This window comes from Nycticebus coucang, chromosome 10 (assembly GCF_027406575.1).
Source record: "Nycticebus coucang isolate mNycCou1 chromosome 10, mNycCou1.pri, whole genome shotgun sequence".
In the NCBI taxonomy this organism is placed as follows: Eukaryota; Metazoa; Chordata; class Mammalia; order Primates; family Lorisidae; genus Nycticebus; species Nycticebus coucang.
The window spans coordinates 93,188,600-93,260,688 of NC_069789.1; the positions used below are offsets into that span (position 1 = coordinate 93,188,600).

A 72,089-nucleotide genomic window follows, 5' to 3' on the forward strand; every position below is an offset into this window, starting at 1 on the left:
TTTGAAATTAGAGTAGCTAAAAGTACTTGGATAGGATCTGTAAGCACCGCCCTCACAAATGTCTGACCAGCAGTTAATTACAAAGGTTCTTTGACTCTGGGATGTGGAGAAGAGGGGCTCTTGCCAAGTAGTAAAGCTTAGAATTGTTCAAGGAAACAGGATGGGTAACCAAAAGAAGGTAAGGAAGGAATACTGCTTTATCCCTGAGCTTTAAGGTAAGGTACCATTCATATCCTCCTCGTCCCTAGAATCCTTCAGAGAAAACATAAAATCTGTATTTGCAGACAGAAGTCTACTAAAACTAAACATTCAATTAAGGTATGTTTATGAAGATGAGGTATCAATTAGAAAATTCATCATGAGGCTATGATTAGAAACATGCAAATTTTATAACTACAAAGGAGATGTTGAAGAAGTAGTACTAGTCACACGTTTATGGTTTGCATTAAAAGAACAAAAGTTTTAAAAAGCCCTCACTTTTGGTGACCTCTTAAAGAGATTCTAACCAACTTACCACACAAAACAGAAACTTCACCACACAGCACTCCAACCTCAAAACCATGAAAAATATGACCCTCAAACTGACCTACTAAGTAAAAAACTAATCCAAAACAGCCTTGAGGATGAAATCGATTGGCAACAAAATGCTTCCCAGGAATTCAAGACTCAGGAAGTGCCATACAATGAGGCATATAAATAGAAATCTCACTCAGAAAGAGGAAATTGCCTGAAGTATTTTAGAACAAGAGAGAAGCACTTATTCTTTTAAAAATAGATTTAATTCGTGCCTGAGCTTACAACACATTAAAGCCCTTCATTGTATCCAATGCAGGCATTCACCAGTTTAGGTAAAAACAAGCTCAGCATTTGTTTTCAAACTCTGCTGTGTTGTGCAGTCTTGAGGGTTTGTCCACTGCATCATGATAATTTTCTTTTTTTGTAGAGACAGAGTCTCACTTCATGGCCCTCGGTAGAGTGCCATGGCATCACACAGCTCACAGCAACCTCCAACTCCTGGGCTTCAGCAATTCTCTTGCCTCAGCCTCCAGAGTAGCTGGGACTACAGGCGCCCGCCATAACGCCCAGCTATTTTTTGGTTGCAGTTCAGCCGGGGCCGGGTTTGAACCCGCCACCCTCGGTATATGGGGCCGGCGCCCTACTGACTGAGCCACAGGCGCCGCCCATGATAATTTTCTAAATGTGTGATGTCTCCATCATCCCATCGTCAACAAGGGAAGACCCCTTCAAGAGTCTTCAGAGGAAGTGTCTCCCTCTTAAACTTCAACTGCTCATAAAAACTTGTTGACAGTCCTAGGGGATAAAGTTTTAAATAACAAGGAGAGTCAGCTAAGTGTCAGACCTTTCTTAAGCCTGGTCTTGAGTTCAACTTTAAAGTTCTTAACAGAAGCTAGAAATCAAGAAAAAAGAACCTATGAAAGTAACTCCCAAGCCTTGACCAATTAATAAAGGCAATTAAAAAGAACTCACCGAGCTGTTTGGAAATGTCAAAAAAAAAAAAAAAAAAGCAGTTAAATCTCAATTCGTATAACTTTTGATTCCTATAGTGTTATTCCCAAGGGGAAGGTTCAGAGAATAACTTTTATTTACATTCTGGAGATTTCATGGATGGGGTGCAAGTACCAGTACCCTACAAAACAAAACTCAGAGTAAAATCAGCAACCACAAAAGGGGGTGAAAGCTGCTGAGCAAATGAGAAACATTGGTTAAAGGGAAAGGGAAAACTCAGGTTTCCAGTTGAGAAAATGAAGGTGTCCTTGTTCGGCACCTTCATTTTACAGATGGGGAAAGTGATGTGAAAGAAAACACCAAAAAGTAAAAAAGTTATTCTGTCATCCAGAAAGGAATAAAAACAAAAACTGAAAGCACTGAAATAGAACAACATCATTCCGCGTCGTTCTAGAGCACAGGGCATCAGGGGCCCAGTTTCAGTTGGATCAAAACCTTCCTAATAAAACAAACACACACGCGGGCAGTCTCCCGAGGCGCCGGGCGTCCACAGAGAGTCCGCGCGGACGCTGTGGAGGCAGAAAAACACGATGTGGTCCGTGCTCTCCTGTGGCGACGTTTTACAACTACAGGGCGAAGTGCACACGGCCGGCTGGGAGAGTTACACCCCGCAACTAAACGGGGCAGAAACTCAGCGAGCAGCACCGGGGGCGGCCACCAGGGCCCGCCGGAGGCGGGCAGCGAGCTGGGAAGGCTGCGGGACCGACACCCTCTCTCCCGGGCCGGCGACCCGACCGACCCAGGGAGGCCCCCTGCCTAGCCCGGCCCCAAAGCGCTTTCCCGGGACCGCGGGGATGGGGCCTACGGCCCAGATGCCCGGCCTCCCGCCCGCAGATACTCCTGGTGACTCCCCCAGCGCCGCCCTCTCTTTGGAGGGAAGGGCTGAAGGGGCGTAGGACTGAAAAAGGCCCACATGCCCACGGCCCAGTGCAAAGTGCCTGGGCTCTGGCACCTGCGGCGGGGGTCCCCGAAAAGCCCTGCAGGGGAGGAGGAAAAGGACCGGGCAGAGCTGCTTTCCAAGAAATCCTGGAAGTCCTGTCCCACTTTCTCATCCGCCATCCGCGGCCGGCCGGCTGGGAGCTGGGGTGGGAGACCGCAAGGCGGGGCCGAGAGCCCGGGGCGCGCTCACCTCGGACAGGCCGCTCCGGTCCTCGGTGTCCTGCCCGCTCAGCACCTTCTTCAGCTTGTCCATCCCGGCCTGCTCCTCTCCGGCCCCGGCCCCTCGGCTGTCGCCTGTTGCGCTCGCTGGGAGGACAGCTCTTCCGGGTGCTCCGCCGCCGCCCGGCCACCCCCGCGCCAGCCGCGGCGCGCCCCGCCCAGGTACCTGCCCACCTGGGCGGCGCCCGGCATGCCCCGCGCCGCGCTCCAGCCCCGCGGGTCGGCCGGTCTAGCCCGGAAAAGTCCGGGTTGAGGCCGGCTGAGCGCGGCCAAACCTCGATCTACGTCCGGGCTGCGTTCCAAGCCGGAACCCGCCGCTCGCCCCGGGCCCCGGCTGAGCCCGCCTGCAAGTGCTGCGCACCCTCCACGCGAGAGGCGCCCGAGAAACAAAGCCCGCGAAGCCCGTGGTGAACACCCGCCCTGGTTAATCCACGCCGGGATCGCGCTGACGCTGAAAAGTTATTAAAGATCAGTCAAGGCCAAGTGGAATAAATTCAATCTGTAACAAGTTTTTGTGGAAAAGTTATAAAAGGGAAAAATCAACAAAACTTGAAATATAGAGAAGATGGGGAAAGGAATAATAGAGTTGGGGAGGGTTAGCTTCTTTTCTTTCTTTCTTTTTTTTAACAGCCTGTTGTTTTGTTCTATCGCTTGGGCTGGAGTGGTGCAATGGCGCCATGGTAGCTCACTGCCACCTCTAATTCCTGAGCTCTAGCCATCCTCCTGCCTCAGCCTCCCAAGTAGCTTGAACTACAGTTGTGCAGCATGCCTGGCTAATTTTTTGCTTTGCCTTTATTACCGGAATTTCTTTAGTAGGTCCTTGGTCTCAGATTCAGGGAACAAGACTCTAGATTAGTGGTAAGACAGGATTTAGTATACAGAAAAAGCAAACAGCACTAGAGCTCCTGGTATAGGGAAAGGCCCAAGTCAGAAAATTTTAGCCTGGGTCCTTTGTCTAGGGGTATATGTAGTGGCATGAGGGTCCTTTGTAGTTACAACAAATGAATGGATACAGTCCCTTCTGCTAGGGGCAAGGTGAACGGGCATTCCCTTTAGGAAATTGCCCAGGCCTAGGAAACTTACATGAAATTGCCTAGGCCTAGGAAATGGGAGGGCCTGTTCTACTCTGAGTCGGGAACACTGTATCAGGAGCACTGATAGATCTTACATGGGAATTAGCCGCCAGGCGGGGTGGGGCGGGTGGGAGGCGTCTTGGCATAGCCAACCTTCCAGCAGCCTAGCCAGAGTAAGGAGGCCGCTCAGCTAGCCGGCCCGCAGTGCCCAAGACGGCCTCTGAGAGAGCTGAGGCAAGGCAGCCGGCCGCCGCAGCGCTGGCTTGTTGGCTAGGCCAGGAGCTGGGAGCAGGCTATGCCGCCACCCCTCGGCTGGGAGGGGAAGTGGGAACCCTGTATCACTTTGTTTTTTTATAGAGACCAGGTCTGTTTTTTCAGATTGGTCTCAAACTCCTGACCTCAAGGCATCTCCAACCCCAAATTGTTAGGATAACAAGCATAAGCCACACAGCCCAGCCTGTTTTGTGTTTTCTGAATGGTTGGTTTTACTCACCTTAAACCAGCCTCCAGCACTGAAGAATCCGTGTACATCCAAGTACCAAGTAATCCTCAAGGAAGGGCCAAGTCCAGGTCTTATGCATGGATTCACATTGCAAATGAGTTGCTGGTAATGTCTGGAAAGCCAACTTGAAAATTAAAATGCCTCAGAAAAATAAATCCACACAAGTCATCAAGAGCACCTGCTAAAAAAACAATTACAATGCCTTTCCCCAGCACACACGCACACACGTGAGAACACTTATGAAAACGGAGGAATGCTGTGACTGGAGAGAATCGACATGTTAACAAGAAGTTGGGTCTGGGATAAATTATTAATCAACCAGACAAAGGGATTTTTGCACAGAGCCTTATTCAAGTGCATCAAATGGTTGTAATGTTACCCATTATGTGATTGCATCTTTAAAGATACTCACATGCTTTGTTTCATAATTTTAATTTATTCCTTAGACCCGGAATAACATGCTGTTGATTTTCCCCGAATGTTCCTTATTTCACATAGGTAAGCTCCTGCACATCTTTCAAGACTTATCAAATATCAGCACAAAGCCCCTCCACTATGGAGTTAGGGAGATCTGGTATTTGCAACTCTAGCTGTGTGGCACTGAGCAAGTTGCTTAACCTTTTTGGTCTTTCATTTTCTCTGTAAAATGGTCATAAATGACTACTTTTGAATGTTACTGTAGGAGGTAAATGTGACAGTATTCCAACAGTGCCTGTAACATAGCAGGCCTTCAGTGAACCTTTAATGGAAGCTGTTGTTATTTTACCATCTCTGAAACCTTCCGTAGGCCAGAGTCTCACTTTGTCACCCTCAGTACAGTGCTGTGGCATAACAGCTCACAGCAACCTCCAGCTCTTGAGCTTAGGCAATGTCATTCGGTTCTTTATTCTCCAAAAAGCACCTAGAAAACAGGCTGCTTAGTAAATTCATATTGAGTGAGTGAATGAATGAATATTTTTGTGTCTGTCTTTGGCAGTTGTGTGAATAATAAATAGACTGGCAGATAAGATGACACTTAAAATAACCATCATATGTGGATCATTACGAAAGTTTTGAGATACACAAAAATCATGAAAAGTAAAATCCACATGGATAGAAAGAAATAAACCCCTCCCAATAACACCAATAAGCTGTGCAAGTTCAAACTTCCATGCATGTTGATGTTGAGAATAAAGTTGAAAAAAAAAGGGAAAAAAGAAACTTGCACAGTTGAATCAGAAAGGACTCTGTCAACCGTGTTTTTTGGAAGTGAAATAATGGACCATAACACAGTCTGCCTCAAAACTTTGACAGTGGGGTGGCGCCTGTGGCTCAGTGGGTAGGGCGCCAGCCCCATATACCAAGGGTGGTGGGTTTCCAGGCCCCAGCCAAACTGCAACAAAAAAATAGGCGTTGTGGCAGGCACCTGTAGTCCCAGCTACTTGGGAAGCTGAGACAAAAGAATCGCCTAAGCCCAGGAGTTGGAGGTTGCTGTGAGCTGTTACGCCACAGCACTCTACCAAGGGCCATAAAGTAAGACTCAGTCTCTACTTAAAAACTTTCACAGTGGCTCACGCCTGTAATCTTATAACACTGAGAGACAAAACAGGAGGATACCTTGAGCTCAGGAGTTTGAGATCAGCCTGAGCAAGAGTGAGACCCCATCTCCATTAAAAACAGAAAAATTAGCCAGCCTTTGTGGCAGGTGCCTGTAGTGCCAGCTAGTTGGGAGGCTGAGGCAGGAGGATCACTTGAACTCAGGAGTTTGAGGTTGCTGTAAGCTGGCTAACACCACAGGACTCTATCCTGGGCAACTAAGTCTTCAAACAAACAAACAAACAAAACCGCAAAAAAGCTTACCTAGTGACTCATATATACAAGTCAGCAAGTAAAGTCTATTTTTGTCAGTGAAGTAAGAAAATTGGTCCATCTTCCACCTGCATCTCCACTCCCTGCATTTATCATGGTAAATGAGATTTTTTATTAGAAAGGCCATATTTAGGGTGGCGCCTGTGGCTCAAGAAAGGCCATATTTATAATCTCACCCCCAGCCTAAGAGTACTATTACCCTTATGGTAGGGCAGATAGGGCCTCTATTCTTGACCCATGCTTCAGGAGAACCTGCATATCACAAACACACCCATAAATGTATTGATATTCAAACACATGGGACCTCTGTTACTTGGGATCTCACACACAGCACTCAGACACTGTACCCCATATCTGAAACATACCCTGTCACGAATAAAAGAAAATGCTTCTTCAAAACTCCTTCCCTAGGGCTCAGTGCCTATAGCTCAGTGAGTAGGGCATCAGCCCAGCCTGGACCTGCTGAAACAACAATGACAACTGCAACCAAAAAATAGCTGGGTGTGGTGGTGGGCATCTGTAGTCCCAGCTACTTGGGAGGCAAAGGCAAGAAAATCACTTAAGCCCGAGAGTTGGAGGTTGCTGTGAGCTGCGACACCACAGCACTCCACCAAGGGCAACATAGTGAGACTCTGTCTCAAAAAAAAAAAACTCCTGCCCTAGGTCCGTAAAATTACCAGTACGGAGAGACTCTGCTCACAGTGCCCCTTCTGTGTATAAGCACAGAAGTGCTTAGGTGAAAGAAAATATGGGTCAACTTTTTAAATCTCCCTTCTCAGATGTTTTGAAAGCAATAGATTCTACATAGCAATATTCCATTTCCCAACAGTGCCAGCCATCTGTTTTCTTGTTTTTCTGGCTCTAATTTAAGATCCCAAAGGTACTCAAAACTGTGTATGGTATTTGCAATAGCTCACATAGAAGATGAGGGACATTATGTAATACTAAACAATTCATTTTACTCTTAAATGTGTGTTTTTATGTAGGCCTAAGCCAAACATATATGGAGAATGACACTGATTCTAAAACATTGAACACTGGAATCATGAATAGCTTTTGAATATAAATATTTAATAAGATTTTGGGTGGTGCCTGTGGCTCAAAGGAGTAGGGCACCGGATCCATATGCCACAGGTGCCGGTTCAAACCCAGCCCCGGCCAAAAACTGCAAAAAAAAAAAAAAAGATTTCATAACACTTTCAAAAGTCAGACTTTTCAGCTCTATTAAATAATTTAAATGTTCACATTTGTTAATTATATGTTATATTTCTTCCCTTTAACTTTTATAGATGGTTTTTAATTTTCTATGAAAATAACTCCTAAAAATGTGAAAAAATATTTTATTTTGCAATTGAATTAGATATGATCCTAAAAGCACAAGTGACAAAAAGAAAACAAATAGATAAATTGAATTTTATGAAAATTAAAAGCTTTTATACTCAAAGGATACCAAAAAAAGTAAAAAATGCACAGAATGATATAAAAGATTTTTAAATTATCTACTAAGGAATTTCTATCTGGAATGTGTGGCGAAGTCTTACAATTCAATAAAGACAAGCTAATTTTTCAAATGAATAGAGACTCCGTATGAACATCTATCCAGAGAAGATACACAAATGACCAATAAGACAAGAAAAGTTGCTCAACATCATTGTCAGCCATAATGCAAATCAAAACCATAGGAGATATAACTTCACACCCTCTGGGGTAGCTGTGATAAGAAAGACAGATAATAACAAGTTTGTTGAAAGCATGGAAAAATCAGAACCTTCATATACTCTTGGTAGGAATGTACTCATAAAATGTAGGCTGGGCACGGTGGCTCATACCTATAATCTTTGAACTTTGAGAGAATGAGGTGAAAAGGATCTCTTAAGAATAGATTGAGACCAGCCTGAGCAAGAGACCCTGCAAAAAAGAGAGAGGGAGGGAGGGTAGGAGGGAGGGAAGGAAGGAGAGAAAGAGAGAGAGAGAGAAAGAAAAAGAGAAAACAGGAAAGCCATTTTGGAAAACAGTTTGGCAGTCCCGAAAAGTTAGAAAATAGAGTTACATATGACCCAGCAATTCTTGTAGATACCCAAGAGAAATGAAAGACAGCCACACAAAAACTTGTACACCAATGTTCATAGACACATTATTTATAATAGCTGAAAACTAGAAATACTCCAATAGCCATTTACTGATGAATTGATAAATAAAATATGATATATTCATACAATAGATTATTATTCCGCAATAAAAAGGAAAAGGATACTGATACAAAGTACAACATGGATGAACCTTGAAAACACTGTATTAAGTGAAAGACGCTAGTCACAAATGGCCACGTACTGTATGATTCCATTTATAGTAAATATCCAGGATAGGCAAATCCATAGAAACAGAAAGTAGATTAGTGTTGCCTAGGGATGGAAGTGGGGAAAGTGGTAATCAGTGCTTAGTGATTTAAATGTTCTGAAATTAGATGATAGTAATGGTTGCTTGCACAACTCTGAAAATACTAAAAAAAACCTGTTGAGTTGTACACTTGGAGTTAATTGTATGGTACATGAATTCTATTGCAATTCTATTGCAACAAAGCCATTTTTTTTTAATGGTTAGAACAGTGCCCAACACATATTTCGCAATCGTGAATGTTAATCTGTTGTACAATGTAAGGCATCCTCTCTTTCACTAAATGTATCTCAGTCTGAACCCATAATGCCAGGCTCCTAATTTACCTGCAATTGTGCAATTGTTCTATTCACAAGGAAACTTAGCAGTCATTAAAAACAGAATAAGGAAGTTCTTTATGTTTTTGGTATAAAACTATCTCCAAGACATGTTTTTGTTTGTTTTATTTTTTTGAGACAGAGTCTCACTTTGTCACCCTCCATAGAGTGCTGTAACATCACAGCTCACAGCAACCTCAAATGTTTGGGCTTAAGCAATTCTTTTGCCTCAGCCCCCCAAGTCATTGGGACTACAGGTGCCCGCCCCAACGCCCAGCTATTTTTAGAGATGAGGTCTTGTTCTGGCTCAAGCTGGTCTTGAATTTGAGCTCAGGCAACCCACCCACTTTGGCTTCCTAGAGTGCTAGGATTGCAGGTGTGAGCCACTGTGCCTGGCCAAGACATGTTATTAAGAGAAAAAATTCAGGTATAAAACAATGTAGGAGGGCAGCGCCTGTAGCTCAGTGAGTAGGGCCCTGGCCCCATATACCGAGGGTGGTGGGTCCAAACTGCAACAAAAAAAATAGCCAGGTGTTGTGGTGGGCACCTGAGTCCCAGCTACTCGGGAGGCTGAGGCAAGAGAATCACCTAAGCCCAGGAGCTGGAGGTTGCTGTGAGCTGTGACGCCACAGCACTCTACCCAGGGCAATAAAGTGAGACTCTGTCTCTAAAAAGTATACATAAGTAAGACAGTGTAAGAGAAAATAGATAAAAAATAGATATAAATACATATGTATATTTTCTTATGTACCTGGAAAGGTAACAAAAGACAATTACCCTCTACTCAGAAAAAAGATTATTCTCTATCTCCAAGGAGGGAAGCTCTGTGAGCACAGGAGAGAACTTTTCACCATGTACCTTTTTATGATTCCTCACTTATGAACCTTATGAATGTACTTGCTATTAGAAAAATAAATATAGGGAGGCATCTGTGGCTCAGTGAGTAGGGTGCCAGCTCCATATACCAAGGGTGGTGGGTTCGAGCCTGGCCCCGACCAACCTGCAACAAAAAATAGCCGGGTGTTGTGGCAGGCGCCTGTAGTCCCAGCTACTCGGGAGGCTCAGGCAAGAGAATCACCTAAGCCCAGGAGTTGGAGGTTGCTGTGAGCTGTGATGCCACAGCACTCTACCGAGGGTGATAAAGTGAGATTCTGTCTCTAAAAAAATAAATAAATAAATATAGACACAAAAAGTTACATATTGTATAATTCCATTTATATGAAATATCCAGAATAGATGAATATAGAAAACAGATTGGTGATTGGCAGGGGCTGGTAAGAAGGGGACAAACTGGTTATTGTGTGTCTTAACCTGTTGAGCTACCATAATAAAATGCCATGAACTGAATAGGTGGGTCATAAACAACAAAAATGTATTTCTTACAGTTCTGGGGGCTGAGAAGTACAAATCAAGTTTCCAGTAGAGTTGGTGTTTGGTGAAGACCCAATTTCTGATTCATAGGTACATGGCTGTCTTTTCACTGTGTCCTCACATAGCAGAAGACTATAGGTATCTTCCTGGGGTCTTTTTTTTTGAGGGCACTAATCCCATCTCAGAAGGTGGATGAGCCAATCACCTCCCAAAGGCTCCACCGCCAGAGAGCATCAAATTGAGGCTTAGGTTTCACCATATGACTTGTGTGGAGATACAGAGCAATGGGAAAGGGATTTTACCTTGGCGTGATGGAAGTGATTTTGAACTAGACACAGTGGTGGCACAACATGGTGAATGAACTAAATGCCACTGAATTGTTCACTTTGATATGGTTAACTTTATGTCATGCAAATTTCACCTCAATAAATTATTTTTTAAAAGGAAGAAAGAGAGATGGGGCTGGAGGAATAGGAAAAAGGAAGAAAGGGAGGGAAAGAAAAGAGGGAGGAGGAGACAAAGGGACACATCACAGCTCAGCAGCGATCCTGGAGGGTATTGAGCAAAGAGCCTTGTAAGGAAGGCCCTGCGGTAAGATAGGAAATTAGGGAGGTACTGGTGACAGGCCCAGACACTGGGAACCACATGCCTCTGCACCCCCAGCAGACCTGCTATGCTGCCTTCTGGCTACAGGGCTCTCTGCTACCTCAAATACCCACCCACCTCCAGCGCCCCCTTCACTTGGGACCACTCCCACTGTTTGCCTAGGTGGCTCCGTAGCCCTCATAATCATCAGGCAGATTCTTTTCAAACTTAACACAAAAGGCTGATTGTTCTGCCAGAATAGTAAAGGTAGAGGCTGATCCCCTTCAAGGACTCCCAGAAAGTCCACTCTCCACAGCCTCCTTCTGGCTTTCCTTGGTGGTGATTCTCTCTTCCAAATATCAGTGAGGCTGCTCTGACCCCTCAACTACCAGGGCAAGCAAAAACCTTCCAGTGCTGCAGCTGCCTCTCTGCCTGCCTGTCCCTCCCTGCCATTGTATTCTTACTACACTACCACCTCTCACTGGACTTACCCATGCTCTGATTAAATTCTTCTTCTTCTTTTTATTTATATTTTATATATTTATTTATTTATTAGACAGAATGTTAAGCTGTCACCCTGGGTACAGTGCCATGGCACCATAGCTCACAGCAACCTCCAACCTCCAACTTGGGCTCAAGCGATCCTCTTGCCTCAATGTTTCTATTTTTAGTGGAGATGAGATCTCAGTTTTGCTTAGGCTGGTCTTGAACTTGTGAGCTCAAGCAATCCACCTGCCTTGCCCTCCCAGAGTGCTCGGATTACAGGAATGAGTCACTGTGCCTGGCCTCTTCTATTTTTAAAGACAGAGTCTCGGGCGGCGCCTGTGGCTCAGTGAGCAGGGCGCCGGCCCCATATGCCGAGGGTGGCGGGTTCAAACCCAGCCCCGGCCAAACTGCAACAAAAAAATAGCCGGGCGTTGTGGCGGGCTCCTGTAGTCCCAGCTACTCGGGAGGCTGAGGCAGGAGAATCGCCTAAGCCCTGGAGTTGGAGGTTGCGTGAGCTGTGTGATGCCACGGCACTCTACCAAGGGCCATAAAGTGAGACTCTGTCTCTACAAAAAAAAAAAAAAAACAACAACAAAAAGACAGAGTCTCACTCTGCTGTCCAGGTTAAGAATGCTGTGGCCTCAGCCTATCTCACAGCCACCTCAACTTCCTGGTTCAGGTGATCCTCCTGCCTCAGCCTCCCGATTAGCTGGGACTACTCACATGTGCCCCGATGCCCAACTAAATTTCTATTTTTCAGTAGAGACAGGTCTCACTCTTGCTCAGGCTGGTTTCAAACTCCTGAGCTCAAGGGATCCTCCTGCCTCGGGCTCCCAGACTCCTAAGATAACAGGCATGAGTCACTGCATCTCTTCACATTTTTCTGTCCCCTCCAGCCCCCCTGCTTCCTCTCCAGCCTTGTCTCTAGTCACCTGACATGTGAAAAACTGCAGTAGCTTCCCCAGTGGCCTGTCTTGCCTTTTCTTTGTTCTATCTCAAATCCATCCTGACTCTACAACAGGTTTAATCACCTTCATGTGCCACTGTCATCAGATCACACCCCTGACTCAAAAGCCCTCATGCTCAAGTCCTAAGGCCCAACCTGGAACCCAAGCTTCTGCTAAATGGCCCCAAACTGGCTGTCCAGACTCTTCTTCTGATACAAGGGTTTAAGCATCACGCTCTGCACTTAATGGCTTGACTTGCATTTACTAATTGAGCTTAAACACTACACATTAAAATTTAAAATGCATTTTGTTCTGATAAATGTTTTATCAAATTTGGGGGCTTAATCATTGACAGACACTAATAGTTTAAGAGAACATTACTTGTGGGTGATTTCTGCATTTAGATATGGCTAAAACATCGCACTAAGAACTGGAAATTCTTTTGGTGCTACACATGAACTAGAAAAACAAATCAATGAGGTTTATACTTTGGAAAAAGGAGAGCTGGCTCAGCACCTGTAGGTCAGTGGCTAGGGTGCCAGCCACATACACCGGAGCTGGTGGGTTCAAACCCAAACTGGGCCTGCCAAACAACAGTGACAACTATAACCAAAAAATAGCCAGGCATTGTGATGGATGCCCATAGTCCCAGCTACTTGGGAGGCTGAGGCAAGAGAATCGCTTAAGCCCAAGGGTTTGAGGTTGCTGTGAGCTGTGACACTCTGGCACTCTACTACGGGAGACATACTGAAACTCTGTCTCCAAAAAAATAAAAAGAAAGAAAGAGGGCGGTGCCCGTGGCTCAGTGAGTAGGGCGCCGGCCCCATATGCCAAGGGTGGTGGGTTCAAACCCAGCCCCGGCCAAACTGCAACAAAAAAATAGCCGGGCGTTGTGGAGGGTGCCTGTAGTCCCAATTGCTCGGGAGGCTGAGGCAAGAGAATCGCATAAGCCCAGGAGTTAGAGGTTGCTGTGAGCCGTGTGACGCCACGGCACTCTACCCAAGGGCGGTACAGTAAGACTCTGTCTCTACAAAAAAAAAAAAAGAAAGAAAGAAAGAAAAGAAAAAGGAGAGCTATATTTCTCATAAAGGGTAGCAACAGGATCCTGTACTGCGCAAGGTGCTCACATTCAACAAGCTACAGGAGGAATCATGAGTACGTGTGAAGGGCAGTCATACCCTTGTGATGTGCTTTCTCTCTCCCACCCTGTCGTGGCTGGGGACGCAGTTTGAAGGTATTTCTGGGGTCCCCTTGGCCAACAGTGGTTCATTCAGTTAGCAGAGGGCTCAGAATTTTATTTTTAGTTATCAAGTCACTCATCATATCAAAAACCAAATTTGTGGCTCAGTGCCTATGGCTCAAGTGGCTAAGGTGCCAGCCACATACACCTGAGCTGGCGGGTTCGAATCCAGCCCAGGTCTGCCAAACAACAATGACGGCTGCAACCAAAAAATAGCCGGGTGTTGTGGCAGGCTAAACCCAAGAGCTGGAGGTTGCTGTGAGCTGTGATGCCACTGTACTCTACCACGGGTGATAAAGTGAGACTCTGTCTCTTAAAAAAAAATTTGATCATGTCTCTTTACTGGACTTTCTTACATCCTATCTTCCCAGAGACAAATACCTCTTGCATCACAATCACACCTATTCATGTTATTGCTTTTTGACAGCACCTACATTTCAAAGCAACTTTTTTTTTTCTTTTGAGACAGAATCTCACTATGCTACCCTGGGTAGAGTGCCGTGGCATCACAGCTCACAGCAACCTTAAGGTCTTGGGTTTAAGCAATTCTTCTGCATCAGCCTCCCAAGTAGCTGGGACTACAGGCGCCTGCCACAATGCCTGGCTACTTTTTGGTTGCAGTTGTCATCATTGTTTGGCAGGCCCAGGCTGGGTTTGAACCCACCAGTTCTGGTGTATGTGACTGGTGCCCTAGCCGCTGAGCTATAGGTGCTGAGCCTGAAAGCAACCTTTTTCAAGAATGAAGCACGTTAAGGGTAAAATTAGGACCAAAATATGATGAGCACCTTGAGAACTGTGAATTGCAACTACTTCCATCGAAGCAGACATTGATGCATTAGTTTCTCAAATGCAATGTCCAATATCCCCGTAATTTTATTCGCCCGCTTTTTTAACTTTTTTTTGTTTTTTTTTTTTTGTAGAGACAGAGTTTCACTTTATTGCCCTCAGTAGAGTGCTGTGGCGTCACACAGCTCACAGCAACCTCCAACTCCTGGGCTTCGGCGATTCTCCTGTCTCAGCCTCCCGAGTAGCTGGGACTACAGGCGCCCACCACAACGCCCGGCTATTTTTTTGTTGCAGTTTGGCCAGGGCTGGGTTTGAACCTGCCACCCTCGGCATATGGGGCCGGCACCCTGCTAACTGAGCCACAGGCGCCACCCTTTTTATTTTTTATTTATTTATTTGTTTTTGTAGAACTTTTATAATAAATATTTCTGTAAGGCCATTTTATTACTTAGATATGTACATTTTCTGTATTAGTGCTTGCAAACTTGGGAACTGCTCAGCAATTTTAAAAGATTCTCTGAATGGGCCACTGCATAATTAGATTATGTGAGGATTTTTTTTTTTTTTTTGCTTATATGTGGTGGCAGATATTATGAGAATTATGCGTGCATTTTTTTTTTCCTGTTCATCAGCTTTTGTTAAGTGTCTGCATTCAACGTGTGGCCCAAGACAACTCCTCTTCCAAAGTGTCCCAGAGAAGGCAAACTGTTGGACACCCCTGCCTTAAACAAAGGCCTCATCTAGAGCAAGGCCCTCCTTAACTTTGGAGTTCTGTGACGGTGAGAGGAGAGGAAGCTCTCCCAGAAGTAAAGTTTGAAACTAGCAGAGCTTGATTCATGAGGTTTAAGAAGCTACCTCCTAATAAAAAACGGAAACAGTGAAGCAGCAAGTACAGATGTAGAAGCCACAAGCAAGTTATCCACATCTAGCTAAGATCATGGATGAAGGTGGCTACACAAAACGACAGATTTTCAGTGTAGACAAAAAGGCCTTATATTGGAAGAATATGCCATCTACCACTTCCAATGCCTGGCTTCAAAGCCTCAAAAGACAGGCTAATTCTCTTCTTAAGGGCTAATATAGCTGGTGACTTTAAGTGGAAGCCAATGCTCTTTTATCATTCTGAAAATCTTAGGTCCCTTAAGAACCTTCATTTCATAAGGTTCATATGCAAAATCTCTGCTGCTCTAGAAATGGAAGAGTAAAGCATGGATGACAGTATATCTCTTTACAGTGTGATTTACTAAATATTTTAGGCCCATTGTTAAGATCTCCTGCTCAGAAAAAAAAAAAAGATTCTTTTCAAAACATTAACTGTTGATTGACAGTGAACCCAAAAGCTCTGGTGGAGATGTACAAGAAGATACAAGGTGTTTTCATGCTTGCTAACAACATTCATTCTGCAGCCCATGGATAAAGAAGTAATTTTGACATTCAAGTCTTATTACTTAAGAAACACATTTTGTGAGGCTACACCTGTCATAAATAGTGACTCCTCTGATGGGTCTGCGCAAAGTAAACTGAAAACCTTCTGGAAAGGATTCACCATTCTGGATATCATTAAGAACATCTGTGGCTGGGGGCAGTGGCTCACACTTGTAATACTAGCACTCTGGGAGGGAGAGTAGAGCAGGAGGATCCCTGGACCTCAGGAGTTAGAAACCAGCCTGAGCGAGAGTGAGACCCCATCTCTACTAAAAGAAGAGAATGATACATATGATGGGGATTTTCAAAAACAGAAAACATTAACCCAACATGCAGAAACTATCAGCTGATTAAAACCACCCTAGAATACTGAGGAACAGAGGGAGAGGAGGGACAAGACCCAAAGATAAAAGGGGGAATTAGGTTTTTATTTAAAATCTGCCTGGATAATCTGTATACAATGTTGATCAAGTTCAAAACATAAAAGCACAAACAAGAAAGAACTATTCCAAACCATTCTTCTTCAATTAGGCTCTAAGAAAAATTGAAATTAATAAAATAGAGAAAACATTGATCAGTAATTACTTATTGTTTATTCTCCTCTTACAAAAAGACACTTGGGACAAATAAATATAAAACAGCATATGTCATATTTAGCAATGGGCATATACACATTTTCTTGTATTCTCCACAGAAATTAATAAAACTGTAAGAAGCACACTCATCCTATCCACCTCCCTCCCTCTAAAAGGAAAAAAAGAGGTCAATTCTTTTAATTCCCTATAATTTTTAATAACAGATTATCAAACAATCTAGGACTACTCAGAGACAGGACATCTGAATCAACAAGTTTTAAAAAACTTGTTGCACGCACACACACAAATATGATGTTGGCCAGAAATTCCAACTCATGAATATTCTTACAAAGTTTTTCATTTCTTATAATTTGCACGAACAGAGTCTGTTCTGTTCAAATCTGCATGGCAAATAAAATAGAAAGCTAAGTACAACGTGTGTGTGTATGTGTGTATATATATACTTTTCTGTCCTAAGAGAAAGCATTAAATACAGTTATATTTAATATATAGTGAACATACCGTGTGTTCTCTTAAAGTAACAAATTCCTGATTTCCTATACCTTGAAGATGTAGGCAAATACCAAAGGCAAATACGAAAACTATTTGTGACCAAATTTAGATAATAAAATACTTGCCTATTGGCTCACAATATAACAGAGTTTGAGCAATGATGAATATCTAAGGGTATTTGCTTTACTAAAATTTCTCTTCAGGCTGATACCTAGAAAGCATTGCTAATACTTTCAATTAAGTACTCTTATTTAATGATTTATCTATCAAGGAAATTATGTACAACAGTTATTCAAAGTCAGAACAAAAGGGTTTTTTCCTGTGTGCTCATCAAAAAATGATTTTTAAAAATCTATTTCAAATTATTCCTCATTTGGTGCTTTATAATAATTTCCCACTCTATGAAGAGCATTTAGAAGGGCAGAAAATAATTTAAAAATGTTTAAAGAGTCATCATCACAATAACCAAATGAATTTGAAATTTACTTTTGCGTATTTTCTGTATACCTAGATCTTAGACCAAGTATATTTTACTGGATCCCTATAATGCTACAAAAATGAATAATCTTAAAATAGAAAAATTGGCTTTTACATTTTAAACTGTGTCCTCTCCTCCACACCTATCCCCTAAGTATTTTAAGAAGAAATGAATCTTGTTGCTTTAGGAGTTGACATTGTATTGCAAAATACAATTGGTAATAAACCCTTCATACCTTTCAGTATCAGTATCGAATTCAAGGGGTTTATTCACTCTAAGGCTGTATGGAAAATGAAAGTTTAAAATGTCAGTACAAGTAGAACTACCAATAAGAAAAAGCACCTAAAGATGGAGGAAAATAGCCCTGACATTCTGTCAGCAGTAAACCATGTTCATGTTTCCAAATATAATAGCTTAAGTTCTCCAAAAAACTAGGTGTTTGTCATTGTGGTTCTATGTTTAAAACTGCCTTTAAATTTCAAAGTCAATTTAAAATTAGAGGGAATATATATTTTTTAATTTTGTGGGTAAAGATCATTAAACTATGAGATTAATTTCCTGGGTAGCAAGTTACAACTCTTTAGAAGTACATAAAACATCAGACAGGCCAAAATGAAAAGCCAGTACATCAACATGCATGATCAGGAATCCTGTGAAAGTGAAAAGACGTTGGGATTCGGTGATTTAAATTAACCTTCTCATGTTAGAAGACAGTGCTTCAGGAAGGGTGTGGACTGTGCTCACTACCCATGAGACACATACACATCACTACTGCTGAGATACCACTTTGTGATAATTTAGAAATTCAAATTTAACTCCAGAAAATAAAACTCTGGAATATGAATTTGAAGACAGTACGAACAGCAGTTAGGTGGAACCTGCCTGTGACAAGCCTTTATTATTTTTTCCTTTAAGGCTACAGATATCTGCACATAAACAAGGCAATTAATTCTCATAAAAATACCCCCCTACACATAGCCAAGGTGTCCGGTCAGTTCCACAGAGTGCATATGTTGTATCGCATTCTATTCCACAGGTGTACTTTGTTTTGAGTCTTCTGGGTTAGGAATAATTTTTTCTGGAAATATTAGCTTCTCACAAACTGCTTCCTTTATTGGTAAATACTGTGATATTTCATTAGGTTCCGTGAACAGAGAAGGTGGAACGTGCTAGAAAATACATAAATCATATTAGCATATACTAGGTCATCATATTGGTTTTTTTTTGTTATTTTGTTTGTTTTTTTGAGATAAGAGTCTCACTCTATTGCCCAGGCTATCAGCCTCCTGAGTAGGTGGGGCTACAGGTGCCCACCACAACACCCAGCTTATTATTGTCCTTTTCTTTCTTTCTTTTTTTTTTTTGAGACAGAGTTTCACTTTGTTGCCCTTGCTGGAGTGCTATGGTGTCATAGCACACAGCAACCTCAAACTCCTGGGCTCAAAGCAATTCACTTGCCTCTTACTCAGACTGGTCTGGAACTCCTGAGTCTCCCAAGTAGCTGGGACTACAGGTGCCCACCACAACATCTGGCTATTTTTTAGAGACAAGGTCTCACTCTTGCTCAGGCTGATCTCAAACTCCTCAACTCAAGCAATCTGCCCACCTCAGCTTCCCAGAGTGCATGCTGGGATTACGGGTGTGAGCCACCTCTCCTGGCCCTACTGTCTACTTTTAGTAGAGACAGGGTCTCATTCTTACTTATTCTGGTCTGGAACTCCTGAGCTCAAAGGATCCTCCCATCTCAGCCTCCCAGAGTGCTATGATTACAGATGTGAGCTACCATGTCCCACCATATTAACATTTCTTGAAAATATTTTGGTTCAAGCAGCATAAAGCATGCCAATATCAAAATCAGATGCAATATATGCACAGAAGGAGCATCATGAAATGCTCCTAGAAACAGTAGATACATCCTGTTACTGAATCATTCTACTTTGCTGCTAAATGATTTGTATCAAAGATCAGAGTTATATACTTTATAATCTTCCCATAAATGTCCTAATAATTTAATACATCTTAATTCAATCCCTTGCCTTGTTGGTTTTGTAACATGAAAACACTATTATGAGTTAAAGCCTACTATGTGATCTACTATAGAATCTCAGTAAAATTTTTTTTTTTTTGGCAGTGTTTGGCCGGGGCTGGGTTTGAACCCACCACCCTCCAGCATATGGGGCTGGCGCCCTACTCCATTGAGCCACAGGCACTGCCCAGAATCTCAGTAATTTTTCTATCTCAAGTATACTTTATACCCAGATGGAATGGGAACTAAGGGTGACAAAAATATATATCAGGTTTATAGGAAGGTATCACTTTTTAAGCAACTCATTATAGAATCCTAAATTCTAAGGAAACTTTTCACAAGTCCCAAGAGAGCAAAAATTGAAGAATTATGCCAAAACAACTAAGACATGAAACAGAATCAGCATATTTTAGGAAGAAAAGAGACTATGAAGAAAAGAAATCATAGGGTGGCAGGGTGATAAGTGGGAAGAATATCCAATAGGTGCCAGTTACAGTTCCACTGCCACCCAGCTATGTGACTCGGGTAAGCTACACTTCTCGGTGTCAATTTCTTCAGAATAAAATGTGCAAATTAGAGTGAATGATGGCTGAGACATTTAATACCTCTAAGTGTTCTTATATTTGTGGTACTCAGAAAAGTTATGTTATATTAGGTTTTATATCATGGAGTCCCACTAGGTGAATGGATGAGTTTAGGGATATAAATTTAGGTAAATGGGGTTAGGGGATAATTTAACATGAAAAAATAAAATTCAATTTCTAAAAACTGAAATTTAAACACTTACCATTAAGTTAGAAATTTTGCTCTCTCGTGATGTATATTCTCGTAACATGTAGGTCTTGTCAGCCTGTATTTACAAATAAAACAGTTGCAATAAATTTATTTATATTAATTTACAAAATGCTTTCTATTAAACAGTCTGCCTACATTGTAGAACAGGTTGTGAAAGTAGCATGAAGTATGGCAAGAAAGTGTTGTTCTAAACTGAGATAACTCCTATTTAGCTCTCACCAAGAACTCCGAATTATTATTTCCAGTCTCTATAAATTATAGTAATATAGGTATATGTAAACAGATTTCATAATTACCATGTAAAAGAAACATAAACAAAGGTTTTACTCCGAAACAATATATATATAAATGAAATATGCAAGAGATTTTAATATTACTTCAAGTTTAGACTGGGCAAGGTGGCTCATGCCTGTAATCTCAACACTTTGGGAGGCAAAGGCAGGGGGATCACTTGAGACCAAGAGTTTAACACCAGCCTGAGAAACACCCTGAGACCTCTGTCTCTACAAAAAATAGAAAAATTAGCCAGGCATGGTAGCGTGCATCTGTTATTCCAGCTACTCGGAGGCTGAGACAGAAGGACTACTTGAGCCCAGGAGTTTGAGGTTACAGTAACTCTGATAAAGCCACTGCACTCTAGTAGCCCAGACAACAAAGTGAGGTCTTACCTTGAAAAACAAAAACAAAAACTACTTCAAGCTTGGAATTATATCTTTTTCTTAAGCTATCATACCATTTACTATTATGTTCCAAAAACTAGATTAGTACTTATTGTAAAAAACTCAAATAATACTGTAAAAAACTCAAATAATATAAAATTATAAGGAAGATAGTATAAATCATCAGCAGTCACGGCTCTTATCAATAACATTATCTTTAATATTTAGAAATTTTTATAAATTATCTTTTTTGAGACAGAGTCTTGCTCTGTTGCCCAGGCTAGAGTGCCATGGTATCAGCCTAGTTCATAGCAACCTCAGCCTCCTAGTCTCAAGTGATCCTCCTGCTTCAGCCTCCCTAATAGCTATGACTATAGGTGTGCGCCACCACATCCGGTTAATTTTTTCTGTTTTATTTTTTTTTTTTTTTTGGTTTTTGGCCGGGGCTGGGTTTGAACCCACCACCTCCGGCATATGGGACCGGCGCCCTACTCCTTGAGCCACAGGCGCCGCCCAATTTTTTCTGTTTTATTAAGAGTCCTTGCTTTTGTTCAGGCTGAACTCAAACTCCTGCACTCAAGGTATCCTCCTGCCTCTGGCTCCCAGAATGCCAGAATTACAGATGTAAGCCATCACCCCCAGCCCAGAATATTAGATTCATAGTCACTTTTTAAAATTAAACAGAGACATCTTCCCAAGCTAGTCAAATATAATTATCTACCATCAATTATTTTATTTTTATTATTATTATTTTTTTTTTTATCTTTTGCAGTTTTTGGCTGGGGCCAGGTTTGAACCCACTACCTCTGGTATATGGGGCCGGCTCCCTATTCCTTGAGCCACAGGCACCGCCCTCTACCATCAATTTTAATGACTGTATATTTTTCTATTCCGTAAGTATAAAATAAATAAGTTAAATAATGCCCATTTAATGGGCATTAAGCTCCTTCTTTCTTTTTGCTATTATAAACAATATTGCAGTGAATATTCATGTACATACAATTGCCTGGTGAACATTGTTAGATTATTGTATGAAAGAGTATTTTTAGGACATAGTCATATTGTTTAGTTAAGCATAGTTTTTATTTTTATTTATTTGTTTACTTTATTTCAGAATGGTACAAATCTTTTCATGTAACTTCATTTGTACAGTTGAGTTGAAGTTACTAAGTGTGCCCATCAAAAACATAGCATTTTTAAAATTTAGATTTCACTATTTCTGAGAGGCAAAGGTAGCCTACTTTTAGCACTTTGCCACCACTTTTAGAAAGAAAAATAGTCTGTCACAGTCATCATGTTATTTCAAGAAGAAAACCATCAGGAAGTGAAGGATTTGGGAAAACACCAATCTAATCCCATTCTACTGGGTTCAAAATTCTAGTTCTGCCACCTAATAACTGTGTAACATGGGCAAGTTACTTAATCTTTCTTTGCTTTGATTATCTCAGCTATAAAACAGAGATAATAACAAGATGGATTTCACAGGGGTGTCAAGAGAGTTAAACATTATTATGACTACGGTAACTAATACTGGTGGTCTCTAATTCCTCATCCTACAGGATCACAAATCTAAAGTTAAAAATTCAGAAAGGACAGGCTACTATAAAGATATTAAAGGAATTTTTATAACTCAATTTAAGTCCCCCTTCCCCCCATTTTCAAGCACTTTTTAAAAACCTTGCATGGTAACGGTTCCTTCACATGGGACATGGACCTTTCAAACTTAGAACAACTATCAAAATAATTACATAATACAACCTTGAGGAGGCCATGTGATTGGTATTCCTAACATCGGGACATACATAAACAACATATACTATAAACTAAGGTTTTCTTAAATACAGATTAAGTACACAGAACATTCTTTAAAAAGCATCAGATCTCTCCCCCATTAAGGAGTGTCTTTTAGTAAACATTTTCTGGAGGCGGAGATTGGTAGCTCATGCCTGTAACCTTAGTACTCTGGGACACCAAGGTGGGTGAATTATCTGAGCTCAGGAGTTCAAGACCAGCCTGAGCAAGAGACACCATGTCTACTAAAATTAGAAAAACTATCTAGGTGTCCTGGTGGGCATCTGTAGTCCCAGCTACCCAGGAGGCTGGGCAAGAAGATCACTTGCGCTCAAGAGTTTGAGATTGCTGTGAACTATGATGATGCCAGGGTACTATCCAGAGTGAGACTGTCTCAAAAAAAAAAAAAAAAAAAAAAAAAGAAAGAAAAGGAAAAAAATATTTCCGGCTACCAGAGCTTTTGGAAAAGGAATTATGTTTCAATAACAGCATGCAGTTATAGTGAATCTGAAACATCCAAACTTAAAGGTTAAAAAGACTGTCATATAACATAAGTATTATTTAATTTCTCATTTTCAAATTCACAGTGAAACAACATAAATAGGCCCGATATCACGATATATTCATTAAATGAGAATAAGTACCTCATGGTAAAGTCTCGTGTCATTCATTCTGATAAGTACTCCATCAATTCTCAAGAAAAACCGCAACAGCAGGAAAAAACTAGAAGGCATTACTCTCTGGAAAAGAAAAGTACATTAATATTTTAATGAAAATCAAATATTTTATTACTTTGCTAAAAGAAAAACATTTTTTGATTCAAATAATTTTAATTTATAGGAAAATTATTTCATACACAGATCAATATCTGTGATACACTGGGCACAAATATTTCCTTTCCAGTATCTTCTCAAGTTAGAAAAAATATATATAGATTCCTCCCTCACCCTACTCTATTTTTTATATTACTGCTAACTACCCAGAAGTTGTTCTTGTAAAAGATTGTTGTTTAGTTATAGCAGAATAACATTGATAGCATTTACTTTCAATTTGTAGCCAGTGAAGTCCCCACTGTTTTCCTAACTTGATAGAAGATGTCTATAACATTGCCTGACCTTATCTTTTTCAGTGGTTTGGCCACTGCCAATCATAATCCCGAGGGAACTTGTTTAAGTCATTTAACTCCTGTGTGCCTGAACACATTGTGCTTTTAAAGGAGTTACATTTGCGCAAAGCTTTTGTCTTCACAGGGAATGTCTCAGAAGGCAGCTACATTGCAAGCCCCAATAGGGCCTGGGGGCCACCATCAGAAATGGGATGTTGGCCTAGAGAGCAGATGAACTAATCCCACATGTCATTTCTTCTGTTGAGCTTCTAAGACTTGCTAGTAAGAAGAATGCTTCCATCTCTTGCTTTTCCTAACTTCTGTAAAGACTATCACATAAATCCAACGTCTTTTTCCAGTTTCCAACCAGCAGATAATATGAATCACTTGCAAAATTCTCAGTTTTGTTCTCTATCCCTCTTAGAAGCTCATGATTGTGATTATGATGTCTGTCTCCTAAGTGCTGTTTCAAAGATTAAGTGTAAAATGCTAAAAACAGCGCAAAACCCTCCAGAATGGGCCTTCCTAACATGTTGACATTGAAAAATTTATTTTTTAAAAAAGCATTAGAAGACGGCCGAATTCACAGTACATAAAAATCCCTGAACTTAAAGGTTCTTTGTCCTAGCTTCAACGAGCCTCAGAACCTTGTGTAAATTATTTAACATTGTGGCTTCAGTTTCCTATGATAGAAAAATGTTTTTTCTAGGTTAAAAGATACTGAAGTTTAAAAGACTTAAATCATGTCCAAGTCATATGAAAATTATGTTCATTTTAAGAAATGGTAGTACTGATAATAAATGTCAAAACTAATAAAATGAAGATGAAAGGAAAGCCTAGTTCAGGGGTCCTCAAAGTACAGCCCGCAGGCCACATGAGGCAGTGTGAATTGTATTTGCTCCCATTTTGTTTTTTACTTCAAAATAAGATATGTGCAGTGTGCATAGGAATTTGTTCATAGTTTGTTTTTTTTTAAACTATAGTCCGGCCCTCCAATGGTCTGAGGGACAGTGAATTGGCCCCCTGTTTAAAAAGTTTGAGGACGGGGCGGCGCCTGTGGCTCAGTCGGTAAGGCGCTGGCCCCATATACCGAGGGTGGCGGGTTCAAGCCCGGCCCCGGCCAAACTGCAACCAAGAAATGGCCGGGCGTTGTGGCGGGCGCCTGTAGTCCCAGCTACTCGGGAGGCTGAGGCAAGAGAATCGCTTAAGCCCAGGAGTCGGAGGTTGCTGTGAGCTGTGTGAGGCCACGGCACTCTACTGAAGGCCAAAAAGTGAGACTCTGTCTCTACAAAAAAAAAAAAAAAAAAGTTTGAGGACGACTGGCCTAGTTCTTTGTCACTACATAGAATAATGCATTTTCTGTGTAGTATATTTTAATAATGTATTTTTTATATTTTATAAATACAAAATATTTATAAAATACAAAGCATTTATAAAATATAAAATTTTATAAGACATAAATATAAAATATATAAAAATAATTTATATTTATATTAAGTATTTTAATAATATATTTTTTATATTTTATTTTACATAAAATAAAGCCAAAATACCTTAACAGAATGCTCTATTCCGTCCAACCAATTAGATACTATTTCATATTGCCAAAACAATGGTTTATTAGAACACTTTAAGATATTCTTACATCTCTCATCACAGCTACAACCCCTGTGCTTTCTAGGTATAAATACTGAAGAAAGTACTAGTGGTAGAGAGAAAGGGGCTGATGAAGAGTTTAGGTCTTTATACTTAGTTGAGTAAACATGCTTGAGAAAGAAGCTGACTTTTGACAACTTGATGTGTCACAGCAAATTGGGAAGCACGTTACCTGACATAACTGTAATTTATAGGAAAGAAGGATGTGCAACTTTCCCTTACAATTCAGAAGTATTTATCAACCATCACGCTCAGCACAACACAAGCAGGAAGCTGAAGTATTTATTTCAGGATTACATAATGGAGAAAATAGGAAATAAAGAGACCAGAGTTCTAGTGCCATTTCTATCACAATTCAGTGGTGTATTTTAAGGCAGCTGTTCTCTCTTAAGGATTGTCTGGGAATTTGTGAGGGTATTTTTTTGTTGCCACAATAAGCAAACAGTACTGAAATTTAGCAAATAAGGATCTGGAATGCACAGGACAATCCTATTCAACAAAGTCTAGTCCCGAGTTCCACAAAATTATAGTATTTCTCTCGGCATTCATGTAGGTAAAAAAAAAAAAAAAAAACTATTTATAAATATCCAACCTTATAATTTAATTCCATTTTACACAGAAAAAAATTCACACACACACAAAAAAATTCACCCAATTATCCAAGAAAGTAGTTTATAAGTCTAGGAAAGGTTATATTTTGTTTTATTTAGAACTTTATTAAGAATTGTTCAGGGTGGCGCCTGTGGCTCAGTGGGTAGGGCACCAGCCCCATATACCGAGGGTGGCAGGTTGGAACCTGGCCCCAACCAAACTGCAACAAAAAAATAGCTGGGCATTATGGTGGGTGCCTGTAGTCCCGGCTACTTGGGAGGCTGAGGCAAGAGGATCACTTAAGCCCAGCAGTTGGAGGTTGCTGTGAGCTGTGACGCCACAGCACTCTACGGAGGGTGATAAAGTGAGACTCTGTCTCAAAAAAAAAAAAAAAGAATTGTTCACTATTTTGGAAAATTACATCACCTGAGGCAGACCTGTTTGTCCTATTTGATTCACTGATACCTGACATCTCTGCTAGCCTACATTTAGGGACACAAAATTCTAACCTAAAAACAAACATTGCTGAGAAAAGCTAATTCAGGAATACAAAAGAAAAATTAATTTCTGAAGCAAATATCCTTTTTCTTTTGAGACAGAGTCTCACTATGTTGCCCTGGGTTGCCATGGGGTCACAGCTCACAGCAAACTCACACTCTTGGGCTTAAGCGATTCTCTTGTCTCAGCCTCCCAAGTAGCTGGGAGTACAGGCACCCACCATAATGCCCGGCTATTTTTGGTTGTAGTTATTGTTGTTTGGCAGGCCCGGAATGGATTAGAATCCGCCAGCTCCAGTGTATGTGGCTGGCGCCCTACCTGCTGAGCTACAGGCACTGAGCATGAAACAAAACATCTTTTAATTGCAGATAGATAATACCACTTATATAAAGTTATCAAACCCAGAATAAATTCAATGAGGCAAATCTAAAATATCCCAGACGTCTTTGGACACAGAGCTCTTTCTCCCTAGAGAACTGCACTGTAAGGAAATTATGGTTTTCTTTTTTTTAATAAAAACTTGTCTAGGTCTAGAATTGAAGACAAGGTGAGAAGAACACTGCAAAACTTTGAACCTAAAAGATTCTATCCAAAAATAGCAGGAACCTAAAATAAATTGCTTTTTTTTGGATTCAAAGTCTTACTCTGTTGCCCTGGGTAGAGTGCTGTTGTGTCATAGCTCACAGCAACCTCAAACTCTTTAGCAATCTTCTTGCCTCAGCCTCCCAAGTAGCTGGGATTACAGGAGTGTGCCACCATGCCCGGCAAATTTTTCTACTTTTAGTAGAGATAGGGTCTCACTCTTGCTCAGGCTGGTCTCAAACTCCTGAGCTCAAGCAATCCACCTACCTCAGCCTCCTATAGTGCTAGAATTACAGGCATGAGCCATGGCGCCTGGCTCAATAAATTACTTTTTTATATAGGCAGCTTCTCTTGTTTCAACAATATTTCTTTGCAGAGTGTTTTATGATTATCATGAAAACCAAGAAACAAACATTCATAAGCAACTGGTCTTGCAACTCCAAAACACTTAAAAACCTTGGGCCATGTGTGGTATCTGATACCTTGTAATCCCTGCATTTTGGGAGGCTGAGAAGGAAGGATTGCTTGAACTCAGGAGTTCAAGGTTCAAGTCCAGGCTGGATAACATAGCAAGATCCTGTCTCAAGAACAACAACAAAAAAAAGAGAGAGAGAAACCATCCCATTCTAAGTTTACAAGACCTCTCTACAATATGATACTGACTTTGATGTCTTCTTAAAAAATTTTAATGAAATCCTTCCAGGCATTCTTAACAATGCAATCTGAGGGCGGCGCCTGTGGCTCAGTCGGTAGGGCGCCGGCCCCATATACCGAGGGTGGCGGGTTCAAACCCGGCCCCGGCCAAACTGCAACCAAAAAATAGCCGGGCGTTGTGGCAGGCGCCTGTAGTCCCAGCTACTCGGGAGGCTGAGGCAAGAGAATCGCTTAAGCCCAGGAGTGGAGGTTGCTGTGAGTTGTGTAAGGCCACGGCACTCTACCGAGGGCCATAAAGTGAGACTCTGTCTCTACAAAAAAATAACAAAAACAATGCAATCTGAACAGGTGTGGTGGCTCACGCCTGTAATCCTGGCACTCTGGGAGGCCGAGGCGGGTGGACTGCTTGAACTTGAGTTTGACACCAGAGTGAGACCCTTTCTCACTAAAAATAGAAAAACTAGTCAAGTGTGGTGATGGGAACTCCTAGTCCCAGCTACTCAGGAGGCTGAGGCAAAAGGATTGCTCAAGCGTAAGAGTTTGAGCTTGCTGTGAGCTATGACTCCATGGCACTCTACCTGGGGCGACAGAGTGAGACTCTGTCTCAAAAAAAGAAGAAAGAAAGAAAAGAAGGAAGAGAAAGGAAAGGGAAAGGAAAGGAAAAAGAAATCCTATCACATAACTCAGAAAAGTTAGACAAGGTAAAACGAAGGTACATTTTAAGATGACATTATTCTTCAGTTTCAGACTTACTATTTACTTCGGTATACATATACTGCATTTATGCCCATATCTTCTTGAGCAGCTCCTTCATCCAAGAAAACATATGTGCTCTCCACATATCTATCCACTTATATACATCACAGATATTACCACCCATTTGGATACAAATGCACAGACATGCAACCTCATAATGAACATTCAATATAGTCAAATCAGTAGGTGGGTAGACAAGTGGAAAGTAACCATGACTGGAGGAGTTGGAGAGAAAATAAATCTAAATGAAAAAAAGTAAATTCAGAGAGAGTTATAAGTGGGCAAGAGAGTTCGGTGCTATGAAAACAGTTATCTAATGCTAGAATGATGATTTACAATCAGATGATACAAAGAAAACTTGTAAATAGTTTCATAATCTTAGATATACTAATCTTTTTGGACCCTGTCTATAAAACACGAAGAAGAGGGTAAAACAATTCTCTAAAAATTCCATTAAAATTCTAAACTCATATAACTCTACAGAAAAAGTTGACTTGAAAACAAGTTTATTCCTGTTGTTGTATTACTGTTGTCATTCTTTAAATCATAACAGACATGATCATTATGCTCTAAGAATAATGTCTGATGGTGAGGTCTCTGTCTTTGACATATCTCATGATAAAGCACTGTAACTGAAAGGTTAAAAATAAGTACTTATATAGCAGCTCAATTCACAATTGCACAATACGGAAACAACCCAGGTGCCCATCAACCCATGAACTGATCAATAAACTGTGGTTATGTATATCACAGAATACTATTCAGCCATTAAAAAAAGATGGAGACTTTACAGCTTTCATATTTACCTGGAAGGATTTGGAGAACATTCACCTAAGCAAAGTACCATAAGAATTAAAAATCAAGCATCCCATGTACTTGATTCTCAGTTGAAACTAGATTAACAACTACAGGCCCACATGACAGAAAAATACAATTAAATTCAAGAAGTGGGGAGGGAGCTCAATAAGATCCCACCTAACAGGTACAATGTACAGGTATATGGCACATTTCCTTACAAGCACAAATAATGTAACCTTCCCTCATATTAATTCAACATAAATAAATAAATAAAATTCAGAGCAACACACATACACATAGTACTTATAATAGGAGTATAAAAGGGATTATGTAACACTGCCCAGGGGAGTTACAAAAAGGCCTTATTGAAGAAGTGATATTTTAGCTGGATCTTAAAGGACGAATCATTTAGTAAAGAGTTTCAATTGAGGTTTTTCTGGAAAATGTTAGAAACCAAACCACAACCTAGTGGTAAACAAATATGGATAACTGCTAGTAGCCATTTATTTCTTTTAAGCATGTTCCACCAATAATACTACTAATGGAAGTCATTTGTCCTCTACTGTCTACTGATAGAAAACAATACAAAAAGCGAAGGGTGTTATTTCTGTTTTCTATTTCTATGCTGAAAATTGAAGTGGTAGAATAATGCACTGAAATCCTAACACATGGGTCACTTTTTAAATGACATCCACCTTGCTGTATGCAGAGCCTACCAACATCATCAATGTGAAAATTAAGCCAAAATCTTCATTCGAGTTAAATAATAAGCAAATAAACTACAAAGTGGCTAGGCTGGTCTATTAAAAAATGCTGTGCTAGGCTCGGTGCCCATAGCTCAGTGGTTAGGGCACCAGCCACACACATGGAGGCTAGGAGGTTTGAACCCAGCCCGGGCCTGCTAAACAACGACAACCACAACAAAAAAATAGGCAGGCACTGTGGTGGGCGCCTACAGTCCCAGCTACTTGGGAGGCTGAGGCAAGAGAATTGCTTAAGCCCAGGAGTTTAAGGTTGCTGTGACCTGTGATGCCACAGCACTCAACCGAGGACAACATAATGAGACTCTGTCTCCAAAAAAAAAAGCCATGCTAAAAGTCTTAACAATAAACTAAGATTCTGTGATATTCAATAAGATCTACTCAGACCCAAGTGAAATTGTACATGATTCAGTGTGATTCAAAGCGATTCTTACATTTCTGCCCAATATTAGGAGTAGAAGAGAGACATTAATTTCAAATAAAAATCATAATACTCACAATTTTCACACTCAGGCTTGAAACTCCATGATCATGAAGTTCATCCTCAAACAGAAGAACTTCTTCAAAAAACTTAATCTGTTCCCTGGCTTTCAATTTCTCTGTATCTATATGATCTGTTGTAGGTACAACCTAAAAGAAAAAAAATTTAAGGAGCTATGCACAAAAAAATTTTAAGGAGCTACAGAAACACAGGAAAGTACTTTTGCCTATCAATCTTTCTTATACAGCCAATGCTCACAATTCTAAATTTAGTAGGTGTTGTTAGTAGACATCAAAGACCAGAATATCCTTCGATGCTGAAAAATGAAGATATTACGGACATCTGATATTATATCTTCACAAAAAGGAAATAAAAATTCATCATTTTTCGCAGAAGTCAGATCAAAATCGAGCATTCTTTTTTGACTATGAAAAAATTAATTAACTGAAAATCAGTCAGTGTGATGAGCTCCTACCACAATAGAAGGTCAAAGCTGTTTTGTGCTATGAAAATACATTTATTTTTTTGAGACAAAGCCTCAAGCTGTCGCCCTGGGTAGAGTGCTGTGGCATCACAGCTCATAGCAACTTCTAACTCCTGGGCTTAAGCGATTCTCTTGCCTCAGCGTCCCAAGTAGCTGGGACCACAGGCGCCCGCCACAACGCCCGGTTATTTTTTTGGTTGCAGATGTCATTGTTATTTGGCGGGCCTGGGTTGGAATTGAACCCGCCAGCTCAGGTGTTATGTGGCTGGTGTCTTAGCCGCTTGAGCCACAGGCACCGAGCCTGAAAATACATTTTTAAGGTGATACCTGGGGCTCATTAAGTAGGGCGCTGGCCCCCTATACCGAGGGTGGTTGGTTTGATCCCTGCCCCGGCCAAACTGCAACAAAAAAATAGCCAGGTGTTGTGGCAGACGCCTGTAGTCCCAGCTACTCAGGAGGCTGAGGCAAGAGAATCACCTAAGCCCAAGAGCTGGAGGTTGCTGTGAGCTGTGATGCTAAGGAACTCAACCGAGGGTGACAAAAAAAAAAGAAGGAAAAGAAAAGATAAGAAAATACATTTTTAAGACATTTATATGGGGGGCGGCGCCTGTGGCTCAGTGAGTAGGGCGCCGGCCCCATATGCTGAGGGTGGCGGGTTCAAACCCAGCCCCCCTTGGCCCCATATGCTGAGGGTGGCGGGTTCAAACCCAGCCTCGGCCAAACTGCAACAAAAAAATAGCTGGGCGTTGTGGCGGGCGCCTATAGTCCCAGCTACTCGGGAGGCTGAGGCAGGAGAATTGCCTAAGCCCAGGAGTTGGAGGTTGCTGTGAGCCGTGTGATGCCACGGCACTCTACCAAGGGCAATAAAGTGAAACTCTGTCTCTACAAAAAAAAAAAAAAAGATATTTATATGGGACTTTAAAAATATTTTTCCATTTGAATATTGTCTATTTTCTCAACCAAACTCCCCAAACCTACAAACAAAATTAAGTGCTTTAAATAATAAGGTAAACAAGAACTTTTAGAGAAATTCTAAGGGAAACTCCTGGCACTGCAAAGGACTTTGAACAAAGCTGGCAATTTTTTCAATGTATTATCTTGTAGCTCACAGAAATACACTACACAATCTAACAAAAGCATCAAAACCCCCAAGGCAGATCATGTCAGTGGGTCACTGAACCTGAGCATCTAAATAGTAGCAACAAAGTATGAACTATGATATCATTTTTTACTAATTCAAGTTCACCATAAAATGTTCAGCTATTCTATTCTTTGGCAAGGTTTATCATAAGCAAATACAAACAGTGCTTGTCAAACCATAGATATTCAGTAAATAGTAACTATTATTTTGCTTTACTTAACAAATACGATTAGGTCATTTGTTTGATTTACAGACAGAATGAAGAAATGGTAGAGTAATTTGAAATAACTGGACAAGAATTATAAGAAAATAATAAAGGTTGCTAAGGAGACTGCAGAGATTTGGGGGAGCGATAATTAAGTGATGTACAGGGGGAAAAGGTGCAATGAAAACAAAGTGGCACAATTTGTACATGATTGTCAAAAGGTGAAAAAATGTCCATAGTTTTCTGGGCAGACAGGCACCACTCCTGAAGATGAAAAGCGGGAGGTGAAGGGAGAGAGAGTGAAGGGGCAGGGCATATAACAACCCCTTGTATTACACACAGGCTCATGATCTATTAAAGATAAAAAAGATGACCTGACCACTAGGGATGTCTAAGGTTATAATACTTAAGTTAGTGTTAAATATACACACTTGTAAACTCACTTTTATACAGCTTAACTCTAATAAATTTTATTACATTTTTAAGATTCCTCTTATAGATGCTCCTGACTTCCATAAAAATCAATCATCATGTGAATTTTCTCATTGGTAAATTGCTCCTTTATTAATGTTTCATAATTCTTCAGTAAATTATTGGCTAAAATGAATCCATCAATTTTGGCATTTTTATACTTGTTCTTATAAATGTTTGAAAAGATAGACAAAACTAATTATAAAACACAAGTTAGAGATATTCATTATATTTAACTTTATGTTATCTTCTCTTTTTTTCTTTTCTTTTTTTTTTTTTTTCGTTGCAGTTCAGCCGGGGCTGGGTTCGAACCCGCCACCCTTGGTATATGGGGCTGGCGCCCTACTCACTGAGCCACAGGTGCCGCCCTATGTTATCTTCTCTCACTGGCAATGACAAATACATCTAAAACTTTATACTTGTCAGCCCTCTCTCCTCCTGAATTTACCTCCTCCCTGAATTCAAGCATCTGGAAAAAAACAAAAACCAGCTAAATGTAAAAACATAGGGAACACTTCTAGCTTCCAGTATTGCCCGAATTAAGTAACCTAGACAAACCCTTCTCTTGCTGAAGGCAATTTAAGAAGCTGGCTGAAAAAACAAAAACTTCTTAAAAGCATCAAATGGCCAAGGCAGTGAGGAGTTACTGGGCTGAGATTTAGAAGAAGACTATAGTCCAGAAAATTGAGTCTGTACTTGGCAGACTTGCTCCCTAAGGCATCAGCATTAGCAGACCCAGAGAAGACTCTGGCCTCTGGCAGCTTTTGATGCCATCTTTGTTCAGTGCTCACTACAGGCAGCAACCTCGCAGAATTCCCTGCCTACTCCCAATTTGGGGATAACATCCTACAGAGCTATACTGGTTTCAGAGCTTCTTATCTCCAGACCCAGTACACCTCAAACTCTGTCCCTAGACCAAGGTTAGCAAATTAAGATCTGTTGGTCAAATGTGCCCTGTAGCCTATTTTTGTACGGACTGCGAACTGAGACTGGTTTTATATTTTTTAAATGACTAGAGGGGAAAAAAAAAATCAAAAGAAACATATTTCAGGCTCAGCGCCTATAGCTTAGCAGCTAGGGGGCTGGCGGGTTTGAACCCGGCCTGCCAAACAACAATGACAACTACAACAAAAAATAGCCAGGTGTTATGTCAGGTGCTTGTAGTCCTAGCTACTTAGGAGGCTGAGGCAAGAGAATCACTTAATCCCCAAGAATTTGAGGTTGCTGTGAGCTGAGATACCACAGCACTCTACCCAGGGCGACAGCTTGAGACTGTGTCTAAAAAAACAAAAACAAAAACAAAATAATAACAAAAAAAGAAATATATTTCATAACATACAAAAATTATATGAAATTCAAATTTCAATGTCCACAAATAAAGTTTTATTGAAACACAGACATGTTCATTCATGTATCATCTCATCTCTCCTGGTGGTTTTCATCACAACAGCAGAGCTGAGTAACTCCAACAGACATTCTATGCCCCACGAAACTTAAAATATGTACTGTCTAACCCAGAAAAATTTCCAGACCTCTGTCATTAACTATGAATATTCTCAAGTGCTTATCAGAAATAAGCAAAAATCTTCTCTGGAGAAAAACAACATCCTCCTAAGATTCAAACAAAAATATAAAAGGCTGGAAGCAAGAAACAATTGTAAAAGGGACTTTACCTAACAAATGCAATCAGAGTAACCTGGTTTCTTGTTCCCTTAATGAATCTCCAACAACAATAAAAAAATAAATAAATAAATAAAAAGGCATATTAGGCGCCTAGACATCCTAAGTTAGAACCAACTAAAATAACAAAGTCCTTATAGACTCCAGAGATTGAAATTTGAGATATGATAGGCCTGCATTTGAGATATGATAGGCCCGTATTGTGTTGCAATAATAAAATACCATATATAATACATCTTTTTTTTTTTTTTTTGAGGCAGAGCCTCAAGCTATCGCCTTGGGTAGAGTGCCGTAGCATCACAGCTCACAGCAACCTCCAACTCCTGGGCTCAAGCAATTCTCCTGCCTCCACCTCCCAAGTAGCTGGGACCATAGGCACCTGACACAAGGCCCAGCTATTTTTTTGGTTGCAGCTGTCATTGTTGTTTGGCAGGCCCAGGCTGGATTCAAACCTGCCAGCTCAGGTGTATGTGGCTGGTTCCTTAACCACCTGAGCCACAGGTGCCAAGCCATCTATTTTTATTTATTTATTTATTTTTGAGACAGAGTTTCAAGCTGTCACCCTCGGTAGAGGGCCGTGTCATCATAGCTCACAGCAACTTCAACCTCTTGGGGCTTCAACCTCTCTTGCCTCAGCCTCCCAGGTAGCTGGGCCTACAGGCGCCTGTCACAACACCTAGCTTTTTTTTTGTTGTAGTGGTCATTGTTGTTTGGCAGGCCTGGGCTGGGTTCAAACCTGCCAGCCCCCTGGATGCTGAGCTACAAGCGCTGACCCAATACATCTACTTTTAATCTTGATATTTCAATAATATTAACTTAGTTCCCCTGACATTTGAGATATGATACTGTTACAGTAATAATAACAACTGCCATTTATTGAGATCTTTCTGGGTTACAGACACTATGCTAGACACTTCGCATACATAATCTTTTTTTTTTTTTTTTGAGACAAAGTCTCACTTTGTTGCCCCCAGTAAAATGCTGCGGCATCACAGCTCACAACAACCTCAAACTCTTGGGCTCAAGAGATTCTCTTGTCTCAGCCTCCCAAGTAGCTGGAACTACAGGCAACCGCCACAACACCCAGTTATTTTTAGACACAAAGTTTCACTCTGGCTCAGGCTGGTCTCGAACCTGTGACCTTAGGCAATCCATCTGCCTTGGCCTCCCAGAATGCTAGGATTACAAGTGTGAGCCACTGTGCCTGGCCTCTGCATACATAATCTTTTTTTTTTTGGTAGAGACAGAGTTTCACTTTATTGCCCTCAGTAGAGTGCCGTGGCGTCACACGGCTCACAGCAACCTCCAACTCCTGGGCTTAGGTGATTGTCTTGACTCAGCCTCCCAAGTAGCTGGGACTACAGGCGCCCGCCACAACGCCCGGCTATTTTTTTGTTGCAGTTTGGCCGGGGCTGGGTTTGAACCCGCCACCCTCAGCATATGGGGCCGGCACCCTACTCACTGAGCCACAGGCACCGCCTGCATACATAATTTTATTTCCAACTCACAGCTGGTATTATCTCCAGTTTACCAGAGAGAAGTAAGGAAGGCTTACTAAGATGAAATTGCTTTCCCAAGCTGGCAAATGATGGTGCTGGGATTTGAAACCTGCTCTGTGTTCTGCCAATGCCTGTGCTCATTACCACAGGTGAGTGGGTGATCCCATCGACATTTATCAGCAACACCTTAGAACAAGTTATAGTGTAGGCTGAAGTGTCAAGAAAAGAGTACTGAACAAATGCTTTTCACCTCCTACTACTCACACCCCGTTTCTACTACTGTGGTTCTTGCTCCTCAGTCAGAGCTAATGCTACTTCATAGCCTCCCAGAGGCTTTTCATAAGTCAGCCCACAAAGTAAATCATCATTATTGCATGAGGTTAAAACACGTCCCCATTTCCTCACTCTTTATAAAGAAATAGCCAATGGCTATGTGCTCTGCAAAGCTTTTCTTTTGTTTTTTTTTTTTTTTTTGTAGAGACAGAGTCTCACTGTACCGCCCTCGGGTAGAGTGCCGTGGCGTCACACGGCTCACAGCAACCTCCAACTCCTGGGCTTAAGCGATTCTCTTGCCTCAGCCTCCCGAGTAGCTGGGACTACAGGCGCCCGCCACAACGCCCAGCTATTTTTTTGTTGCAGTTTGGCCGGGGCTGGGTTTGAACCCGCCACCCTCGGCATATGGGGCCGGCGCCCTACTCACTGAGCCACAGGCGCCGCCCTCTGCAAAGCTTTTCTTTCTTTCTTTCTTTTTTTTTTTTTCCAGAGACAGAGTCTCCCTTTATTGCCCACGGTAGAGTGCTGTGGCATTACACAGCTCACAGTGATCTCCAGTTTTGGGCTTAGGCGATTATCTTGCCTCACCTCCCGAGTAGCTGGGACTACAGGTGCCTGCCACAACACCCGGCTATTTTTTTTGTTGTTGCAGTTTGGCCGGGGCTGGGTTTGAACCCACCACCCTTGGTACATGGGGCCAGCGCCCCACTCACAGAGCCACAGGCACCGTCCCCTGCAAAGCTTTTCAATCAGAAGAGAGGAGGGAGGAGAACATTAATCAATAAATTACTGTAAGGGCCTGAAATAACCTTGCTCTCCCATTAGACCATAAAAGAGGAATCTGTGTTCTCTGTTGTAGTCACAACTCCTAAGAGTAGTGCCTAGTAAGTAGTAAGAGCTTAAGAAATACTGTTGAAATATACATTTCCTTAAAAACTGTATTTTGTACATGTACTAGAAGCATAGAAAAATAGTTAAACCTTGGAATGTAGGAAAGGCAGAAACTAAAGATAATACTTAAGTTCCTACCATGAACTTTTATCTTCTCAAAATTCAAAATTTCTGTAGAGAAAAGGAGACCATACAACCCTATCTTTTTAACATTTCTGTCTAAGCACCAACATATGATATGATATAGGGTCTCTAATAATTTTTTATTTTTTTTCCCACCCTGGATAAAGTGCTATGACATCAGTGTAGCTCACAGCAACCTCAAACTCCTAGGCTCAAGCAATCCTCTTGCCTCAGCCTCCCAAGTAGCTGGTACTACAGGCGCCTACCACAAAGCCCAGCTAGTTTTTCTATTTTTAGTAGAGACAGGGTTTTACTCTTCAGGCAGGTCTCGAACTCCTGAGTTCAAGCAATCTACCCACCTCATCCTCCCAGAGTGCTAGGATTATAGGTGTGAGCCACTGCACCTGGCCTTGATAGTTATTTTTTATATAGTAAGAACCTCCATAGTTGACCACCTCAAGTTGACCTAATTTTCACAGATTGGACATATAACACATGTACATGTTAGTACAGTAGGCCTAGTTTCTTATGTTGTCCACCTCTGTATGTTGACCAGTTTTTTATAGTCCCTTGAGTGGTCAACTTACAGAGGTTCTACTATAAATAGTTTCTGCGGAAATAATTTCATTCTCTGTAATTGTCTGAGATACACATCCTAAGCCAGATTTGGTTCATTTCTGTCATACTATAGGATTTCAAAATTAGCTAAGCTCCCAACATAATACCTATCAACTTCACATTCTTAGTGTCATTTACTATGAAGTTAATCTCTTCTTAAGAGAGGCCTACAAAGATGCCACTTAACATTAATACAGAACTTTATAATTTGTTGAGAACTTTCCATGAAGTATTTCCTATCAAAACTACTGTGGACGGCGCCTGTGACTCAGTGAGTAGGGTGCCAGCCCCATATACCTAGGGTGGCGGGTTCAAACCCGGCCCAGGCCAAACTGCAACAAAAAAATAGCCAGGCATTTGTGGCAGGTACCTGTAGTCCCAGCTACTTGCAAGAGAATCGCCTAAGCCCAAAAGGGCGACAAAGTGAGACCTGGTCTCTTTAAAAAACAAAACAAAACAAACAAAAAAAAAAACTCTACTGTGAAGTAGATATTTCTGTTTACTAAATTTACTGATAAAACTGAGACTCAGATTAAGTAACTTGCCTAAAGTCGTATCAGGTTCATACTCAGTGTAGGCAAGGTACAAGCTTAACATTGACCAGAAGTTCTGTTTGTCTACATATTTGTTCATCTGTAAATTTATAAACTACTCACTAGCAGGTTCTGTCTTAACCACCTAATACATTACCAAAGACAGACAAATATTTTAATGCTTCCTAAAGGTGATGATAACACTGAAGCAGCTGGCCATTGCTACCAACCACACTTTTAAAATTATTGTTCCACTTGGCCTCTTTTATTTTCTGCTGATAAATCAACAAGCAAAATCCCCTCACATTTAGGTTCTGAAGCCTGCCACAATAGAAAATGAGGACAATGAAAGTAGTGGCAAAAAAGTAATCCATTACCAGAAAATTCTATTGCTGAGAATGTCGAGACAATTCATGACTCATAAAAGCAAAAATAACATTTACCTTTAACTTTAGAGATTCTCCAAGTAATGTTCCCTTATAATCTGTTGTATAGGTCCAATCATAGGGTTTAATAACCTCCTTGGAGTGTTCACCCTCCGTCCTCAAATACCAAAAGGAGAAGGATCAGATTCAGTGATATAGAAAGTAGACCATCTGTATTCATATACTACATCAAATTACATTCTACAAATCATATAAAATATCCTACTAAATACATACACTTGTCATAATTCACTAGTACAAAATTTTTCTTACAGTTTTTCTGCACATTTACTGTTATTTAACTTGAAATGTGCTGATGTAGTCTTTCCAAATAGTCTGTACACTGCCTGAAGGCATGGTTTAAAGGCTTATACGTATTTCTTTGTATCCTCCAAGGTACCTAGTACATAACAGGCACAAACTAAATAATTGCTTATTTAATTACCAAAGAAAACACGTTTTCTTAATTTCAATGCTCCTCAAATATTCAATACAAATAATAAGTAAACATTTTCTTTAAAAAAGAACATTAAGTACAATGTTCTCTCCCCTAAGGAACACTGAAGGCTTTAAAAAGTAAAGTTAAATTGTAATTCAATTTAAGTCAGCAAGTATTCAAGTAGTAGGGTTATTAATCTCCACTACTAATGGCTGAGAAAAATGGTCTAGAATGATACAACTATAAACTTCAATAGAAATACTAGCCATTCATTCTAACAAAACACACATAATATCGTTACTGAGTATTTCTTTCAACTCTTGTGAATGGATTCTCACCTGCTTTCCTGCCATTCTTCAGCACAGGCTACTTTAAGCATTCCTTGATAGTTGTTTACGCATCTTAATGCATCTGTAGCATTGAACTCAATCCCAAAGCCAGAGCCATGCTGAATTCTTAAAACATTGTCTCCAAACATCATTTCAGGAAGAGATGGCATATGCAATTCATCAGCTAACCTATACATAATGAAAAATCGAGTGAGATTATTTTACATCACTGTTGGCACTTTTATTTCCTTTTCATCCCAACAGAATTCTTCCTACATTATTGAGTTAAATAACATAAGATTTAATAAACATATACAGTAGAACCTCCATAATTGACTACATCCCTACTTTGACCATTTCCTTAAGTTGACCTAATTATCATTGACCGGACATGCAGCATATGTACTCACTCAATGGAAGACTGACCTCTATACAGTGATCACCTCTGTTAAGTTGTATCTCTACCCCTAGGACTATAACACAGAATATTAATTTACCCTCTATCACTTGACAGTTGAGTCCACTCTACACCAAGCAGTAGAAGATGTGGGTTGTACTGTATTGTATTTTCTTTAGTATAAGTTCTTCTTTCATGTTTTATTATTACCGTGTTGGATTAGGCCTAACATCCTATTGTTTATCAAGTGTCGCAAAAAATTTCTTTCTTCTTTTTTTTTCAGCAGAAGATTTTTTCAGTGTGAAGGACTGGTTTGAACTGTAAGTACATTCTACAATTACTGAAAAATTTTACACTTCATTGAGACATGATGGCCCAAAGGAAAGAATTCAAAGAGCTTACATTGAAAGAAAAGGTTGCTCATCTGTATTATCCAGAAAGCAAAGCCAAAGAAAAACAGCAGAACATTTTGACATTAGCAAGACCACAGTAAACAAACCAAAAACATAAACCTAAGTACTTGGGAGAGATATGGTAAGGAAAGTAGAGACCTACAGCTGAAAAGGAGGAACACTTCCCTCCATGAAATCAATGAAGCCAATGATTCAAGACTTTGCTTTTAGCACAGGAATTCTGGGTGGCAAAAGTCCAAGCGTGAAATGGTTGGCTCAAGAAGTTTAAACTGTGACATGAGATCTCCCAGAAAGTCCGTGGTAAATACAATGAAGTTCCAGTAGAAGCTGTGGAAGAGTTCATCAAAAGGTTTCCAGAGTTTGCCAGAGACTTCAAAAATGACATCTTTAATGCTGATGACTTTGGACTCTTTTTCAAGGCAATGCCTGAAAAGTAGCCTTGTCCCTCAAATGTAAGAGCAGAAAACTTTTCACAGAACATTTCACATTTCTCCTTTGTGCTAGCTCAACAAAGAGAAACTAAAGCCGTTGATGACTGGTAAAAATCAGCAAAGCCACATGCATTCAAGAACCAGAAGCCCAAAGACCTTCCTGTCACTTGGAGATCAAACCAATGCACATGGAACACTGGTCCCCTATTTGAGAAGTTGATAAGGGGTATTGACTGAGAAATGAAGATGAGACCATCTTCTCTACTGACAGTAGACAACAAAAGTCAATCACCTCACAAATGTAACACTTAAATTTCTGCCTCCAAACACGGCCCCCAAAATCCAACCTTTTGACCAAAGCATCATCAAAACATTTAAAATGGGGCGGCGCCTGTAGCTCAGTGGGTAGGGCACCGGCCACATATACTGAAGGCTGGCAGGTTCGAGCCCGGCCCTACCCCTGGCCAGTTAAACAACAATGACAACTGCAACAAAAAATAGCTGGGCATTGTGGCAGGCACTTGTAGTCTCAGGTACTTGGGAGGCTGAGGCAAAAGAATCACTTAATCCCAAATAAGAGTTTGAGGTTGCTGTGAGCTGTGACGCCACAGCGCTCTACCAAGGGTGACATAGTGAAACTCGGTCTCAAAAAATAAACAATCAAAAAACATTTAAAATGCACATCTGCCTTGAATGCACTAATGTACACAGCTATGACTTAACAATAAAAAAATAAGGGCAGCGCCTGTGGCTCAGTGAGTAGGGCGCCGGCCCCATATACCGAGGGCGGAGGGATCAAACCCAGCCCCGGCCAAACTGCAACCAAAAAATAGCCGGGCGTTGTGGCGGGCGCCTGTAGTCCCAGCTGCTCGGGAGGCTGAGGCAAGAGAATCGCTTAAGCCCAGGAGTTGGAGGTTGCTGTGAGCTGTGTGAGGCCACGGCACTCTACCGAGGGCCATAAAGTCAGACTCTGTCTCTACAAAAAAAAAAATAAATAAATAAATAAAATAGGGTTGGCGCCTGTGGCTCAACGGAGTAGGGCGCCAGCCCCATATGCCGGAGGTGGTGGGTTCAAACCCAGCCCCAGGCAAAAACTGGAAAAAAAATAAATAAATAAAATAAAATGCACATCTGAGTCCAGTTCCTGTTGTGGGTCATTACCAAAACACAAACCTGTGTCCACCTATACAGCAACTTCATTTGCTGCATCAGTTAATGCTCTGGATCCTACCAAAAATAAAAAAATTAGGGTGCTGCCTGTGGCTCAAGGAGTAGGATGCTGGCCCCATATACCGGGGGGGTGGCAGGTTCAAGCCTGGCCCCAGCCAAAACTGCAAAAAAAAAAAAAGAAAAAAAATTAGCTGGGTATTGTGGGGGGTGCTTATAGCCCCAGCTACTTAGGAAGCTAAGGCACAAGGATCTCTTGAGCCTGAGCATTAGAGGTTGCTATGAGCTATGATGATGCCATAGCCCTCAACCACAGGGCAACAGAGAGAAGATTCTTATTTCCAAAAAAAAAAAAAGGTTGGGATTGTCACAACCCAAGAGCACAATCTTTTGCCCTATCAGATGGTCCACCTCCCATGACAGAATTCTCAGGAGTAGATTTTGAAGACTTTGTTGCAATGGATGATGAAGTGGTAACCTTAATGAACCTGATCCAGAGGCAATTTTCTAAGTGATACTGACCAAAGTACAACCCAGCATAAAAGTGCATTAAGTAGCTGATGAAGTGAGGATGAAACAGAAATTGCAGAGATTCCAAAAGAAGAGGACATCAAGCATCTGAAAATGCCCAGGTTTGCTGAGTGGTGTAGCCAGGATTGAGAGTACTTTCTCTACTTAACATTTGTAGTAAGAATAAGAAACAGACCAACATTGACTCTTTTTTCAGAAAGAATGATTATGCCAGGAGAAAATAGTAAATGTATTGATTTTATAAGATGCTTTATGAACAGCTCAGCGCCCGTAGCACAGTGGTTGCGGTGCCAGCCACATATACCAAGACTGGCGGGTTAGAAACGGGCCTGGACCTGCTAGACAACGACAGCCCCAACAAAAAATAGCTGGGGATTGTGGCGGGTGCCTGTAGTCCCAGCTATTTAGGAGGCTGAGGCAAGAAAATCGCTTAAGCCCAGCAGCTTGAGGTTGCTGTGAGCTGTGACATCACAGCACTCTATTGAGGGTGACATAGTAAAACTCTGTCTTGAGAAAAAAAAATAAAAAGATACTGTATGAATGATTCTACTGTGTTTTTATTACATGTGTTTTCATATGATATTCTCTAATAAAAGCTGCACAGGAAAGTACTTGTATCTATCAGTATAGGAGGCTTACTTAGCCTTGTGTGGACCACCTCCATGTCTTTACCAGTTTGGTACAGTCCTTTGGGTGGTCAATTTACAGAGATTCTACTGTATTTATGAAGTCTATTTAAAATGTTTTCATCATCTATTCTTTCATTATCATATCTTTACAGCACTACAGTAGGTATCAGGCTAAATAACACAGACAAACAACTATACAAATACATACATAGTATGATACCGGTATGTATTATATACATAATATATATATATGTAATATATATATAGATTGAAGCATTGGTAATCTGAAATCTGAAATTTTCCAAAATCTGAAACTTTTTGAACATGAACATGATGCTAAAAAAAAAAATGCACAGTGGAGCACTTTAGGTTTCAGATTTTCAGATTAGGGATGCTTAACCAGTATGTATTCTGCAAATATTTCAAAATCTGAAAAAAATGCAAAATCCAAAATACTTATAGTCCCACACATTTCAAATAAGGGATACTCAATTTGTATTATTTTATTATTATTTAATATTATTATCTATATTAAAAAAAGATAATTAGGGTAGAGTGTACTATATTAGGCAGGATGATCAGAAATCACTTCTAAGGTAGTGAAATTTGACCCTCAAATGTACCCTGTGAGCTAAGAAAGGCAGTTTAAGTGGCTAACTCAAGATCACACATCTAGCAAGTTCTAACACCAGGATTTTTTCCACTCTACTAGACTGCTTTGTATACACTGTGAGATCTTATTTGACCAGCCTCATTAGAAAAAAAAGTTATATTAGACACATTAAAAAGCAGAATCACAAATTATTAATCCACAGATGTATTTTGACTAGCATGCATAACATATTCTTCTAATATTCAAAAGTCACCAACAACTACAATATTGAAAATTATCAACAAAAATGGAGAGATTTTATATAATCTGGACTTCTGGTTAGTTTCTTTTTTCTTTTTTTTTTAGACAGGGTCTCACTTGGGCTTAAGTATGGTGGCATGATTATAGGCTGAAGTGATCCTTCTCCCTTAGCCTCCCAAATAGCTGAGACTATAAGCAAATGCCATTATGCCGGGCTAATCTTTTAAAATTTTTGTAGAGATGGGTGTTACTAAATTGACCAGGCTGGTCTTGAACTCCTGGCCTCAAGTGATCCTCTGGCCTCAGCTTCCTAAATTGCTAAAATTATAGGCATGAACCACTGCATCTGATGCTTTCTTTCTACTTATTCTCTCTTTTTTTATTATTAAATCATAGCTGTGTGCATTATTGCGATCATGGGGCACCATACGCTGGTTTTATGGACCGTTTGACACATTTTCATCACACTGGTCAACACAGCCTTCCTGGCATTTTCTTAGTTATTGTGTTAAGACATTTATATTCTACATTTACTAAGTTTCACATGTACCCTTGTAAGATGCACCGCAGGTGTAATCCCACCAATCACCCTCCCTCTGCCCATCCTCCCCCCTCCCTCCCCTCTCTCTCCCCCTTCCCCCTATTCTTAGGTTATAACTGTGAAAGCCATAAATTAGTTTCATAGTAGGGCTGAGTACATTGGATACTTTTTCTTTCATTCTTGAGATACTTTACTAAGAAAATATGTTCCAGCTCCATCCATGTAAACATGAAAGAGGTAAAGTCTCCATCTTTCTTTAAGGCTGCATAATAATTCTTTTTTTTAATTTTTATTTTTGCTGCTGTTGTTATTAAAAGAAAAAAAAAGTAGACCCGGCAACATTGAATCTATATTGCCAAATGGTACCAACTGACAGAAGTTGAATAGAGGATGTCTCCCTTTAATTAAGGCATGAATTCTGCAGTTCACCAATCCCCTTGATCCTTTAGAAAGTTAAGTTTGTAATCCCTGTTACAAAGGTTTTTAAGTGGCAAGTAGTTACTTCTAAAAAAAAACTAGCCATATGTATAGTTTACCAGACATTATAACCCCATTACCTTGGTCACGACCAGGACTTTCAGTTTAGAGATAAAAGTTCAGCATTCCAACCAAAGGCAATTATTTATGGGCTTGCTGGGACCCCTGAATCTTAGCCTGAGAATTCTGCCTGATAGATTCATTCTGAATTGAATAATGATCAATTAACTCACACTGATTTTCTCTGTTCAGAAATGTGAATGACAGTCAAATGAAGCACAGGCCAAGACATGGCATGAAACAAAAGCCATTGGGACAGACAGGAGGGAACAGTGAAGTGAAGCTGTTAAATAACATCAGGGAAGAAGACAAGCAAAGACTTGAGAAATGAAAGTAACAAAAAGAATAAAGACTTCTATAGTTGTTGGGGCCACAATAAAGAAAAGTAGGAAAATAAAACTAGGGTGATAACGGACATTGTATTTGAGAAATGAATGCATCAATGTCTGGTTCGATGGACACAGTTGGAATTTGCAGTCAGTTCTCAAGGAGCTCATCAGATATTTTGGTTCTAATTTTATTCTTAATGTATTTCATTCTTGAAAATAGTTGCTTACAAATGTAGGTGCTGCCAAAAAGTGATGACATGAATAGGTGTGATTGTGAAGCAAGGGTTATTTGTCTCTGGGAAGATAGCATCTATAAAAGTCCAGTAAAGATACATGATCAAAAAAATGTTTTCAGTTGAATGCCTAATTGCAGCTCTATGCATTCTACTTGAAAAGTGGCAGATTGGTGGCACCCGTTGCTCAGTGGGTAGGGAGCTGGCTACATACACCAAGGCTGGCAAGTTCAAACCCAGCCCGGGCCAGCTAAAACAACAATGACAACTGCAACAACAACAACAAAAATAGCTGGGCTAGATGCCTGTATCACAGTGGTTACAGCTCCAGCCATATGCACCGAGGCTGGTGGGTTTGAACCTGGCCCGGACAAGCTAAAGCAACAATGACAACTGCAACAACAACAACAAAAATAGCCAGGCATTGTGGCAGGCGCCTGTAGTCCCAGCTATCTGGGAGGCTGAGGCAAGAGAATCGCTTAAGCCCAAGAGTTTGAGGTTGCTGTGAGCTGTGATACCACAGCACGCAGAGTGACAGCTTGAGATTGTCTCAAAAAAATGAAAGAAAAGTGGCAGATAACAAATTGATGTCCACTGAAAATGGAAGCACAAATGCACCAAAATATTATTTTCCCAGAAATCTTGAGATCTGTTTTTAAATTTTTGTACTAAATTGAAGAGCAAGGCTACATGTTTTCCACTGTTTGTAGAACTGTGTTTAGCCACTGTACAGAAATGCATAAAATTGCCTTAATTTGAGCATGCTATAATTTCAGTCTCATTTGGAATGCTATTATGGTTTGAAACATTGTATTGATAAATTAATTTTCTTATTTTTTGAGACAGAGTCTCACTTTGTTGCCCTCAGTAGAGTGCTGGAGTGTCACAGCTCATAGCAACCTCAAACTCTTAGACTTAAGCAATTCTCTTCCCTTAGCCACAAGTAGCTTGGGACTACAGGCGCCCACCACAATGCCTGGCTATTTTTAGAGAGGGGGATCTCACTCTGGCTCAGGCTGGTCTCCAACCTTCTCCAACCTGTGAACTCAGGCTATCCATCAATCTCAGCCTCCCGGAGTGCTAGGATTACAGGCATGAGTCATCGTGACCTGCCTGATGAATTGATTTTCATCTTAAAGGCGCATATTTAACTCATAAAACAAATGGTTAAATCCACTAAAAATTCTAAATTTGTAAGCCAGTTTTCATTACCAAGTACTGGCAAAAATTTGGTTTTTGATAGCTGAAATGACTTGATAACATGTTGCAAATCATAAAATCTTTTCAAAATTTGCCCTTAACTTTGCTATCTTCCAAAAAGTAAACAACGTCGCCAAAGCCAGCATCAATACTTTTAAGTCATTCCTGGAATTGGAGATGATTCAATCCTTTGTCCCTAATGAAATTCAGTCTTGATGATGATTTACATGACTTTATCCATTTTTAAAGCTTTTACAAATTTTCTTTCTTTTTTTTGAGACGGTCTCATTATGTCGCCCTCAGTAGAATGCGGTGGCATCACAGCTCACAGCAACCTCAAACTCTTGGGCTTAAGTGATTCTCTTGCCTCAGCCTCCCAAGTAGCTGGGACTACAGGCACCTGCCACAATGCCTAGCTATTTTTTGTTGCAGTTGTCACTGTTGTTTAGCTGGCTCATGCCAGTTTTGAACCCGTTAGCCTTGGTGGATGTGGCTGGCACCGTAACCACTGTGCTACAACTGCCAAGCCCAGATAAATTTTCTTGATGTGCTATGCAAAGATACTTCATCAAACATGAATTTGGGGCAGCAATTGCATTGTCTTCTATTGATTTTACAAGTCCCTCTCTTTTACCTTCCACTGCTGGGGCACTGTAAGTACAGACACGTGAGAATGGCACTTTAAAATATTTTTTACTTCTTCGAATAGATCTCTCGATTTAGTTGTGTCTTTTAATGGCAATAAACAAGTTATTTCTTCAGTGACGTCAGATTCATCATTAATTTCTAATAAAAGTGGCGAGCTAAGCCGTATTTATAGCATCAGTGCTTTCATCTATCACCAAAACATAAAATTTTAAATTACAGATTTTCCAATTTCCTCAATTCATTCGGCTATAGTTTGGTGAGACAAACTGATTTTGGAAATATCTCTCTTTTCTTCAGGCAAATTGTATCTGCCATGCTTTACATACAAAGTTCAATAAATTCAATATCAGTAAAAAATAAAATTTTAATTTTTCATTATTAAATATGGCAGCTGGGTGGCACCTGTGGCTCAAGGAGTAGGGCTCCAGCCCCATATGCCAGAGGTGGTGATTTCAAACTCAGCCATGGCCAAAAACTGCAAAATATGGTACCATATAACTAACTTTTATAATGGAATCCATCTGAGCTGTAACTTTTTTCTTTCTTTTTTTTTTTTTTAAATCTCTCTTTCTTTTCTTTTCTTTTTTATGTATTTATTTATTTATTTGGCCGGGGCTGGGTTTGAACCCGCCACCTCCAGCATATGGGGCTGGCGTCCTACTCCTTTGAGCCACAGGCGCCACCTTTTTTTTTTTTTTTTGAGACAGGGCCTCAAGCTGTCGCTCTGGGTAGAGTGCAGTGGCATCACAGCTCACAGCAACCTCCAACTCCTGGGCTTAAGTGATTCTCTTGCCTCAGCCTCCCAAGTAGCTGGGACTACAGGCACCCACCACAATGCCCTATTTTTTGGTTGCAGTTGTCATTGTTGTTTGGCAGGCCCAGGCTGGATTCGAACCACCAGCTCTGGTGTATGTGGCTGGCACCTTAGTTGCTTGAGCTACAAGCACCAAGCCCTGAGTTGTAACTTTTAAAAAAAATTCTGTTGAGGGCAGCACCTGTGGCTCAGTGGATAGGGTGCCAGCCCTACATACCAAGCGAGGGTGGTGGGTTCAAACCCGGCCCCGGCCAAACTGCAACAAAAAATAGTCTGGCATTGTGGCGAGCACTTATAGTCCCAGCTACCCAGGAGGCTGAGGCAAGAGAATCACCTAAGCCCAGGAGTTGTACGTTGCTACGAGCTGTGACGCCACAGCACTGTACCAAGGGTAATAAAGTGAGACTCTGTCTCAAATAAATACATTTTGTTGAAAAGAGACACGCTTTTTTTCAGTTTTGCTATTTTGTCCTTAGGACCCAATCCTTTATATGCATCAAATTTGGTGGCATGTTTTTGCTTATAATGCCTTTTCAAATTATATTCTTTGAAAATGTGCACAAATATCCTACAAATTGGGCAGCGCCTGTGGCTCAGTGGGTAAGGCACTGGCCCCATATACTGAGGGTGGTGGGTTCAAACCCGGCTCCGGCCAAATTGCAACAAAAAAATAGCCGGGGAAAAAAAATAAAAAATAAAAAAGAAGGAAACAAAAAATAGCCGGGCATTGTGGCGGGCGCCTATAGTCGCAGCTACTCAGAAGGCTGAGGCAAGAGAATCACCTAAGCCCAGGGGTTGGAGGTTGCTGTGAGCAGTGTGACACCATGGCACTCTACCAAGGGCAATAAAGTGAGACTCTGTCTTTACAACAACAACAACAAAAATCCTACAAATTAAGCTGAGTGCCTTACTGTTCAGTTCAACAAAAAAGTAGTTATTTGTCTACTTTTCATTGAATAATCTTCCTTCATCCACAATTTTTCTTTTTGGAGGTTCTGTTTTGAGATATAGCAGCCATGCTGGGATTTAAAAAATAATAATAGGTAAGAGACTTTATTTATTTTTATTATGAAAATTAATTGACAGGAAAATAGAAAGCAAAGTTTGGGCCCTTCCACATCTCAGCTGCTGACGTAGGGCGAGGCACAAGGCTGATTGTAAAGCAAGGGCTGGCCAATGTGGGAGGCACTGCCAAGGTGTGGATGTACCCTTAATAATCAAATGAGAATGCTTAACTGACTTTTAAATAACATTAAATGCCTAATGTTGCAATGATTAGACATTTAATGTTATTTAAAAGTCAGTTAAGAGATTGAAATACTACTGATAATCACTACCAAGTCATCACAAACACATGCAATGTCTGATGGTGTCAATTTGACCGTGCATGGAGGATAAGACCCTGGAAGCCACACGTGCATATAACAGCAAGAGGGTATGTATGTTCATTTTATGTCACGCTGGATGGGACATGACATGTTCATCTACAAAGTTCAAGCTTGAGAACTGTGCAAAAGAGTTCCATGAAAATAATAACTAGAAAAAAAATCTCATCATACTTTACGCAAGTTTACAATTTTGTGTCAGGCCATATTCATAGCCATCCTGGGTCACATGCAGCCCAAGCACCAGGTGTTAGACACTCTGTTCTAATGGACATACATTATTTTAGTCAGCGGTTCTCAACCTGTGGGCCATGACCCCTTTGTAACAGTGAAAATACATGTGGCACTGGGAAGGTTGAGAACCACTGATCTTAGTGCAAGTGCTCTATGATAGCTACTTAGCAGATCTGAAGGCTTTTTTTTTTTTTTCTTCTTTAAAACTTCTGGACTTGGCTCGGCACCTGTGGCTCAAGCGGCTAAGGCGCCAGCCACATACACCTGAGCTGGCAGGTTCGAATCCAACCCGGGCCTGCCAAACAACAATGATGGCTGCAATCAAAAAATAGCCAGGCGTAGGGGCGGTGCCTGTGGCTCAGTCGGTAAGGCGCCGGCCCCATATGCCGAGGGTGGCGGGTTCAAACCCGGCCCCAGCCGAACTGCAACCAAAAAATAGCCGGGTGTTGTGGCGGGCGCCTGTAGTCCCAGCTACTTGGGAGGCTGAGGCAAGAGAATCGCTCAAGCCCAGGAGTTGGAGGTTGCTGTGAGCTGTGTGAGGCCATGGCACTCTACCCAGGGCCATAAAGTGAGACTCTGTCTCTACCAAAAAAAAAAAAAATAGCCGGGCGTTGTGGTGGGCACCTGTAGTCCCAGCTACTTGGGAGGCGGAGACAGGAGACTCGCTTGACCCCAGGAGTTTGAGGTTGCTGTGAGCTATGATGCCATAGCACTCTAACCAGGGCAACAGCTTGAGGCTCTGTCTCAAAAAAAAAAAAAAAAAAAAAAAAAAACTTCTGGACTTTTTAACAACTACTATATAGCTATAATTTTAGGTAAAGTAAAAAAACACTATATTAAACAATATTCTCACATAAAGCCAAAAATAGATTCATGCACATATCCCAAGTCCACATTCACTCTCTTTTCAATTGTTTAAATATATTTCCAGGCTAGGTCTTCTGGCTCAGATCCTAGGTCTATAATCTTAGTACCCTGGGAGACCAAGATGGAAGGACTGCTTGAGATCTGGAATTCGAGATCAGCCTGAGCAAGAGGGATACTCCGTTTCTACTAAGATTCTAAAAAATTAGCTGGGTGGTGGGCACCTGTAGTCACAGCTACGTGGGAGGCTGCGGATCACTGGAGCCCAAGAGTTTGATCTTGTGGTGAGCTATGATCACACCACTGCTCTCTAGCTGGGGCAACAGAGTGAGGACTCTGTCTCAAAAAATAACATCTTAAATCTAATTCCAATTAGACGTACCAAACAGCATTTGTATATATTTTAAATGCATATTATGTGAAGTGTCTGGAAAGTATACAGCCTTGTAATATGAAAAATAGAGACATACATAGCTGCATACTTTCCAAACAGCCCTCTTAGGTTAAAAACAAAGAAGCAAAATACTCCACATGACCAAATTAAACAATTTGGGTTTTAGATGAAAAAAACACTGGCCCTTATTGGAAACATATGTTTTATTCCTGGATTAGCAAAGCCCAATAAATTTCAAAATAAAAATGGCTTTAATTCCATTATGACTGCCTAGGAGATGACTTAACACTCAGTGTGTCCACAAACACCAGATTTCTGGTGAACTTTTTGTTCTTACACAACAACTATATTAATATTAGCAATGAAGAAAAGATAGCAAAATTGGGTGGTGCCTGTGACTCAGTGATTCCCTTAGAATTATCCATGTATACAGCACCTATAGGAAAGTCTGCAAGTAAATTACCTGGGTACCCCAATTTGAAGCTGTTTTATATAGTATAAGTATATGGAGAGGAAAAACTAAGAGAGTAATCCAACCTGTAGTGAGATGAAGCAATTTTTTTCCCTTTCTATTCTGTATTTTCCTCATTTCTTTCGATGAACATCTAAGAATGTTACAGTTCATTTATTTTGACTCTCCTCTCTTCCCAGGTCACTCCTGCCTGAATCTTAAAATGCAAATGCGTCCCAGGGTTCTATCTCCTGACCTTTTCTTCTGGATGACTTCTAGATAATCTTGTAATCCAGGGCTCCAGATACCAACTATAAACTGATGATTCTCAAACCTAAGCTCACAGACATCTTTTTTGAATTCCAAGATAAATATATCCAAATGCTTAGTGCACATCTCCACTTTATGACCCACATCCACCTCACATTTCAACAAACTAAACTCATCCTCAATCCAATGCCTGGTCCCCAATCTTCTCCTTCTGTGGTTCTCACCTTGTTCCATGGCATTGCTATTCATGCAACAACCCAAGCCAGAAATCTTGACATCAGTATAGAGTCTTCCTTTTTTTATTTCCCTTCCTATTAACTGGCCATCAAATCCAAGAAATTAATCTTCTACAACCTCTCTACTCTCTCTCCTACCTAATAACTGGTCTTCTCAGCCCTGCAGCCTTCCAATCCATCCACCCACATCAGCTCCAAATCTTTCAGAGTGTGTATCTCATAATGTATCTCCTCTGTATAAAATTACAATCGGTTTGCCAGAGAAAATTCTAAACTCCTTAGCCTGGCGCAAAAATTCCCTCAGTATCTCTACTCCACCAGGGTCACTACCACACACAAAGACAGCTCTTCAAACACACCACAGCTCTCACTCTCCCGGACCTCCAGCTCTAGACACGTCCCTGACTCAATCCCCCCGTCCCTTGCCCGGAAACTTTGTCAAAATTCCATTCAGGCATCCCAATTTCCCAGATGCTTTGTCCCCCCTTAAAGATCTCGCTCAAATCACTCCGCGCGCACATTTTCATCAACAGTTATTCCCCGTGTAATGTAACTGTCAATCTGTCCCTGTGATGAAACTAAATTATTTGAGGTGCAGCTATCTTTCGTGTTTCAAGTGCCTAACACCGCACCTGACACGCTAAAAATGAAATATACAGATATGTCTATACAATTTACATTAATTCCATGTTATATTGTTTATATCATATTACATATTAATCATCCCATTAACCCCCCAAGAAAACAGGTCACAGCCACTCAGAAAGAAAGGTGGCGCCGGCTGGGGCAGGAAGAAACGTTCGGCTGAGGGCAAAGTCCACCAGAACAGTCATGCTCTACGCAAACCCAACCGAGGGACCGTTTCACGACCGCAGCGCCTCGCGAACTCCAACCAAAGGTCCAGAGGTGCTGGTGGGATTATTTACCGAAGTTGTCAATCAAAGGTCCAGTCCGGAGGGACCACGCCTCCGCCCCAAGGGGAAGAGGAGGGGCTGCACCGAGTTTTCCCGGCCTCCCGCCCTAGCCCAGAAACCGGCCCACGCCCCGAAGCCTCACTTCTCCACATCCGCTGACTTCATGATGTGGGTCTTGGACGCCGTCAGCTTCCACGGCCCGAAGGAGAAGTCCTGGTGGCTGCTCTGAAAGCCGTGGATCATCATGGCTGAGGCGGGGCCCACGAGGGCCACACGGACCAGGGTAGAGCGACAGCTGCGGTAGCAGCGGCGGCGGCGGCAGGTACCGGTTCCTCTGCCTCCCTCCGGCCCAACCCCCGCGGGTTTCGAGCCGTTACCATGCCCGGCCCCGCCCCCTGCCGGCCGACCCAGACCCTCCCTTCCGCCTTCTTCTCAGCCCGTCTGCCTTTTGCTTCCGGGACCACTTGCTCAGAGTGTGTGACCTACGTCTTACGTTACGACGCTCCGGAAAAAAGGAAGGGAGAGAATGGGTTGAGGGGCGGGGCTTCGGCTGCGGAGGGTGTGGTCCCGGGCGCGTAGCCCTCCCGTAATTGACAGGTGATGACATCGCCTAGTTTTTTGCGGAGTGCTAGGGAATAGGAAAGCGACTTTACGTAGCCCTTACAGACCTGTTAAAGACGTATAATTATCTCGTGTGTTAGTAAATCGTTGTAGAGAGGGAATGCCCAACGTTTTTCTGTTGAGGTCCAGCATCAGCCAGACTTAGAAGTGGCCTGGTAGTCATAGTTGACTACGGACAGATGCCTATCAAAAATTTCATCTTACAAATATTTAAACGCTTCAAGGTTTAGCTGCTACCTAGGCACCCTGTATAGTGGAAACAACACAGGAGACCTGGTGCTCAATCCCAGGTAACATGATTGGTAGCATTATTTTGTGTATCCTCCTTGGGCAAAGCATTTAGCTAATGATTTTAGGTTTCAATTGCCTCAAAGAGATGATTTGGAGTTAGAGCATCTCCCAAAATTGTCTTTCTGGCCTTATTGCCAACATTCTCTCTCAACTCTTCCCACTTAGACTCAGCCCTACCACTGAGCCCTTACTCAGAGGTGGTGGTAGGATTATTTACCGAATAATCCTGCTGTTCTACCTGAAACCTGTCCTGTTTCAGACTCAGTCTGGCAACCTTTTAAAAATGCAAATTTTCTAGATTTGTTCCTTGCCCTGGTCTGGAATAATCCACCTTGCACTGACAGATCTCCTTCAAAAGGGTTTTCCCAAACCCTGGAGCTGAAGTTTAATGGATTCATCTTGTGAACCAACATATTGATTAAATCAACGTTATACTTAATACAGTTAATACTCTCCATCCAAATGAATGTCAAAAACTAAGAGTCTGCTACTTGCCATGTTTCTATTTTTATTACCCTTTCTTATAACAGAAATTGACAATGTAATTCCTACATGATTTTGGTGATACAAGGCAGAGCTCCTTGCCCCTTAAAATGTATGCTTCCATCCGTCCAATTTCATCTAAAATTTCAGTTGCTTCTAGATAGGGTAACAGGCCACTGTCATATTGTTATATAATTTTCTAGGAGGTGGCCTTGATAAAGAAGTGCCAGGCCATCCTATCCAGAACCCAAGACTCAATGCATTCCTACTTACCCTCTTAAACGTTTGTCTCTTCCCAAAATTTTCCTGGACAAGATATAATGGTTTCCTTTGCTAGGATATTTTTATTTAAACTTAAAATCTAGCAAGCCAATCCAAAAGTTTATTTAGCAAAATTTAAGATGGCAATTCTTTGAAGACACGGGAAATGAATCTCTGAAGATATATAATTTCAACCACACACGTTAGAGAGATAGGTAGGTATTGGTCGGGTATTTCCAATGCCTATTCAAGTATCATCATGATGCAGGATTCCATCACTCAGGTCTGGACAGGTCTCCCCCATTCTTTAGGCCCAGGTGAACTCAGAAATCAAACCCCCATTTCCAGGCATAAACAGGCTGCATTTTCCAGACCACACCCTCTGGGCTTTAACAAGATCATGAACAAAGCAGCCTGAGACGGTTTTTTGGGTGGTTCCACCTTGAATGGGGAACACGCACCCCAATCCCTTCTCTGAGACAGGAACTCTAGGGACCTAGTGACTTTGTCCCAGGGGAGGAACTACTTTCAACTTTGAAAGGATATTTTTTTACCTACCAAATCCTAGCCAAAATGTAAATCTCCAGGCACTATATACCCCTAGACAAAGGGCCCTTGAGAGAGATTTTCTGACTTGGGTCTTTCCCTTTGCCAGAGGCTCTGGTGCTTTTTACTACTTCACATTCCTTTCTATCTAATAAAATCCTGTCTTACCACTGTTCTGTGGTCTGTGAATTCATTCTTCATTCTTGGTGTCAAATCCCTGACACCAAGGGCCTACTGAGGAAGAAATTCCATTATCAATCACACATAGTTGTTTTGTAAAGCTGATTCTTGGGGTGGAGTAATACCTGAGATTTGATGGAAGGAAGGGATTCATTTTCAACCAAATTGGGAAAAGGTTATTAGAGCCACCAAATCAAATTGCTGTACAAGTTTGTCAAGATTTAGTGCTGAGGGAAGCCAGTGACTCAATTGGTTATTAACCAGTTATTACAGAAATTTATGTATTCAACAAACATTTTTTCAGCACATTTTATAGTGCTAGAAACTGTTTTGGGTGCTAAAGACACAGCAGTGAATAAAGCAAGTAAGATCTCTTTCACCTTGGAATATATATGATAATGGATAAAACAGGTAATAAATAAAACAAAATTTATAATTTTAGATACTGATAAATTTTGTGCAGAACATTAAGCAAATTAGGTGAAGAAGGTAAGAGTATCCAGAGTAGGAAGCAGACGGGTATAGAGTGATCAGAAGAGCCCTTTCTGTGGAGTTTACACTTGACCTCACAGCACATTTGGCCAGCTCCCAAATTAACTTCCTGGGGAATGTTTTATGATTCTTGGCTCACATCCTATTCCTGAGTAAAGAATCTTACTGTGAGTCCCTCAAATCTTATGAGTTCCTCACACTGTTGACATGCTGATTAATATGTAATCTACTGACATTGAAAAGGACACTGACTTGGTTCTAAATCATAGAGCTTGCTGATTTGTTTCAGAATCATGAAGTTTAACTGTCTTACATGTAAAACATTTTAGCCTGAATGCTGTTACCTAAGGCCAATGACTGTCCTCCAATGAAAAAAGACAACTCCAATATGAGGGGACCGCCTCCCATCTCTTAAATCATCTTATAAAAGCATTAAAACTCGGAACATGCCCAACTTGGTGTGTCTTCCCAGGTGGACCCTCAAATTTGGTTCTTAAAACCTTTATGAGGGGAGAAGGAAAAGCAGAGAGAGGGAAGGAGGGAGGTGGGTGGGGCCTTGGTGTGTGCCACACCTTCTGGGGGCAAGATGTGGATTGCAAGAGGGACTTTGCCAAACAAATGCAATCAGTGTAACCTGGCTTATTGTACCCTCAATGAATCCCCAACAATAAAAAAGAAAAACTTTATCAAATTATTTCTGCCCCAATAGCCTTAACTTTGGTCAACACACTCAAGCAGAGACCTGCTGAAAAGGTCTGATAAGAAGGAAAATCCACAAGAAAATAGGAAGAAAGGCAGTGCCTGTGGCTTAGTGGGTAGAGTGCCAGCCCCATATACTGAGGGTGGGGTTCGAACCCTGCCCTGGCCAGCTTAAAAGCAGTGGCAACTGCAACAAAAAATAGCCGGGCGTTGTGGCGGTTGCCTGAAGTCCCATTCTGGAGGCTGAGGCAAGAGAATCACCTAAGCCCAAGAGCTGGAGGTTGCTGTGAGCTATGACACCACGGTACTCTACTGAGGACAACAAAGTGAGACTCTGCCTATAAAAAAAAAAGATATTAAGCACAGTACTTAGAGAAGGGCATTATAATCAATAACATAAATAAACTGCGATATTCTTCAAGCACCTTGATTCAAGTTATCTGTGTCAGGTGCCAAGGATATAGAGATATGTAAGATCTTGTAATCTCGGAGAGCTTGTGCTCAAGTGTGAGGAATGAAGTAAATAAATGCAAACTATACCATATGACATCTGGGCAATAAAATGATGTGTATAGATGGACGTGGCAACAGGAGGAGTAACCATTTCTCTCTATGGAGGTTAGAAATGATTCATGAGGGCGGCACCTGTGGCTCAGTGGGTAGGCTGTCAGCCCCATATACGGAGGGTGGCAGGTTCAAACCCGGCCCCGGACTGCAGCAAAAAATAGCCGGGTGTTGTGGCGAGCGCCTGTAGTCCCAGCTGCTTGGGAGGCTGAGGCAAGAGAATTGCCTGGGTCCAGGAGCTAGAGGTTGCTATGAGCTATGATGCCACGGCACTCTACCAAGGGCAACAAGGTAAAACTCTATCTCTAAAAAAAAAAGAAAGAAAAGAAAAAAAAAAAAAAGAAATGATTTGTGAAAGGGCTGATCCCACAACAAGGTGTTAAGTAATATTTCATCCCAGGAGGAAATAGTTCACTTCCAGGACAAGGAGCACAGATACGTAGGTGTGAGAACACAGAGTAGCACAGTACGGGTATGAGAGGGGTAGGTGTGGGGCACAAAGCAAGCTGGCAGCCTCTCTCCAGTTAGCTGCCTTAGATGAGGTCATCAGACCTAGAGTCTTCAAGTCCATCGAAAGAACTTCATCAGAGAGAAGAGGAAGGGCTGGGATTGTTGGGTCAGAATACTTGAAGTCTTCCCAAATCTTACTACTCTACCTCTAATTTCCCATTCTTGGCCTAATGAATGTCTTAAATGCACACAAGGGATCCATGAACCTGCAAACAAAACCTATGTTGACCTTCAGCAACCTGTAGCTAGCACCATAACTATAGCTCATTCTCTGAACTGTAGGGAAAGATACTTGTAATAGACAGTCATAGAAACTCAACTAATTTTCTGGTTACGATGCAGTAAGCCAAGGATTTCAGTTAAATATTCTATTTCTTTTTGTTTAGTGGTTCCCTAATTTTTATCGTGCATACTTAATAAAATCTATAAATCTGTATTACTTCCTTCCTCTCAAACAACATAAAGACCTTTGAATGGTCCAGCTCTGACCACCCATCTCACCTTGTTACTTTCCTCCCATGTCATAAGAAAATTCACTCTCTGTTTTTATCAGCTAATTAGAGTTTTTAAAAAGTTTCTCAGAAGAAAAAAAAAATAAAATAAAATAAAAAGTTTCTCAGAAGAAATTGTACTTACCCCCAAAAATGACAGAGGAGACAGCAGTTGAGAACTTCTGTTCTGAAGAAGAAACATGGAGAAGAAAAATTCCAAAGAGCAGTGGACAGAGACAGCAGATAAGTGAGGTGGTTAGCTGTATAGCCCTGGGAACAGAGAACCCCTCACAAGGAGTTGGCTGGAGGCCTAGAGATGCCTTCAGGAATTACATGCGTAAGGAGCCCTCAGCTCCCCTCAGTTTGTGGTGATTAGAGTATTAAGCACAAAAACACATTCCCTAAGGGAGTATCTTAATTGAGTTACTTTTGGTTAAAAGTAAGAGAAAGTGTCTTCACACTAGCTTTAGCAAAGTATTCTATTCTTGAAAGAAAAGAATGGATTAAGAATTTGGAGTTACCTCAGGGCATGTGAAGAGACAGTGAACAAACAGGCCTCAAGAAGGAAGAACTCAGGACCTGAAAAACCTGGGGTGCTGATCAACCCTGTGCTGTCTCTCTGATGCTCTCCTAGTCTCCCTCTTTCCCTTTGCAGTCTATGCGTCTGCCTCCTCCTCCTTTTTTTGCAGAGTAGTTCTTTCTACTTCTTTTTGTGCATGCCCCGCCCCCCACCAGCTTCCTAGTAGACATCTTCTCCCAGCAGAGAGAATCTGATTGCCTCAGCTTGAGTCAGGTGTCCAGCATGAACCTAATCAGGACTAGATTGGATTGGAGACATTTTCAGAGCTAGGCATAAGGCTGACCCCACCTCTTGTGGATAACAATGAGCTTCATGCTAATTAGGGGAAGAATAGAAGAGTTTTAAGGTGGTACTGCTAGCATAGGCAAGCAGGGAGGGGAAAAGGAGAAATTGAAAAAGTTATGAAATTTAACCTCTACCTACTTTATTTTTGTGGCTCAAAGCTGACCTAGTGTCTAAGCAGCACCTTGCCAAGGTTTGAGGACCCACAAAAGAATAGGTAAATTGAGCATTAGGATATTTCTGGGTACAGAGAAACTATAGTCAAGTCAAAGTTAAAACTACTATGCTTAGGCTCACCAAATATGCAAAACAGGGGGATTATCTTCTCTTTGTGTGGGGGGGATAGAGACAGTCACACTTTGCCACCCTTGGTAGAATGCCGAGCTGTCATAGCTCACAGTAACCTTAAACTCTTGGGCTCAGGTTATCCTCTTGCCTCAGTCTCCCCAGTAGCTGGAACCACAGGTGCCTGGCACAACGCCTGGCTATTTTTCAGAGACCGGGTCTTTCTCTTTCTCAGGCTGGTCTCAAACTCATGAGCTCAAGTAATCCATCGCCTCAGCCTCCCAGAGTGCCAGGATTATAGGCATGAACCACCAAGCCCAGCCCTGGGAATTATGTTCTTATAAATCAAGTGCCTAAATTTGGCGCCTGTGGCTCAAGCTGCTAAGGCGCCAGCCACATACACCTGAGCTGGCGGGTTTGAATCCAGCCCAGGCCCGCCAAACAACAATGATGGCTGCAACCAAAAAATAGCTGGGTGTTGTGGTGGGCGCCTGTGATCCCAGCTACTTGGGAGGTAGAGGCAGGAGAATCACTTGAGCCCAGGAGTTGGAGGTTGCTGTGAGCTGTGATGCTACAGTACTCTACCCAGGGTGACAGCTTGAGGCTCTGTCTCAAAAAAAAAAAAAAAAAGAAAAACAAGGAGAGCGCCTGTGGCTCAAAGGGGTAGGGCGCCGGCCCCATATGCCGGAGGTGTTTCAAACCCAGGCCCCAACCAAAACTGCAAAAAACAAGGGTCTGGGCGGCGCCTGTGGCTCAGTGAGTAGGGCACCCGCCCCATATGCCGAGGGTGGCGGGTTCAAACCCAGCCCCGGCCAAACTGCAACAAAAAAATAGCCGGGCGTTGTGGCGGGCGCCTGTAGTCCCAGCTGCTCGGGAAGCTGAGGCAGGAGAATCGCGTAAGCCCAAGAGTTAGAGGTTGCTGTGAGCCGTGTGACACCACGGCACTTTACCCGAGGGCGGTACAGTGAGACTCTGTCTCTACAAAAAAAATCAAAACAAGGGCCTAGGTCTATTATATCTGTAGTCATAACCCAATATACACCCATGTGGATTATGAGAAATTGACTTAAGAGATTTAATACTCCTACTTCATCTTTTAAGCCATTTCCTTGAGTTTACGAGGACAAATGTGAATTTTCAGCTGTCCAGAGAGCTGATAAGCACCAGGAAGCAGGAGCCACCTATGGCCCTTCTCACACTGGTCCCAGCTGTGGATGGTTCTCTCGGAACAGTAGACTGCCTTACAGTGGAGATTCTTGGGAATCAATAGAATTGTTTACACTGATTGATTGTCTTGGATGTTATTTTTTGGCATTAAAGTTTGAATTACATAAATATTGCAATGCCATGTTATACTACTTATATACATAGGATGTAAAAAATGTATACACATTTTAAGAAAGGAAAAACTATTAAATTTGTAAACTTAAGTCACATTTGACTTCAGCAGTTACTAGAGGTGTTCAGTGTCACTTGTTTCATCTTTTGTTATCAAATATTACAATTTTATATCAAATTTTGATATCAAATATTACAATTTTAATACAATCGTTTCCATTCTTAAGATGGAAACGATTTAAGGGGCACCCTCTTTATACATGTACACACTGTTGGGGTAGGTTTAAGTGGCAAAAAGTGGAACATAGCCCTATTTCAGAATCATTTATAAAAGGAAACAGCTGTACCATATTATTGTTACCATAATTAATGTTAACCATTGAAATAACTGTATCCACTTTATAGAGAATTGGTGTTGTTGTAGTATAAATGGGTGACCATTCATTTGGGGTCTCAGGAAAATTTAAACCCATAAAAGAAATTGATTCAAAATGTTATTTTTAAAATTGTGAGGAAAACATCAGATAATTTCTTGTAAGACTTTTAAAAAGTCTTTCATAGCTATAGATTCTAGCTGGTTTTTTTTTTTGATATATGGGGCTTTAATTGAGGTCACTAAGATGCTGAGCTATAAAATTCAGGAGATGAGGGAAATGTTACTAAGTAAACGATTGTCTGCTAATTTCTTTCTTTCTTTCTTTCTTTCCTTTTTAAGAGATAGAATGTCACTTTGTCACCTGGGTAGAGTGCCTGGGCGGAACAGCTCATAGCAACGTCCAGCTGTTGGGCTTAGCTGATTCTCTTGCCTCTGCCTCCCATGTAGCTGGGACTACAGGTGCCCACCACAGCGGGGTTCGAACCCACCACCCTCCGTATATGGGCCTGGCACTCTACTCACTGAGCCGTAGGTGCTGCTGGATTGTCTGCTAATTTCTGAAGATAGAAATGAAGTAGGTGAACTAGGATTTCTAAGACAGCAACCAGAGAAACATGAATTAAAACAAAACCAAACAGAATAGTAATAGGAATTCATGCTTTTTTTGCCCAGGGATGTTATCTGATCAAAGTATTTTTCTTTCTTTTTCCTGCTTATGTTGGGGAGGAAAAAAAGGATAAAAGAGTGGCGCCCGTGTCTCATTTGGCAGGGCGCTGACCACTTACACCTAGGGTGGTGGGTACAAACCCAGCCCAGGCCCGCTAAGCGACAATGACAACTGCAACCTAAAAATAGCCAGGTGTTGTGGAGGGCTTGGGAGGCTGAGGCTAGAGAATCGCTTAAGCCTAAGAGTTGGAGGTTGCTGTGAGCTATGACGCCATAGCACTCTACCTAGGGCGACAGCTTGAGACTCTGTCTCAAAAAACAAACAAACAAAAAAAACCCCTGTGGCTCAAAGGAGTAGGGTGCCGACCCCATATGCCAGAGGTGCAGGTTCAAACCCAGCCCTGGCCAAAAAAAAAGAAAGAAAAAAAGGATAAAAGAAACCAAGGCAATTTATATCCAGGGAACTTGAGTGGGCAAACTTAGCCTTTCTGAATCATACCTTAAGTTCAACCTTTGGCGAAGAGAGTGAGCTAGTAGAGGTAGGATGAAGAAAGATGGCTGAGATTTAAGTGGATTCTCAGACCTCTCTCTGGGTAAGCACAGGCAGGAGGCTGTGCAGGTAGGAAGGCGCGTGGGGCCTGGAAGCCGAGCCCCATGCCTGCAGCTCAGCAGCTAGGGCGCCAGCCACATACACCGAGCTGGCCAGTTCAAATCAGCCCAGGCCTGCCAAACAATGACGACTATAACCAAAGGTTGGTGTGATCTGTGACACCATGGCACTTTGCCCAGGGTGACAGCTTGAGGCTCTGTCTCAAAATAAAAAAAAAAAAGAAAGAAAGAAAGAAAAGGAAGAAAGACCTCAAGGGGTTATTGCTATCGTGGGGTGAGATCAATCAAAGCAAGCTGAGCAAAGAAGAAGAAAAGATCAGTCTTTGGCAAGTGGACTTTCAACATTCACCTTGAAATGGGAAATCTGAATAGGCTTTTGGAAAGGAACTTAAGTGAGTTCCTCCAGATCTTCCAGGGATGTGGAGTTAGGCTGATGAGGTTCACATCTCGGCTCCCCACTCACTAATTGTCTGTGACCTCTGCCAAATCTCGCTTGTCTCATTTTTTCTCATTGTTATTTCTAGTAACACCAGACCTTATGTATTATTAAGAAGATTTTGTGAGATAATAGCCAAGCACCTAACACAGTGGCTCACAAAGGTGCTCACTCTATACACTCTATACGCTGTGCCCAGTGCCTGCTGGTTCACTCAGAGTGCTACTGTTGCTCAAAGTGTGGTCCTGGGGCTATTTGGTGTACTTGAAAATTAGATGTGTGTTGCTCCACCCAGAAGTACTGTTCAGAATCTGTGCAGTTAGGATCTAATTTGAAAGGAGGTCTTCACTTTAACAAGCTTCTCAGACTATATATACACAAACTTGGAGAATCCAAGTTTAAAACTAAGACAACCCCAGAAACACCTAAAAAGCTAGTGCATTTGACAGAAAGAGAAGATACTTGGATAAACTAGGATGCCCCTACAAGTTGGCAGACCCTGTGCTTGTCTTCTGTTAGGGATGTGTGTGTATGTGTCTGTATACACATGTACTTTGAAGGGAAGGTATTGGAAGCTGGTAATAGTAACAGTTATAATGGTAATTATGGTTAATTTGGTATCTATTCTGTGCCAAACATAAGTGCTTTATAACATGAGCTTATTTATTCCTTTTTATTTATTTATTTATTTATTGACGCAGAGTCTCACTCTGTCATCCTGGGTAGAGTGCCATGACATCATAGCTCACAACAACCTCAAACTTTTGAGCTTGAGCAATCCTCCTGCCTCAGCTTCCTCAGTAGCTGGGACTACAGGTGCCTGCCACTGTGCCCCGCTACTTTTTCTGTTTGTAGTAGAGACAGGGTCTTGCTCTTGCTCAGGCTGGTCTTGAACTCCTGAGCTCAGGTTATCCTCCCAGCTTTGTCTCCCAGAGTATAGGATTATAGGTGTGAGCCTCCATGCCTGACTACTTATTCTTAATATGGATAAAATTTAACTCCTATTCTTCTTTTATGTAAACATGTGTTATGTTTTCAGATTCAGCTAACCATATCCAGGTTTCTACCAAGAGAATATGACCCAGGTGTCCTGCCAACCTAGGAAGAGTTTACTCTAATTGCAGCAAAGTGGGTAGAAAAAAATGAAAATAGCTCCTGAGGATGTCCTGCTAGGGTGCTGGGTGGGCATACTATCTCTGGACATCGAAGTCACCTGGGACGATGATAGACCTTAGGAAAGGAAGCAATAGTGGGCCAGGTATCAGAGCATTCTGTCAGGCACAGAGATGGTGGGGAGGACAAGAGGGACAGAGGGGTAGAACTGGGTGCTGTAGGCCTCAAATATTAGAAGTTGGGGGTTTCATATGGGGACAGAAAAGCAATGGTTCTGAAACAGCATGATGTGCAGTGAGGATGCTAAACCCATCCCTGGCTTGGAGGTATCTAGGGTGGGAAAGAACGAGCTGCCATGCTCATGAGGGCTATAGGGGAAGCAGTGTCTTCAGAGGACAGGCAGGCTTCATGAAGGTAGGAACTTGAAACAGACAGTCCATCAACTTGATTTCTGTAAATATTTGTTTTTCACAAGATAAGGACTCTGGTGAGCTAAGCAGGTGTTCGGAAGGGAGGAGAATGCGGGAGAATTGGGAGAATCTGAGGATTCTCAGGGAAGCACAGAGCAGGATGAGAGCAGCAAAGACCCAGGGGCAGGAATTAAGATGACAGAGTGGAGGCCTGGTGGGGTTTTAGGCATCAAAGTTTCTTTCTTTCTTTTTTTTTTTTTTGAGCACCTGGGCATGAATTTATTCAGGGGGTTCTTTCTTTTTTTTTTTTTGAGACAGAGTCTCATTATGTTGCCTTTGGGTAGAGTGCCACTCACAACAACCTCAAACTCTTGGGCTTAAGTGATTGTCTTGCCTCCGCTGCGCAGGTAGCTGGGACTATAGGTGCCCACCACAACACCCAGCTATTTTTTGGCTGCAGTTGTCATTGTTGTTTAGCAGGCCGGGCTCAAACCCGTGAGCCTCAGTGTATGTGGCCAGTGCCCTACCTACTGAGCTATGGGCACTGCCAGGCATCAAGGTTTCAAGCAGTGCCTTGCTGGAGTTGCCCAGGGAGAGTGGAAGGCCCAGCAACATCTTTCTGGATATTGGCTGCCAGGAGCCCAGGAGCCCAGGAGCATGTCCTAGGTGGCTGAAGCTTGCTCTTTAGTTGCTGTAGCCCTATAGGACAAGCAGAGGCCCTGAGAGTAGAACTCCATGATTAACAATGACACTATTGTAGGAACAAGTTGGGGGCAGGGGCATAAGTTTTGTCAATGAGCCCAACATTGACAGCAGCACCTCCACCCGGTGTCAGTCTCTTGGGCAGACTCCCTCAGAAGTCTGGCTGCAGGCTAGCAGGGATGCTCCCATCCCTAGGGGGAGCACAACATGAAAAGAGGGAAGGAACAATTCAAGCCAAAGATCCAGCCTAGGAAGGAGACAATCTCAGACTGAGGACCAAGAGCAGGGCTCTAGTTCAAGAGAAGTAAGGAAAGGAAGGCAGACCCCCATCCACGGAAAATTATTGTCCCAGACAAGGAACAGCATCAAAGCATCAGACACAGAGAGAGAAAAGAGGGATTCATTACTAAAGGGAGAGACTTCCGCACTGAGCTGGGATTGCTTTTACTGTATTCTCTCGGGTATCCTTACAGGAAGGCCCTGAATGCTTGAGAAAACTTGGACGTGCCTGTGTTTCAAAGAGATCAGTGGCTACAAAGATCTCCTTGAGTATTCCCATCCACAACCCCTTCATCCCAAAAATATTCACACATAACATAGAGGGAGATGCTGGGTTGAGGGGGATGGAGGGGGAGGAAGGAAGAGAGAGAATTCAGATTTGGGGGAATTCAAAAAGGAGAGGGTGCAAGCTAGTGATGAGAATGCGAATGTTTCTGCAGGGTAAGGAGTAGGGAAAGAGGATGTAGAACGCATAGGATGTGAGGAGCTGAGAGAAGAGCAGAAGTTAAGTGCATCTAAATTTATTTTTAAAAATGAAAATATGTTGCCTGTTCTCACTTGTGCATGACTTGGAAATTGGACTAACTCATTAGTAAAGGAGAAATGCAAGCCAGCTATTGCAAACACTCCAAGGGGTTTGGAGAATTATATTAGCTGTCTTAAATTATAGAACAAATAAAGAGGCCTGGATTATATTATATTGGACTTTATTATTACATCAACATGAAAACCATTATCTTCTCCTAACAGAGCTCAGGCTAATTGATTTTTGCATAACCATAATTTTGTTTAATGACTATTTCCTAATAAAGGCACAATTAACAAATCAACTCAATTGCAATATCATATTAGGTTTCCTAATCTCTTTCTCTTTTCTATTAACTACCCCCCTAAGAAATAGCTTTCTTTTTCTTTCCTGAAAAGCACATCTGGTGTTAAATCATCTGGCAGTTACTGTGGTTCCTCCCTAAATGAATGGTCTGGTGTTTGAAACCAAGGGTGATTACTTAAGCTTGGCCATGAACTAGTTTGTCAAAAAGTGACTGAGTGGGGCGGCGCCTGTGGCTCAGTGAGTAGGGCGCCGGCCCCATATGCCGAGGGTGGCGGGTTCAAACCCAGCCCCGGCCAAACTGCAACAAAAAAAAAAAAAAAAAATAGCCGGGCGTTGTGGCGGGCGCCTGCAGTCCCAGCTGCTCGGGAGGCTGAGGCAAGAGAATCGCATAAGCCCAAGAGGTAGAGGTTGCTGTGAGCTGTGTGACGCCACGGCACTCTACCGAGGGCAGTACAGTGAGACTGTCTCTATTAAAAAAAAAAAAAAAAAAAGTGACTGAGTGTATAAGCCTCTTTTCTCCCTGCACACTAAGAGAATCTTTGAGGGTTAGCTGAGGTTGACTTCAGGGGAAGTTATGTAAAAACAAACTGTTGGTGTAATGTGAAGAACACAAGATTTGGAGTCAATAGATCTATTAGTTTCCTGGATACGTTACAACCTGGCTGTTTCACATTAGATAATGTTTTTGGTTTTGGTATTTGAGACAGAGTTTCACTCTGTCACGTAGGCTAGAGTGCCACGGAACCAGAGCTTACAGCAACCTCAAACCCCTAGGTTCAAATGATCTTTCTGCTTCAGCCTCCTGAGTAGCTGGGAATACAGAAGCCCACCACAATGTCTGGCTAATTTTTTCTATTTTCAGATGGGCTCTCCCTCTTGCTCAGGCTGGTCTTGAACTCCTGAGCTTGAGGGATTCTCCCACCTTGGCCTCCCGGAGTACTAGGATTACAGGCGGGAGCCCCCACGCCTTGCCTAGATAATGTTTTTTAATCTTAGTTTCTGTAATATAATAGTAAGAGTAATAGTAATATCAATGACAATCTAACATAACATTACTTGCCTTACCTTGCTTATAACTGTGAAATCCCTTCATAAACCATTAATTGCTGTACAAATATCAGTTATTGTAACAGTTAAGTGGGTTCAACCATGAAGCTGTTTTTCTGAGCAGAGAAGTCAGTTATGAAACAAATGTGGAAAAGGTACAGGATAATATCGCTTGACCTCTGACACTGAGCTCTAGAAACCCCCAGTGATTTGAGCTCTTGCTAGCTATAGTCCAACAGTAACTCTGGAGTCAGCTCAGGTGACAGAGTAGGTAGAGTGGGGCCCGGCATGTGGCCTTCATCCCAGAATTCCAGACATCCACTTTGTCTTTTTTTTTTGAAAGTTGATTTACTATTATTATTTATTTATTTATTTTTGAGACGGCATCTCACTTTGTCACCCTGGGTAGAGTGCTGTAACATCACAGCTCACAGCAATCTCAAATTTGGGGGCCCAAGTGATTCTCTTGCCTCAGCCTTCCAAGTAACTGTGGACTGCAGGTGCCTGCCATAATGCCCAGCTATTTTTTGGTTGCAGTTGTCATTGTTGTTTAGCAGGCCCTGGCTGGGCTCAAATCCGCCAGCCTTGGTATATGTGGCCGGCGCCCTACTCACCGAGCTATGGGTACTGAGCCCAGACATCCACTTTGAAACAGACATACTTCAATCCTCAATCAGCATCTTGGCAAAGATTATATTATTCTGTATATTTGAACACATATGAGCTTTGTTTGTGCTGGGTTGAAGATGGAGCCAAGAAATAATGGATTGTAGCACCCAGGAACAGCCATTTTAGAGTTAATTACAGTAATAAGGGGAGATTTAGACATGCAAGTAAGGAATAGTTTGACTAAAGACAAACTATGTAAGTGGAATAGTTTGACTAAAGACAAAACCATCCAGGAGAACATCCACTATTTACCTTCTGCGTTCAAGGCGCTGCTCTAGATAATATTGAGATAAAATGCATCACTTTTTTTTTTCACTTTATCACCCTCGGTAGAGTGCTGTAGCATCACAGCTCACAGCAACCTCCAACTCCTGGGCTTAGGCCTTTCTGTTGCCTCAGCCTCCCGAGTACCTGAGACTACAGGCACCAGCCACAACACCTGGCTATCTTTTTCTTGCAGTTTGGCCAGGCTGGGTTAAAACTGCCACCATCAGTATATGGGGCCAGTGCCCTACCCACTGAGCCACAGGTGCCGCCTGCACCTAAGATATTCTTATGTATGTTCTTTAAGTCAAATTAAATTCAACTCAAGCCCCTGGACAGAGAGCATGTGGACATCTCACCACACCAGGGTCCAGCCCTATCCTGAGGATGAGATAAAGGCCATAGGGATCTAAATCTCATGCAGAGAAAAATGCCTGAGGGGGCCTGTCTGGTCTTGGCCCAGGTGTTCACCCCTGAGATGCCTACAGTCCCTGCCACAGCTCTGAGGCACCTGTGCCCAGACTCCTGGAAGTTTCCATGCTTTTCATACCCAACTTCACAAAGGGCAGGGGGAAAGTCTCTACCACTCATGGTTCTTCCAACTCTCAGGGGCCGCTCACTTCGTTGAACTCTCTGTTGTCTTTGATTCTGCCTATCCCCCACCTGCCTCTCCGAGCAAACAATACAAAACTTGAAGCATAGGAGCACAAAACCTTAGCTTTACGGGGGAAGGAAAAGACGGAGAGAACAACACATTTGGCTCTTTTTTTCTTTCTTTTGGTAACTTCATAGTAGTAAATATATAAATAAAATAAAAATTAATACCACAATAAATTCATCTACCACAAGAGTTAACATTTCTTAGAAGTCTGCTGCATGGCGGGGGCTAGACTACACCCTTCACCCAGAAGGTGGATATAATTAGCATCCCAGTTTTAGAGTTGAAGAAACCAGAACTTAGAAAGGCAAATATCTCTCTTAAGTTCACAAGTGATAGAATTAAAACTCAAGCTCAAGAGAATCTGGCTGGAAAGTCTAAGTTCTTTTTACCACACTATATAAGGGAAGCAATCTTCTCTCACTAGAGTCTTGAACAGAGGTTTCCTTTTTGCCTTCCTCTTAAAACAAAAGCAAGAAATTGAAAAACATTATATAATTACAAGTTCTGTATTAAATGTCAAACCCAAGAAATATACTCTTGGCTTGATAAAAAAAATCAAATCAATTTTCATTTGTCTTTGTCACCTTCTAAAAGTTTATATTTGTATATTTAATTTTTACATATTTACCACACTATCATAGGTAAAGTTTACAGTATATATTTTAAATTGCCATCATATTATATTATAGCCTCATTGTTTTAATATTCTCTCTATATTTTGCACATTATGTGTATATATGCAATACTTATATATTTTTATTTCATACACACACATCAATATAATTCTATAGCCCAGGCACATTGGCTTATGCCTATAATCTTAGAACTTTGGAAGACAAAGGCCCAAGGATCACTTGAGGCCAGGAGTTTGAGGTTGCAGTGAGCTATGAATGTGCTGAGGGTGGCGGGTTTGAACCCGGACCCGGCCTAACTGCAATTTGCATTTTGTTGCATTCCAGCCTGGGCAACAGACCCTGTTTATACTCAGATACAGTAGAATCACTATAGTTAACCACCTCCCTACATTGACCACCTTCTAAAGTTGACCTAATTTTCATAGACCAGACGCATACAACATGTATGTGTCAATACAGTAGGTCTAGTTCCTTTAGGTTGACCACCTCCAGATATTGAGCAGTTTGTTACAGTCCTTGGGTGGTCAACATACAGGGGTTCTACTGTTTATTTCTTTAGTCTTGTTATTTTTTCTCTTACAACATGCTTGCCTTCTCTCTGTGCCCACTCCTCTCCATAAACAGAAACATTCAGAGTCTGTGTGTATTTTTTCCATACATTTCTCTGTAGACATAAGCAATAAGTTTACAGGTATATGAATATTTTTTCTGTACTAGTGGTTTTATTTCTATGGGGTAGATTCCCAGGAGTAGGATTTCTGGGTCAAAGTGTATGTATTTATTTCAATTTAATAAATATTGCCAGTTGATTCCCAAATGCCATGCAAATGTACACTTTACCAGCAATGGGAGTATATAGGGCCCTGGTTCCTAATGCTCCTCTGATGGCAGCCCATCTCAGAAACTTCCATTTAGTAGGTGTTGGGAGAGACGCAGGCATAGGAATATTTTCAAAGCTTTATGTATGATTTTAATGGGTAACAGTGTTTGGGAGTCACAGGTTCACCTTCTGAGGGATGAGTTAGAAGCAGAAATCAGGAAAGCTGTTTGATGAGGACTTCCTTTTCCAAAAGGCCTCAAATGTAATGTTTAAGTAATAGAGACACTATGACAGGACTGAAAAAAGAAAATATTAATCATTTAACCATAAACTTATGTTCTATTACCTGCCCACCCCATTGGGAATATTTATCTTTTCTTACATGTTTTGTTGTTAGCACAATTATATGGAAGAACATTGCATCTGTGATGGAACTTTTATTTATTTATTTATTTATTTTACAGACAGAGTCTCACTTTGTTACCCTTGGTCGAGTGCTGTGGCATCACAGCTCACTGCAACCTCCAGGTCTTGGACTTAGGCAATTCTCTTGCCTCAGCCTCCCAAGTAACTGTGACTACAGGCACCCACCACAACGCCCAGCTATTTTTTTTGTTGTTGTTGCAGTTTGGCCGGGGCTGGGGGTTAGAACCCGCCACCCTCGGTATATGGGGCCCGCGCCCTACTCACTGAGCCACAGATGCCTCCCTGTGATGGAACTTTTAAATTTTATTAAGACTATGATTTATATGGTCACCATTCAAACTGAAATTGGAGAAATTCTTTCAACAACGCTGTATTATTTGTCTTCAAAAATTCTATTGTTACATCATCAACCAAATGCTTCTTTCTGGATAAAAAACCAAATTATTGGCATTATATTGGAGAAGGTTATTAAAAGAATTAATTTGCTAAACGTAAACTTTTTATACACCATACGTTTTATAAGGCTATCTTGGCATTCTTCATTATTTTTTCTCTTCTTTCTGTTCTTTTCTCCTCCTTTCTCCCTCCCCCAACCCTTTATTTGCAGTTTTCTCTACTTTCCCCCAGCTCTGTCCCCATTGTCCATTTACTGAGCCCCTCAAAGGTTGTGGAGCCCTTGTTCTCAGCAGGCAGGTCCCCCAGTCTTGGCCAGGCTGCTGCAACTACAACATTGACCACTAGGGGCCCTCTGCTCCCCTGGCCTGAAGGGAGAGGAAAAAGTCTCTATTCTGATTTTCCTAGTGGAAAGAAACCTCATAGGAAAACAAGTTTCACTGGGGGGCAGAGAGACACAAAGGGAGGGAAGGAGGGAGAGGGGGAGAAAATATCCCCCAAATAAAGCAGGGAAAAACAAAGAGAATTAGAGATGACTAAAGCCTACTTCTGGTTGCCTTTTTTTTTTTTCTTGAGACAGTCTCACTTTGTCACCCTTGGTAGAGTGCTGTGGCATCATAGCTCACAGCAATCTCAAACTCCTGGGCCAAGTGATTCTCTTGCCTCAGTCTCCCAAGTAGCTGGGACTACAGGCGCCTACACAACCCCTGGCTATTTTTAGAGCAGGGTCTTGCTCTGACTCAGGCTGGTCTCAAACCTATGAGCTCAGGCAATCCACCTGCCTTGGCCCTCCAGAGTGCTGGGATTACAAGTGTGAGCCTATGCACCCTCCCTGCCTTTTTTTTTTGAGACAGAGTCTCCCTCTCTTGTACCAACTAGAGTGCCATGGCCTCAGTCTAGCTTGCAGCAATTTCAAATTCCTGGGTCCAAGTGATCCTCCTGCCTCAGCCTCCCAAGTAGGTGGGGCTACAGGTGTGCAACACAATGATGCCTGGCTATTTTTTCCATTTTTTAGTAGAGACGAGGTCTCACTTTTGCTCAGGCAGATCTTGAACTCCTGAGCTCAAGCAATCCACCTGCCTTGGCCTCCCAGAGTGCTAGGATTACAGGCGTGAGCCACCGTGCCTGGTCTATTCCTTTTTGTCTTGACTGATACAGCTGACTTGGC

At 41.7% G+C, this 72,089-nt stretch overlaps 2 protein-coding genes across 4 annotated transcripts in view; both read right to left on the reverse strand.

The window, feature by feature from the left end:
• SFT2D2 (SFT2 domain containing 2) overlaps nt 1–3,012 on the reverse strand; it is a 16,935-nt gene extending 13,923 nt beyond the window's left edge. Inside the window, exon 1 of the mRNA XM_053605986.1 lies at nt 2,657–3,012. Coding sequence (XP_053461961.1) covers nt 2,657–2,719 — 63 coding nt within the window. The 5' untranslated portion in view covers nt 2,720–3,012. The remainder of the gene's footprint in view (nt 1–2,656) is intronic.
• Nucleotides 3,013–16,229: 13,217 nt separating this feature from the next.
• On the reverse strand, nt 16,230–55,300 carry TIPRL (TOR signaling pathway regulator). 3 transcript variants are annotated; one of them, XM_053605982.1, is made up of 7 exons: nt 53,103–55,300; nt 39,499–39,678; nt 38,740–38,839; nt 30,396–30,527; nt 23,141–23,236; nt 20,039–20,101; nt 16,230–18,394 (listed from the first exon to the last, which is right to left on the reverse strand). In XM_053605982.1, the coding sequence occupies exons 1-7, from the start codon at nt 53,204–53,206 to the stop codon at nt 18,251–18,253; spliced, it is 819 nt and encodes a 272-aa protein (XP_053461957.1). In that variant the 5' UTR covers nt 53,207–55,300; the 3' UTR covers nt 16,230–18,250. The 3 variants fall into 3 exon arrangements, with proteins under 3 accessions (XP_053461957.1, XP_053461958.1, XP_053461959.1); XM_053605983.1 differs by lacking the exon at nt 53,103–55,300 and adding an exon at nt 52,973–53,035; XM_053605984.1 differs by lacking the exon at nt 30,396–30,527.
• Nucleotides 55,301–72,089: the final 16,789 nt, after the last annotated feature.

Excerpts from the sequence above, each read along its gene's own strand:
- TIPRL (XM_053605982.1), bottom strand. The coding sequence starts at position 53,206 with ATGATGATCCACGGCTTTCAGAGCAGCCACCAGGACTTCTCCTTCGGG. Across the intron at positions 38,840-39,498 it reads GAAGAATGGCAGGAAAGCAG|GACGGAGGGTGAACACTCCA; the intron begins GTGAGAATCCAT and ends TTGGTATTTGAG. Across the intron at positions 30,528-38,739 it reads GAGAATCTCTAAAGTTAAAG|GTTGTACCTACAACAGATCA; the intron begins GTAAATGTTATT and ends TTTTTCTTTTAG.